This window comes from Lolium perenne, chromosome 2 (genome assembly GCF_019359855.2).
Source record: "Lolium perenne isolate Kyuss_39 chromosome 2, Kyuss_2.0, whole genome shotgun sequence".
NCBI classification, from domain to species: Eukaryota; Viridiplantae; Streptophyta; class Magnoliopsida; order Poales; family Poaceae; genus Lolium; species Lolium perenne.
Genome location: NC_067245.2, coordinates 63,905,120 through 63,977,208, shown reverse-complemented (window position 1 = coordinate 63,977,208; position 72,089 = coordinate 63,905,120). Strand labels below are relative to the sequence as shown.

The window sequence follows — 72,089 nt, the reverse complement described above, 5'->3', positions numbered from 1 at the left end:
AGATGAAGCAAAAGGCCTCGCAGCCGATCTGAAGACCGATCTGGCTGAAATTGCACTCGAGCAGCCACCGGTGACGGGTAAAGACGAGGACGATGAGGCTGAGATCGCTGAGGTAGATCGCATCCGTGTTGATGCCCTTCACGCCCTCGACGCGTTTCTTCAGTAGGGCCTCCAGAGACAAATGTTTCGTTGAACTTGAGAAGTACCAATATTTCTGCTTCGGCTGTACTTGCTACATTTTTTTTTACTGGCCGATTTTCCATCGGCTCCTAATATTTCATTGCCTATGCGTCTGTCTGATCATGTGCCCCCCCCCCGAGCCGAATCTGTCAGGTCACTGCAGATATCGGCTCCGCGGTTATCGGTAGGATTATTCCTGAACATCGGCTCTGCAGTCAGGACCAATGCTGATTTCCCTGAACTCGCCAGCTGATGTAAACCCATACTCCAGTCTTCCGTCACCCGCTAGATCGACGCTGAAAGCAGGCGAAGCGTATGGCAAAGATAATACGGGGCGGCTGCTGAATTAGCCCCTATTTTGATTGTATGGCTCAAAAGAGGCTTACATCTCATTGTGTCAGCCGATGTCTCATCACCGGCTTTCCTTCGTTTGGGGCGCCATACTCCCCTTTTGTGGTCGACCCTCGTACGTGACTGGAGTGCCGTCCGCCATCTCAGATGTAGATGGCGACGTGGTTGATGACGAAGCTTGTCCCACCGGGCGTGCCAGAATGTGTTGCGGTCAAAACCCACCGGCGAGCAGCGACGGGCAACACAGTAGAGCCGGGAACAACTTAGGGCTGCGGCTGGCCCTGGTCCCTCCGAGCGACGGCCCGCAAAGCCTCTGGTACACACGTCTGATGCTGATGCAAGGGCGTGCCACCTGACCTATACCTGGTCAGGAAGGTGATGGAGATGCCTCGCTTAGTTTCCTGCATGGCATACACGTAAACATTAAATACGAGCCTCGATCGGCTCTCAGGTTATCCTGTGAATCGGCTCAAGGAGCCGATCCACCCATGATTCGTACGAGGTGCACGAATATATGGTGGTCCTGCTTGATCAAGATAAAGCTAATGCGATCTACGACGATTTAGGGTTTTCACCGCATAATCGGATCATCCTACTCACGATTGGGCCTCGCGGCCACGCACGGTGATCGTAAGCCGATCCTAGACAAGGCCTAAAAACCAACACGAGGTTGATCCCCGGAACATCCTGTCTAGGACTAGCAAACGACACCCTACGTGCCGCTGGATCCTCCAACCCTTTGTAAGGCCTAACTATTGCAGATATTAAACTAATCCTTGAAGAACAAGGAGCAACCGTAACGGATCGGATCTACTAAATAATGATCAAGCGGGGTGCCGCCCCCACACCTAAGATAGGTGTGAGGGCGGCTAGATATGCAAGGGTTGCACTACGATAGCATATGATACGAAGAACGATGCTAACCCTAACATATCTAAGATAACTACGTTACTCGCCATCAAAAAGGCTTCAGTACGAGCAACGCGTGAACAACATAAAGCTTGTGCTGCCTAGATCGCAAGATGCAATCTAGGCAGCATGATGCTTACCGGTAGAAACCCTCGAGACGAAGGAGTTGGCGATGCGCCGAGATTGATTTGTGGTTGAACGTTGGTTGTTGTTTATTCCATAAACCCTAGATACATATTTATAGTCCAGGGGACTTTCTAACGTGGGAATAATCCCCACCGTGCACGAGACAAACTCTACCTAAACGATACGTATCCTACTATATTACAGATACACGGGCCAACTAGCCCAAACTTTGCATAACAGGCCGATTCACGTATTTCTTCCATATACACATTCTTCAAATCCATCTTGATCGCGGCCCACCTCTGACTCGGTCAAATTCTGGTGATAACAAGAGGGTAGAAGGAGCTGGTGCAGGCGTGATACTTATATCACCTGAAGGCGACAAACTGAAGTATGTCCTACGGATGACGTTCCCAAACGCATCTAACAATGAAGCAGAATACGAAGCTCTCATACACGGGATGAAGATGGCGAAAGCTTGTGGTGCAACCCGATTAAAAATCTTTGGCGACTCGCAGTTGGTGGCATAGCAAGTCATGAACCAATGTGATGCAGTCAATGACAGTATGGTGGCATACAAGGAAGTGTACAATGAGCTCGAAAAGTTATTTGATGGATGCGAAGTAAATCACATCAGTAGGCTGAGCAACGATGAAGCCGATGTTCTCGCAAACATCGGGTCGCAGTGCCTCACGATTCCGCCAGGTGTGTTTTGGGAAGAGATAGCCGAGAGATCCACAAAACCAAAGAAGGCGCAGAAGAAGGAGAAGGAGGAGAAAACTTCGGCGCCTCCCAAAGAAGCACCAGAAGAAGAAGAAGACCAGGAGCTGGTGATGATGGTGGAAGTCCCATGGATGCAAGCGTACATATCGTATATCTTAAGGAAAGAAATACCCGATGATCCAGTTGAAGCAAGGCGAGTTATTCGACGATCCAAAGCCTTCACAGTGGTCAAAGGGGAGTTATACAAGCGCAGTATTTCGGGCGTGCTACAAAGGTGCGTTACACCCGAAGAAGGAAGGATAATATTAAAGGATGTACACGAGGGAATATGTGGTCACCATGCGAGCAGTCGAGCTATTGCGGCCAAGGTTTTTCGAGCCGGATTTTATTGGTTGATAGCAATCAAGGACGCAAAAGAGATAGTAAGAACTTGCGACGCGTGCCAGAGATTCGCAGCAAAACCACATTCTCCGGCAGCTGAACTGATGCCAATACCATTGTCATGGCCCTTTGCTCAATGGGGTCTTGATATGGTGGGAAAATTGCACAAGGCTTCGCCAGGAGGATACGAGTATATGCTTGTCGCTGTCGGCAAGTTCACCAAGTGGATAGAAGCAAAACCGATAAATTCACCAGATGCAGCGTCAGCAATAAAATTCGTGAAGAGCATTGTTTTTCGATTTGGGGTACCTCATAGCATCGTCACAGACAACGGCAGTAACTTTACGTCCAAAGAATTCAAGGCATACTGCGCAGAGGTAGGCATCAAACTACACTTCGCGTCAGTTGGGCACCCAACCAATGGCCAAGTCGAGAAAGCCAACGGTATCATCTGCAACGGCATCAAGAAGCGCTTACTTGGACCGCTGGAAAAAGCTCGACATACTTGGCCAGAAGAGCTGCCAAGTGTTTTGTGGAGTATTCGAACAACACCAAATACCGCGACACAGGAAACTCCGTTCTTCCTAGTCCATGGAGCTGAGGCAGTATTGCCAATCGAAATAGAGCATGATTCCCCAAGAGTCACAGAGTATGACGAGGAAACTTCAAGAAGAGCATTGGAGGACGATGTCGATGCACTCGATGAAGCTCGAGATGAAGTACTATCACGGGTCACCAAGTACCAGCAAGAATTGAAAAACTACCACAGTCGACGGCTGCGGCCAAGATCTTTTCAGGTCGGAGATTTAGTCCTACGACTCAATCAACAGAGTACTGAAAAACTCGAGTCACCATGGCTTGGCCCTTACATCGTCACAGAAGTAATCGAAGGAGGAGCATACATGATCAAGGACAAGAAGACAGGGGTTCCCGAGAAAAACCCCTGGAACGTGGCGCAGCTCAGGCGGTTTTACGCTTAGAGTCGAAATATAGTCCTCCTTTGTAAAAATACAATGTACTGAAACGCCCGCGAGTTTTCAGACGCACTCTTTTCCTTTTCAGGGCACCGAGTGGGGCTGGAAAGGTTTTTAATGAGGCGGGCTCGCGGTGCTACAATATAGTAAAAGATATTGGTGACATACATCTTTTTCTTTGACAGGCTCGGGGGATCATAACCCACGACAGCAAAATATATATACTCCCGCAAAACAGTAAAATCTTCGAGACGACAAAATAGTATAAGTTCCGGCCAAAGGCTCGGGGGCTTCGCAATAAAGATTACACTTCACAATATAGACAACTTCATCAATACAAAGAATTTGATGAAAAATATAGACATAATTTGTCGCAATATAGCACAATTTAGTCAAATGCCTAATATACTATCTATGGATAGACCTTTGTTATTTGCAGCAGTCGTCTTATGATCAGCATAGCTCCACTTGACAAAGAATTCAGAATCCATCCGAAAAAGTTCATCCATCATCTCTTCGGCTACAGGGGTTACAACATCATTGATTTCGTCGACGTTACTTTTTCGTTTCGATTTCTTGGCCAAGCACTTGGAGACAATCTTCGTCAGATCTAATTTCGGATAGCAGATTTGTATCATGATCATGGCGAATCTTGCTCCAGCAGTCAACTGAGTTCGTACAAAGTTATGAATACGAGGGGCATCTCGAAACTTTTCCATCAAGCCAAGAAGAGTATCGGGAGCTTCATCTCGAGGGAACATAGTTTTGTAAACAAGGGACAAGGTTCTAGTGCAGAATCAAGGAAATTGCGAACCTGATAGGCGCGGTCTTGAAACCTGACAATCTGTCGAGTCCGCTCTGGAGTGGCCCAGAACAGACAGCCGTGGTTAAGAGAAAGGTTAACGAGGAGATTCGTCCTTACATTCACCCTTTCATCTTCAGCAGCAGCGTCGAGAAAAGAACCTATTGAGCGACAGAACGAGAAATTCAAAAAAAGAGGGGATACAGCAAAAAGATAGAAGAAGTTCTGGTTTGAAAAAGCATACCGGACATATCAGCGCTGGCTTCATTCATCAATTCAAGCATGGAATTTTCTCGAGTAGTCGCCTTTTCAGCTTCAGAAACGGCGGCTTCCTTGGCAGCTACGGCTTCTAGAGCTTGTTGAAGAGCAAGTTCCTCTCTTTCGGATGCTTTGCGGGATTGCTCCATCATCGCAAGAATTTGCTTTTTCATGGATTGAAGTTGTTGGCGAAGTTCTTGCAAATCTTGCGAGGAGTGTTTACTTGAAGAACCTTCGATAAGGTCATCATCAACAAGTGTTTTCTTCGAGAAGGATGAAGCAGGAAAAGCATCGGTAGGATGAGGATTTGCGGAGTAGTTATCAAATATCAACTGGAAAAGAAAATTTCAGTATCAATGATCACGCAAAACAGAATTCCATTGATCTTCGGAAAATTTACACAACTATTACAGAAGGAGTCTTTAAAAGAACTACTACGACAGTTGTCGCCAAAGCTATTGTGACAACAACATCAAAAGAAACAGTAAAAAAAAGAAGATAGGGCATTCTACTAGACCTCCGGCTTCGTCGAGCTAGGAGCAGGAGTCGGCTTGCATCCAAGATAGGCGAGGATCTTCTATGAGTTAGGCTTTGCAGCCCTGATCAGCGATTGCCACTTCGTGGTCTCCATCTCCTGTGTGTCGCCAACTTTGGTCCAGTCGACGCTTTGCTGGCTGTCAGCAACCAGGGCAATAGTGCTTTCAACGGCAACCTTCATATTTTCTTGGCGAAGCTTAAGGCCAAGATCTTCTGGGGGATTGAAGCATTTGGCAAGAGCAAGAAAAGTCGCGGGTTCCTTTTTCTTCGGGAAGAAGTAAGGGTAGAGCCGCGACAATCCTTCCTTAGCCTCAGTAAGGCCTTCGCGTGCTTCATCTCCATGAAACTCAAGGAAAGAAAGTGCATCAAGAAGGGGATCATTGTCGGGATCTTCAAGTTCATATTCTTGAGACGTTTTCCCTGTCGAGGCAAAAATTAATTGATCAACAAATGAGTAAAGAGAAGCAAGGAATGCAAAATAGCTCGGGCACTTACTGACAAAGCAGCGTTTTTGTGACTCCAAGCGCTTGATAATTGCTGCTTCGCGAAAAGATTGTTCGGTTATGTGCTCGCTCAAAGAAGATTCCGCGTCATGAAGCCTTTTTCGGAGGTCTTCAACTGAGGCAGCATCTGCTTCAGCCTTCTTACGAGCTGATTCGCTTTGCTCTAATTTAATTGCAAGCTCGTCAGCACGTTTGTTGGTTCTGGCAAGATTTTCTGGAGAAAACAAACAACGGTACAACGTCACGACAAACATACTAAAGGAGTATGCAGCAAAGAGGGCAAGGGAAAAACAGTACCTTCCAGTTTATTCGCATGATCACGGTACCCGATGAATTGGGTACCGAGGCGAATAAATGACTGCATCACGGGCTGGAGAGCAAACCAAAGGAAAAGAGAAATCAATATAGAAGATGAAAATTCGACAGCAATTAAAATAAAACGGAGGGAAGAGGCAAACATTGACAAACGTCGAGACGAAAAGGAAGAAGAGAAATACTTACGTCATCCAGTGAAGGAGTCGCGGACGTATTGGCCACCAGGACAGGGTCCGTGGATAGTTCTGTCCTAGCCCTCTTCGGTAAAGAGGCTCGGGGGCTTGCAACTGGTGTTGGATGCTTTGCATCTTGAGGAGGAGGCGAAGATTCTTCTCCTTCAACGTGCGCTTCAGAAACAACTAAAGTATGTGGCGTACTCGTTCGAGCAGTCGCATCAATAGCTTGCGCCTCTTCTTCGTCACCACTACAATAAAATAGCGACAGTATAAGAAGCAAGATAGACACAAAACGTTAAAGAGCAAAAACAGTGAGAAGCAAGGGTTAACTTACGAGCTGACGAGGGCATCGAGGTATGGGTCGAAAGCTGCCTTCAAATTTGAAGGAGCAGCTTCTTCGGCTTTGGAGGTGTCGGAGTCTTCGACGTCGTCCCTTTTCCTTTTGTTCCTTGGAGAAACAGCAGGAGGAAGGGAGTGTGCTGAGGCAGTGGCCTCAGAATCAGCATCTTTTTCAGAGGATACCGCAGATTTTCGAGAAATCGCGACTTCACTCTCAGGGCGAGAAGCACCCTGGTTGTCGTCGGTGACAACGGCCCATTCTTCGACTTCTCCACCTTCAGGAAGGGGAGGAAGAGAAACACGATCTGGATGGTTCTATAAAAACAAGGAGGGATGTCAACAAAAGAGTTATGCAAAGGATGGCAAACAAAAATGAGCAAGTCGAAAAATAGTCTACACAAAGGTTACCTCGGGGAGCGCATTGGTGGCGCTATATGGCTTTACGCGACAAGAAGAGGGGACAGCATCTTTCTTGTTGAGGGAGGAGATTTTTCGGACAAGTTTTTCTAAGTCCTTGACCGGCAAATCCACCGACAGGCGATCCACATCCTCGTCGCCAGCATACTTCCAGAGGGGATTTTTGCGAGCTTGCAGAGGCTGCACTCTGATCCTAAGGAAATATGCCGTGATTTGGATACCCGACAGTTCTTGACCGCGGGTACTTTGAAGCTCGTGGATGCGAGTCATCAGCGCCTCCGTCGCCATTTTTTCTTCGTCGGTAGCCTCTGCATCCTAGGACCGACGGCGATAGATTTTCTCGGCACCATCAAAGGGGGGAATGTTGTCTTCAATAGACCCATGATTCTCCTCATGGATATACAGCCACTTTTTGCGCCACCCTTGAACTGAGTCAGGGAATTTGACATCGAAGTACTCGACATCAGGGCGAACGCAGATAACAACGCCGCCTATGTTATAGGCGACATTGGCAGAGCCATTACGGCGACACAAAAAGATGCGTTTCCATAACGCCCAGTTCAGCTGGACGCCGAGGAAGGATTCGCAAAGAGTGATGAAGATGGAAATATGGAGGATAGAGTTGGGAGTGAGATGATGAAGTTGCAATCCGTAAACGAAAAGCAACCCCCGAAGAAAATTGTGAATGGGGGCAGAGAGGCCACGGATGAGATGATCAACAAAACTAACCCGATACTCCATTGGAGGGGTTGGGTAGCACTCTTCGCTGGGGAAGAGTAGCGCCTTTGGCTTCTTGCTGATCCCTAGTTTTTTCAAGAGGTTAATGTTTTGGGCAGAGATTTTGGATCTCTCCCACTCAGTGCTCCCCAGATCTGCGGAAGCCATCTTCGATTCAGGAGTGTTGTGCCTGGTCAATCTGCGCGGTGGCATCAACAATGGCGCAGGAGTACAGCGTGAGAGCGGTTGAGCTCAAGGAGCTATGGGGCGCAAGAGGAGATTTTCGCAGAGGAGAGCAGAGGAGCGGCGCGAGCGAAAGGGCGGAAGGAAGAAGATGAATACCTTAAATAGAGGTGCGGCGAATCGGCGCACCGTTGGATGGAAAAAGTGTGCGACAGATGGTGCACACGTGGAGCAAGGGTAAAAAATTAATTTCGCCATGCAAGCGTTACAGCGCGTGCGCGAGGAAAAGCAGAGAACGTGTGTCCTCCACTTGCACGAAGTGTCAAACTAATGAAGTTTCTGGGCCCGCAAGATAGAGAGAGAGAAAATTGGTCGTGGCTATCGTCAGCAATGATGTCATCTGGATAAAAGAAAAATTCGGCTATGCAACTTCGTGAAGAGGAAGACAGTAGAAGAATATTGATTATTTCGAGAGCCTTTGATCAAATACAAGTTTTTGATCAAATGCTCGGGGGCTACTTTGGAAAAATGAAAAAATTCGAGAAAAGACAAAATAGAAACGGCATGAGCCTATGATCAAATACAAATATTTGCTCATAGCCTCGGGGGCTACTCCCATCGGGAGCGCTGTTCGCGCACCCAAAAGATTTAAAAAATTATGCGACAGGTGAAAAATATAGCGACATAAGGCGTGGAGCCTACACCCAAGCACAAGTCCTTGGTTGTAGCCTCGGGGCTACTCCCATCGGGAACGCTGTTCGCGTGCCCGATGAAATTATAAAAAAGAGAGAGAAAAAGAAGAAGAAAAAGTGAGCATATTTCGAGTTATATACATAACTCTACATATACTCCCATCGGGAGAGAAATATAAGTCATCCGTTGACTCAATAAAATGTGCTATTCCAACAGCCGAAAAAGCACTCGACAATATATTCTCAGAACGCCAAAGTTGCGAACAATTTCTGAATGCCGCAAAACTTTGCGAAGGTAAGACCCCGGATCCGTTCTGTGTGGCGTGGCGCCGTCTCTGACGTCGGTTTGCTACTTTTATCCGTATCAACAGATACGAAGAAAAATCCTAACGGACGCGTTAGGTACCCGATAAATATGACTGGGACTTGACAGAATGGTAAGACCTTAAGCGGCACCTGTCGAAGTTTACACCAGTATCCCGAGATCATGTCCAGGGACGTGATCTTGAAGTAGGTTTTTGCGGATTGCCACTAGAGCAGTTAACTAGTACCTGATCCGTCAGATGAACTAGCCCCAACTACCATTATCCCTGTACAATATAGAATTTTGTATGCAAAAATATATGATAAAGTTTAAGTTATTGAATAAAAATAAAGGTGGAGATTTTCCCTGACTCTACGATTCAAGCAAAATCTCGGGGGCTACTGACATAGGCATCCCCAATGGGCCTGCCGAAGATGATACCCGGGGTTTATTGAAGGTCCACGACCCGAAGGATAAGAAGAATTCGGAAGCCCAACTTGTTAGTTAAGGAAAGCTAGAGTTGTATTAGGGAAGAACACTTTGTAATATTACGGGAGGAGTTGGAAACCTTCCCGAACTCTGTAACTTGTACATCAAGAATCCCTCGGCTCCGCCTCCTATATAAGGGGGAGTCGAGGGACAAAGAAAGCATCGATTCATTATCTCACAATCTTAGTTTTCATATTGTCGAGTACTTTTCGGCTGAAACCTTCGAGATCTACTTGCCCTCTACTTCTAACTAAACCCTAGTCTACAACCCGTAGGCATTGACAAGTTGATACCTTGTCACTTCCAAACCAAGGCATCAAGTGGAGTGGCGGCGACGGCGCGCCATCAGCTCGTCCTTCTCGTCAGTGTTGTCGAGTTGCAGGAGGACATGGGTGTAATTAGTATTTTCTGTTGGATCTAAATTGTGCCGTTCTAATATCATCTCCTTTTACCCGCAAAAAAGTATATTTTGATAACGTGTGTGTTTTATTATTTAAAATATTTATGCATTAATCCGGTCTCTTCATATCTAGGATGCACACAGTCGAATCAAGTTAAAATTACAAACTCAAAGGGAGGAATACATATCAAATCTGAGAAATTATAAATGCGTAAGGTGATGGAGGGTCTATCCAGAGATTATGTTGCCCATATATGTTGGAAAAAAGTATCCATCTATATGTCCCACAACCATGTAGTCATCTCTGTAAACAGATCGCGATGCTCCACACGTTGTAGAGACGATCATGGACAGAGCAGAGATGTGCACGGCAGATAACTTGCATGGGAGAAGATTTTTTGTCATTGAAAATCTTTTCATTTCTACATAGATAAAGCGACCAAATAATGACAAGCACTCACCCACATAAGTAATTTAAAACCTATGATGCACCATATTTATCCTATTGCTAAATATATTTGCAACGTTGCATGCTAGGTATAAGGTAGAACCTATTTGAATGAATAACCATACAAATCAATAGGTGTTTTGATAGTTTCGTCATGATGACAGAAGATATGTTTTTTTACTTCCCTACTCATTACGACTTGCAAGGTTGTCTTTAGTGAGGATTACACCTCGATGAAGATAGCACGTGAAAACCTGAGATTTTAGTGAAATCTCCATCTTCCATATGTTTTTATTATTATCAACCTGCACATATGGCTGGATTAATGCTTTCTACATAGAATCCATAGAGAATTTCCCATTCTCATGAAAGGTTCTAGGGAAACTCATTGCCCCCCTAGGCCAATTGGACCAAAGTGAGACATTATAGCAATGCATTCCATGATGCTAGCAAAGGACCCACGAGATATTTTGTGAACGTCATATTTGGTGGAAAAGTTTTCAACACCTTAGCGATTGTACCACTTTTGTGAGAGCTAGGTATTGTTCTAGACTGTGGTATTGGCTAGCCATTTATCCTCCAAAAACTTTAATATAGAAAGAGTCATATTGAAAAAATAATTTCTTCGTCGCCATTAAGGCAGCCCAAAACTGTGAGTCACCCGATTTTCAATAAACCCGGGACAATGCCACTTATAGGTTGTTTGGTATCCATCATTTGAGCCTAGAATCCTGGAATTCATTTTAAAATTCCATAGGTGGGCTGTTTGGTTGCCACAGAATTGGGCCATCATTTCATTTGGGAAATCCAGCAAAATGATGCCATGTGTAATCACAATTCCGAGCTGAAACCTGTCATTCACAATTCCTGTGGCAATCAAACAAATTCAATATTGAATTATACTGTCATTTACAATTCCTGTGGCAACCAAACAAGTGTCCATTTCTGGAATTACAATGTAAATGAAATGAATGCATGTATTCATTTCAAAATGCTACAAATGAAATGAAAATCTGGCTTCCAAACGACTTCTTATGTGTTTGGAGCCACCAGCCCTTCATTTTCCGTATAGGGTCCATGAACTTTTTAATTTAGGAGATATGGCCAATTGATCGTTAGAAAAGCCTGACGCCAATCTCCATGGAACATCTATATTTAGTTGATCACGAGTTAACGCCTCTAATTCGACTCAAATACATGGACAGATTTTGATCCTTATAATTTTTATGAAGCGTTTGCATGGTGCTGCCACTGCTGCAAGGAAATGCAAGACTGGTGCACAAGCGAATTCCTCTAACTATTTTTTTTCTCCGGATCTCAAAGCAACCTGGTGCTCTGAACGGTAACGATTGCTTCCTCACCCATACTTGTGTGTACAAAGTTATTTCCGAGTATTTTTCCCAAATTTTTAAACTTTCAAATGCCACTTTCGATCTTTTCAGAAAATGATCTCCCTAGTTTGCTTCCTATTTCATATAGGAGTACAAATATAGCAGCAGAACCTCAACATGTTTATATTTCTGCTGCCATTTCAGAACAATTTGCAAGAGACAGAATCCAAAGAAACAGTAAACGGGCGTGGCAGGAAGCTTCACTGGAGCTCGGGCCTCGCCGGCCCCACGTGACATACTGCCAGATGGAAACTCCCCTGGTTGGGCCCCGCGTGTCATAGCCACCAGTGAAGTGTCGGTAGTCTCACCTTCACCTTGCTCGCGTCATCTCCTCCTTCTTCAACAACCTCGATCTCCTACTCCAAACAAGAAGCTTCTCCCTCCACCTCCCAGGGACGCCATTCCCGTCCCCCGAGATCCCGCCCCGTGCCGCCACTTCAGACCCATTCCGCGCCGGCGTCGTCTCCAGCAGCGGAGCCGCGCATTGCGGGACTGGTGCTGTTCCAAGAATCTGATCTTGCCTCGGATCTGACCCGGCGGCGGCGTCGTTCGAACCCAGACAAGGAGCGGCGCCGGGGATGGCGCAGCCGCGGAACGGGGCGGTGCGGCTGCCGCAGATGAACGCGCTGGAGGTGCTGCGGGAGACGGTGCGCGTGCTGCGCGCGGACCCGCACGCCTTCACCTCCGTGCTCTTCCTCCTGCTCTGCCCGGCCTCGGGCGTCCTCCTCCTCTCCGCCGCCGCGCTGGAGGGCACGCTCGTCCTCCCCCTCGCGCGCCGCCTCCTCGCCGCCGCCGCGGAGTCGGGCCTGCCCGCCACGCACTTCCTCCGGCAGCTCGCGCACCACCTCGCCGCCACGCTCGTCGCCGCCGTCGTCTCCTTCCCGGCGCTCCTCACGCTGCTCCTCGCCGCGCGCGCCGCCGTCGCCTACGCCGTCGCCGCCGTCTACGCGGGGAAGCCCCTCCCCGCCGCCGACCTCTCGCTCCTCGCGCGCCGCGCCTGGCCGCGCCTCGCCGCCACCTACGGCCTGTCCTGCGCGGCCGTCGTCGCCTGCCTCGCCGCCTCCCTCGCGCTCCTCGTCACCGTCTGCTCCACGCTCAAGTCCCTGCTCTACCCGCCGGACGTCGTCGTCAGCGCCGGCCTCCTCACGGTCCTGGCTTTCTCCGTCGTGTACGCGCACGCCATCATAATCTCCAACCTCGCCGGAGTCATCGCCGTTCTCGAGGACGTGGCTGGGGCCAATGCGCTGCGCCGGTCCGTGCAGCTGATGCGCGGGCAAACCCATGTCGGGCTGCTCATCTTTCTTCTGTCCACCATTGGCCTGGCCTTCGTCGAGGGGCTGTTTGAGCACAGGGTCAAGACGCTCAGCTACGGAGATGGCACGTCTCGGCTCTGGGAGGGGCCATTGCTTATTCTCATGTACTCCTTTGTGATGCTCATCGATTCGATGATGAGCGCCGTGTTCTACTTCACTTGCCGATCATCAAGCTTGGGAATTCTGGATGAGGAATCCGTTGCGGAGCTTGAGATGATGGTCGATGGCAAGTCAGATGAAGTCAGGTGATCAAGGTAGGACTATTCGTCGAAGGTGTATTTGTTCATATTCTCAGGGGAAATAATTGAGGCTGCTGGGCATTGTCCTGTTTTCTCAAGATTCAATGGTGGCGCCATGACTATATGGTTCATTGGTTGATGGTCATGGCGAATGAATTCTTTTGCAGTCATTTGGGGTCTTCTAAGCTCATGTAATGGCGCAGATGCAAAAGAGAAGACAGGAGAAATCTTAGGTTTGGTTTTTCTTGGTCAGTATCGACAGCGATCTGAGATCTGGCAATGTGTGTAGCATTCTTTTGAAATCAATCATGTAACTAGTATATCGATTCAATCGCGATAGAGTTTTTTTTTCCGTCTTAACACCTTTTTGGTTATACAGAATGAAACATATTGTACTACTGAGATACTGATTACTCTGAAACTTGATTCTTCAAGTGTCACTTAGTGCAAATTTACTTTTCAGTGACTTCCAAGCTTGTATTCTGAATAGCGCTTTTTTAACAACTACTGGTAAGCAGATTCATGTTTGTTTTCTCTTAATTCTTTTAGTTCACAAGTCTGATATGTCTACATTTCAGTTATTCCTGTTCTAACAAGAATGTAACTGAAGATAATTTACAGGATGTGTAGATGATTCCTTTCTTTTCAGCAGACAAAATTTTCGTATATGGAGCAAAGGAACCTTCATTGTTTCATGAGTTTTCTTTTAATTGCTGGATCTTCTGGTGAGTATTTTCTCAACTCTGAAGCTTAGGATCTGGCATATGAAGCATCTTCTGTCTTCCATCTTCTTAACTAATGGGGGTGGGACTTCAACTCTTTTTCTACAACAGATGTATATTTCTTCCTACGTCAGATCATAAACACAGCACGTTGACTTACATTTAGTACTGGTCATGTATTTTCCCCGCCAAGTGGTTTTATCTGAACCGGGGTTCATTTAGTACTGGTCATGTATTGTCCCCAAGATGGAACTTGCAGTATTCGCTGAACCATACGAGTATACAATTTGTCAAGCGTTTACTGGAGACGCGAATGAAGCAAGACTGCAAGATTCAGCTTGTGTGTGTAAGCTATCAGTTGATAATTGACACTGACAGTTACACTGCATCTTTTTTTTTTTTCCTTTTTTCCTTTTTGTGGGTAACCACATTACCCAGTTTGCTACAAAATTACTATAATATATGTGAACTATACCTTGCATTTGTACTTATTTTTATGTGCCAAGAACAAAAAATATGGAATAATTAATGCGCTATTTAACTAAACTGAATAAATATCTCTTACCCTGTAACATAGATACTTAAGTTTTGATAATGAATGACTCAAACCTTTCTTGGTAGCACAGTTTTCACTGGCCGAAGCAAAAACTGGTTCAGTTGACTGGCCATCACATCATCATGTGCCGTCTTATATAATAGTATGTGTTATATAGTCTCAGATCTAGTAATTGGGACGTGTTTGACTTGGCTATGTACTTGGAGGCTTAATCAAACTATTTAGGACTTCATCAGATGCTTAATAATGGGTTTGCCAAATGTGATCTAGATGGATGGATTTAGACAAGCTATTCATTTCTTAATAGTTAGACAGCTAGTTCATCTTTCTTCTATCCACCATTGGTCTGGCCTTCGTCGAGGGGCTGTTTGAGCACGGGGTTAAGATGCTGAGCTACGTAAATGGCACGTCACGGCTCTGGAAAGGGCCATTGCTTATCCCAAGGTACTCTTTTGTGATGCTGGTCGAATCAATGGTGAGCGTGGTGTTCTACTTCATTTACTGGCCATCGAGCTTGGAAATTCTGGATGAGGAAGGCGGATCGGTTGCGGAGCTTGAGATGATGGTGGATGGAAAGTCAGATGAAGTCAGGTGATGAAGATAGGATTATTTTTCCAAGGTGTATTTGTTCATAATCTCATGGGAAATAATTGAGGTTGGGCACTGTCCTGTTTTATGAAGATTGGGTAGTGGGAGTTGTGGTGCCATCACTATATGGTTGATTGGTTGATGGTTATGGCAAATGAAGTCTTTTGCAGTCATTTGGGGTCTTCTAAGCTTATGCAATGGCACGGATGTAAAAGAGAAGACAGGGGAAATCTTAAATTTGGTATTTCTTGGTCAGTATCGACAGAGATCTGAGATCTGGCAATGTGTGTAGCATTCTTTTGGAATGATGTAACTAGATATCAGCTAAATTGCGATAGATTTTTTAATCTTAACACCTTTTTGGTTATACAGAATGAAACATATGCAATCATGCTAACACCTTTTTTTCTATCTGAACACCTTTAAAATTTTACTACTGAGATACCGATTACTCTGGACCTTGTATTCTGAATGATTCCTTTTTGGCAATGACATAATTAAGTACTGCTAACCATGCTAAATATTGTGCTCAGTTGAGTTCCATGGTTGTCTCTCTTGTGTTTTTAGTGTACAAGTCTGATATTGGGGATCAGAGGCTGCTCTCCACCGATGTTGGGGATGACGGGTGGTCGCCTCATTGAGGCTTGACCCCCTCGGGTGTTCCACGGGTGCCTCCAATCGTTCCAATGTTGTACGAACCTAGGGTGATGGTGGCCAATGTGCGAGGCCTCAATGATCGCGCAAGGCGTTCCGCTGTTAGGAGTGTAGTGTGTACTACGGGTGCGTCTATCGTGTGTCTCCAGGAGACGAAACTATCTGTTGTAACCCATGCTATCGTTATGGAAGCGCTTGGCGCGGAGTTTGATGACTATTTCTGCTTGCCGGCGTCTGATACTCGGGGTGGGATTATTGTGGCATGGATTAGCCGGGTGGTGCAGCTTGACAGCGCCCACTATGGCAATAACAGTGTCACAGCCAGGGTCTCCCCGGTGGGTGGTGGCACTGGGTGGTGGCTTACTTGTGTATACGGTCCACAGGCTGAGGCTGACAAGGTCGCCTTTCTGGCTGAGTTGCGTGATGTCCGCGGAGGCCACCCTGGACCTTGGGCCCTCTGCGGGGACTTCAACTTGATTTACCGGGATGAGGACAAAAATAATGGGAACCTCAACCGCAGGATGATGGGCAGATTCCGGCGCTTTCTGAATGATTGCGAGCTCAAAGAGATCTACCTGCACGGGCGACGCTACACTTGGTCCAACGAGAGGGAGACGCCCACCCTCGTCCGGCTTGATCGGGTGTTCGTCACGGTTGACTGGGAGGAGCTCCACTCCAGCTGCATGTTGCGCTGTCTGGCAACGGTGGTGGCTGACCACTGCCCACTCCTTCTTGACTGCACCACCAAGTGCACGGGGCGTAGGCGCTTCCAGTTTGAGCGCTTTTGGTTGAAGCTCGATGGGTTCGACGAGGCTGTGTGGAACGCCTGGGAGGTTATCGAAGGGGACCCCGATCCCTTTCGGCGGCTTACCGCCAAGCTTAAACGCACAGCACGCTGCCTGCAGAGCTGGAGCGACAAGAAGGTAGGGTGTGTCAAACTGCAGCTGATGATAGCGCGGGAGGTGGTGTTGAGGCTGGATGTTGCCATGGAATCACGACGCATGTCTCCGGATGAACGTCGACTCAGGGCCCACCTCAAACATGCTTACCTGGGTCTGGCCTCCCTCGAGCGCACTATGGCTCGGCAACGGGCCAAGATTGCCTGGCTCAAGGAGGGGGATGCCAACACGGCCTTCTTCCACCAGCATGCGGCGTACAGGCGCCAGAAAAATGTGATCCATAGCCTGCAGGTTGAAGGCGCGGTCATCTCTGACCATGCGGCCATGGCTGAAGCGGCTTTCTCGCACTTTGAGGGCCTGCTGGGCACCTCGGTCGACAGGCTGCACTCGCTGGACCTGGATTTCCTGGGCACCCACTCGGAGGATCTATCCGAGCTCGAGGTAGCATTCACCGAGGACGAGGTTTGGGAGGTGGTTCGGCGACTGCCGACAGGCAAGGCGCCAGGACCGGACGGCTTCACGGCTGAGTTCCTGCAGAAATGCTGGAGCGTGGTCAAGGGTGATTTCATGGCTGCCTTTGACAAGATGTACACGATGTGTGGGCGCAGGTTCCAGGGTCTTAACCAGGCCCTTCTAACCCTGCTGCCTAAGCGCCCTGATGCGGCTGCTTTGGGTGACTACCGGCCGATCAGTCTTATCCACATCTTCGCCAAGCTGGTGGCGAAGACGTTGGCTACCCGCCTGGCCCCCCGGATGGATTCTTTGGTGGATCGCAACCAGTGCGCGTTCATTCGCAGACGGTGCATCCATGACAACTTTATGTTGGTCCAGCAGACTGCTAGATTCCTACATAGGGAAAAGCAGCCGAGAGTGATGCTCAAGTTGGATATCGCTCGCGCCTTCGACTCTGTTTCGTGGGGCTTCCTTCTGGAGATCCTGCGCAAACTAGGGTTCGGCCCTAGGTTTTGCGAGTTGGTGTCCATCCTGCTATCCACGGCGAGTACTAGGGTGTTGCTCAATGGCGAGCCAGGCCCCCCCATCTGGCATCGGAGGGGTCTGAGACAGGGAGACCCCCTGTCGCCATCTCTGTTTGTTCTGGTGATGAACTCGCTCAACAAGCTCTTGGCGAAGGCCATCGAGCTGGGTGTCCTAAAGCGTCTTGCAAGACGAGACTTGATGACTTCGGTCTCCTTCTATGCGGACGACGTGGTGATCTTCTGCCACCCAGATGAGACGGAGCTGCGAGCTGTCCGTGGTATCCTGGAGCTCTTTGGGATGGCCTCAGGGCTGCATACCAACTTCGCCAAATGTTCGGTATCCCCGATCGGGTGCTCGGATGAGGAGGCTGCTGGCGCTGCTGAGCGCATGGGTTGTCAACTAGCACCTTTCCCGGTGAAGTACCTTGGCATACCACTGTCTATCAGGAGGTTGACGGCTGCCTCTTTCCAGCCTCTGGCAGACCGGATTGCCGACAGACTTCCCACTTGGAAGGCGGCTATGATGCCAAGGGCGGGGCGTCTGACGCTTATCCGCTCGGTGCTCGCCGCGATCCCGCTACACCAACTGTTGGTGTTGGGGGTCAACAAAACCACTCTGAAGCAGGTCAACAAAATCCTACGGGGCTTCCTCTGGGCCGGCAGAGCTGATGCCAATGGCGGGCACTGCCACGTCAATTGGGCACGTGTCTGCCGACCCCTAAGGCTTGGGGGCCTCGGGATTCCGGACCTAGCTCGCACTGCTACCAGCCTAAGGGTGAGGTGGATATGGAGGATGCATACCGACCCCCTGCGACCTTGGCGCGGGCTGGACATGAACTTCTCGAAGACGGAATTGGATGCCTTCGCGGTCTCCACCACCATGGTGATCGGGAACGGGGAATCCGCCCTCTTCTGGGAAGACAGATGGCTGGACGGCAAAGCCATGAAGGAGGTGGCGCCTGAGGTATATGCGCTGGTACCAAAGCGCCGGAGAAAGGCGCGTACGGTCCGCCAAGCCCTGATGGACCGCACTTGGATCGCTGACATAGTAGGGGCACCGAGCGCTCTGGCTCTATGGCAGTACGTGCAGCTGTGGATCCGGCTCAGGGACACCCAACTCTCGGTGGACCCGGACAGGATGGTTTGGCGTTGGACGACGGATGGCCAGTACTCATCCAGTTCTTGCTATGATGCCCTCTTCCAAGGGGCGATAGTTGCAGGCTTCTGGAAGTTGAACTGGAAATCCTGGGCGCCGCCAAGGGTGAAATTCTTCTTGTGGCTGGCCTGTCTTGACAGGTGCTGGACGGGGGAGCGATCGCCGACGGGGTTACCGCATACCCCCAACTGCCCGCTCTGCGACCAGTCCATGGAGACCATGCGCCATCTTCTCACAGGCTGCTCGTTCTCCAGGATGGTTTGGTTTGAGGTGCTGTCCTGGATCCGATCCACTTCAAGCCCTCCCATGGCTGAGGGCGACTTCGCGGAGTGGTGGTCCCTGGCGGTGCGGACCGCCCCTCGCCAGCTACGCAAAGGCACGTCGTCGGTTATCATGCTTACGGCATGGTGGATATGGAAGCATCGAAACGCGGTGGTCTTCGACAACGTGCGGCCTTCGGTGACGACCCTATTCAACGACATCGTGACGGAAGCGCGGCTTTGGGCGGACGCGGGAGCCCGGGGTGTGCGCCTTCTACTCCCCTAGACTAGGTTTCCTTTTCTTGGGTCGAGTTGTACGGCGTGGTGTTCGTCCGTTTTTCGGGCTTGTACATATAACCTTCTTTTCTATCAATGCATCGAAACGCAAGGCTTTTGCGTTTTCGCGAAAAAAAGTGTACAAGTCTGATATGTCTACATTTTGGTTATTCCAACTCTCCGGGAAAATAAGTGGAGATTATTTACAGGGCCTGTAGATGATTCATTTCTTTTCAGCAGAGACTGTAGTTCTGAATTTATTGATATATGGATCAAAGAAGAAGCCTTCATGGATTCCTGGGTTTTCTTTTCATTTCTGGATCTGCTGGTACAATACTTTCTCAACTCTGAAGCTTAGAATCTTGCATATGAAGCATCTTCTGTCTTTTATCTTCTTTACTCAATGATACCTTCCTTGGGGAAGGGCTTGGAAATCTTTTTTATATGACAGGTGTACATTTTTTTTCCTACTTTAGATCATGAGCACAGCACATTGACTTCCATTTAGTATTGCTGTGCATTGTCCCCAAGTTGGAACTTGTAGTATTCATTGAACCAAGTGTTTACTGGAGAAGCGAGTAAAGCAAAACTAAGATATGAAATAATTGGCACCGACAACTACACCACAGCTTTTTTTAGGGGAAACGTCAGCTTTATTGATTATAAAATAAAGGGTTTACAATCATTTGTGATCAGCGCCGACACACAGTCCGGTGCTGACTCTTAACACTCCACTCGACTCACGTTTCCCTAGCTGCGATAAGCCATGCGCTACCTTGTTGCTACTCTTGTTGATCTTCCAAACTTCTAGCAGAGGGTGGGGTACGAAGTAGGTCTTTGATATCGGTACATATCGGCCCAACACACCAGATGTTGCTGCATGTATAACACGCGGGCAGTCAGTCTCCACAATGCCAGGCAGCTGTTGAATGTCGATGACCTGCCGTACATGCTCTAGCTTCTGCTTCCTCTGCACTAGTACTGTAAGGTAAGAAGTCCTAAACCCTGCGTATCACTGCACCTTTTTCATCACGCACCACAACACCAATCCCTGGCTCCCTGCTCGCTTACTCAAGGCGTCCCAGCCTGCATCGACGCTGGGCATGAGGTAGCCTGCCGGCGGTGGCTGCCATTTGGACACCTCATCCGGCAGGCCCCCATATCTCTGGCTTGGAAACATCAGAGCCTTGCCTTTTGTATCATGTGACTTTGCATTTGCTTCAGAAAAGGAAGTAAGATAGTTCTGTAGGAATGACACTGAAGCAGCGATAGGATGCCTTACCGTCCCCATTGACTATGTTATTGCGGTGTGCCACACTCGCCAGAACAGGTAAAAGAGTTTCACTGTAGTTTCTTTAGAAGCATTGTGATCATTGTTCAACCATTCCCCACGGAGCAGAGCTTGACTGTCCAGAAGCTAGACGCTGACCTCACGGTAAAGATCCCATTGTACGTCTTAAATCATCAGAAGGCCTTTGCGTGAGCTTGATTGCTAATATGTCATCGGCATCATGTGGGTAAATATATTTTCATACTGTAGCTTCATCCCATGAACGAGTATCAGGCTTAATTAATTCAGAAACCCAATGCAAACGTGTCTCCTTCATTTTACCTGAAACTTCACTTCTCTGCAGTCAGTTGTCTCGCCAAATGCGAACCTGAGAACCCGTGCCGATCCTCCAGGTGGCACCCCGTTTAAGAAGATCAGGCCATGCATAAACTCCCTGCCAGGAAGCCGACGGGTTGCGAATAAATGATGTGTCCAGCTAGTTACCATTTGGATAATATCTGGCCTCTAGTAGCCGGGTACATAAGCTGTCCGGGTTTTCTATTAGTCTCCAGGCTTGACGAGCTGATTGAACACGCGAAAATCCCCGAAACCCATCACTCCATGTGACTTTGGTCTTGGACATCCGGTGCATACATCTTCTGTTTATGTTCATGTCCCCACAAAAATTTCAGAACAATTTGAAATATTGTGCATTTATACTTATTTTTAAGTGCCAAAATTTATTTTCGGAAAGTGCTAATGCACTAAACTAAAGAAATATCTCTTACCCTGTAACATAGATACTTACGTTTTTATAATGGATGACTGAAACCTTTCTAGGTAGCAAAATTTTCACTAGCTAAAGGTAGTTGACTGGCCATCACATCATCGTGTGCCATTATTTAGTCTCAGATCTAGTATTTGGGACATGTTTGACTTGGCTGTGTACTTCAAGGTTTAAACAAAATAGTCTCAGATCTAGTATTTGGGACATGTTTGACTTGGCTGTAGACTTTAAGGCTTAAACAAAGTAGTTAGTAAGGATGGCAATGGGCAGGGTAGACCAATACCATACCCATACTCGTATAGTCAATGGTTATAAACTTCTACCCATACTCGTACCCATGGGTATAAAACATAACCCATACCCGTACCCGGCGGGTACCCGTACCCATTGGGTACTCGGTGGGTAGGTTAAATTGTACACAAGTCAATCACAATTTTACATTTGTCGATAACAATTTCGATTGAAAAAATTAATTATCTCAACTAAATAATAAGTAGTTGAGTATATAACAATTAACATAATTTAAAAATCACATTCTCATATTCTAACTCATAAGTCCATAGAAGTAGACGTGTCACGTAAGAATTTAACAATAAACGGGCAGGGTATGGGTATACCCGCGGGTACGAGGCTATACCCGTACCCTACCCATGACTTAACGGGCAGGGTATGGGTACTACCCATGGGCATAAAAGTGTACCCATACCTTGCCCATGCGGGCACGGTACCCGTGGGTAAAATTGCCATCCTTAGTAGTTAGGACTTTGTCAGATACTTATCAATGGGTTGCCAAACGTGATTCAGATGAATGGATTTGCACATGCCATAACATTTCTTTAGACAACTAGTTGCATATCATGACTTTGTTCGTCACACGGTATGACGCTAACAAGTCCACCTCATGAATAGTTAACCTTATAAAACCTCGGGCACAGTTGGCAACCAAGGAAATGAGGCACTAATCAAGTGTACATTTGTCATCTAACAGCAAAACTACAAGCACTTAAGCCTTTGCGGATGAAACAACTCGCCTTCCCTACCTACCAACTCTGAAAATAACAGCTGACACATCGGTGAGAAAAGATTTTAACTATGGAACAGAAGGTGATGACAAACGAGGTAGGACACTGGAATCTCTCATAAGTCATAAGGGTCATTTACATTCTCAATTTCTGTGCTGCGCATGGACTTGATCTGAAGTCAAGGATCTGTTCTTCGGCACAAGGATGCCAGATGAGGACGTATTCTGATCAGTGCTGAGTATGATGCTTGCCCAGTTTGAGGAGCGATGCACTATCCTCGACGGAATACGGTCACTGTCTTCACCACCTGATGCTTCGTAGCCATCGCTGGTTGATCTAGACAGCAGGATCCCTTGATATGGAGTGCTCCCTGGGGCAGTGGGAGCTGCCAACTGCAAGTCTTCAGTTGCAGATGAGGAGACAGCTGAGAATCGGTACAGGTGCAGATCAGGCGAGTCCAAACTGCTATCTGGAGATGACCCATCAATGTTAGCAGAAGAAGCAGCTCTACTTGGATGAAAGGCACTCCGCGCCTCAAGTTGCAGTGGTGCTAAACTGGACAATGCTTCAGGGCCCATGTCACTGCCATTACTATCAATAACATCTGTTGATATTTTTGCAACAGGTTTAAGAGAGAGATCACCATGGGGCCTTCCTCTCCTGTTTGTTCTCCTCGTGTCATCAGGCCCTAGATCAATCCTACTGCCCATGCCTCCATAGCTACTATCTGTTTCATGCCCGAGCGAATAATCATCTTTTCTGATAGGCACTAAAACTTTGGACTTCTTCCGAGCCTCAGCAGCAACTCGAGAAACTTCTTCTGCATTAAGACGAGCCAATGCCCATGGACTAATTTTCACAGCCCCTGAGGTTTTCTTCCTCCTTACTTCATCTTCTTTTCTCTTGGTAGCAGAATTATGAGAAGAGCCAGCCTCCGATGGAATAACATCAAACTGTGAAGAAGTTTGAGTAACTTTAAATTATTTGTGAACTGACGGGAAAACACTGAATGCAAAAAAGGTGACACGCCTATCTTGTGCAGCCATGTGAGCAAAACTCATGTTGGCACACAAGTGCATAGGAGTAAGTTCTTAGTTACAAATGCAATATTATAATGATCCAGGAAAGTTCAAGAGGTCCAAGGCATATCGAGAACCGCATTGACTATTTAAATAAGAATCAAACAGCTTAATTTGATAACTTCAGTTCACATGAGTATGAGTAGAAGCAAACCACCTTCACTTTGCCAGCAACAACGCCAGTTCTAACGCTAATTTATCTGTCTCATTGTTGTTCATTAAGTTTGACGATATAAATTTCTCACCTGATCCTCAAGAAACAGTCTTGGAGGAGTGCACCATGAACCACGACGCAGTGCACCAAAGGAACTAGTACTGCTGAGCCCGCCAGTATAGGAGCTTACATGAGACATCTGCGGACTCTGCTGCCCACTGATCTCTTCTTGTTCTTGCTCTCTAAGGGCAATGATGTAGTCATATGTACTGATGCCCTGCATGAAGTTCACAAAATTGTGCTTAGGTTCTTCAATTTGAGACCACCTTGAAAGGTAACAACGGAAATCATCCATGATATCTCTATATTTTCCAATTCAGATTGAAAACAAGTAGTGCATTTTGTTCTTTAGTTTTTCACTGTGCCCTTTGCAGTTTATCAGGGATATTATAAGGGAAAAAATGGACACCTTGAAAGGCAACAATGGAAATCATCATTGATGTATCTATACATTTTCTAATTCAGAATAACAACTAGTGCATTTCGTTTTTTAGTGTTTCACTGCACCCTTTGCAGTTTATCAGGGAAATTATGAGGGAAAAAATGTACCAGTGATATAACAGTTGTTTGCTCAGTGTGTAAATGTATGCTATCAATTTTAACACTGCATGCCAGGTAAAGTGTCACAAGCTACATTTTCCACTAAATATATCAATGCGGTACTCTGAGAATTTCAGATAAGCTAAGTCGCCAATAGCACAGGGATAATACGGAATTGCTTGTATAACAACGGTTACTTAAAATCGAATGGTGCCAGGACTTGCCTTCTGGATGAGAATGATGTGGAAAAAGAGAAGTTGAGCAATTGGCAGTAAAGCAACCATAGCTAGGATGGTACAGGATGCCTGCATGTACGAAGATCAACAATTTTAGTAATATTTCAAGAAATATTGAATAAAATACTTGAAGTAGCCACTACTAGAAGGATCTAGGACGACTGAACATACCACCACAATGATGAAAGGCACTATAGAGAAGCTGCTTCCTAGCTTTGACACAATTTGCGTAGAAAATTCCTTTCGCTCTACAAAGCAGAGAACTAGCACCAATACTCCAGTTGCCGATTGTAAGATAAGCTGGCCCAAAGTGCACAAATCATGAAGACCTGTCAATGGTCAACTAGGATGAAAAGGACCAAGAATAAAATGCTCTCTGCATAATGATGACCAAATTCAAATGCATAAGACTGTTTCTAGAATGCAGTTGATGTTGGCTACATGCTAACACAACTACACTAATATCAGAACTTGAGAACATGAGTTTACCAAGAAAAGGGCGGTTGTCATTAGAAGAAAAAACCTCCTATAGTTTCTTTTTCCAATACAATTGTTGAGCCACTGTTGAGATTGAGGAAATCAAGTGAGTCACTGTGTATAGGCTAATAGAGATTAGAAGAGAATTATTCATACTCATATAAAGAAGACAGAAATTTATTAAGGAGTATGTTACTCTGCAGTGATGATCAAACCCATCAACACATTTGTCACAAACTCGACAATGCTTACTGTACTTCAACACCTAACAAAAAATAGCAGCTCGTTAAATACTTACTTGCATAAGAAATCACACATCAAACCAACATATGGAAAAAAAAAACATACCTCAACTTCACAGAGGCTGCAGAAAAACATCCCTTCCTCACTGTCTTGCTGCTCAGAGGACCACTCACGCGATTGGCAGCAGGAGAAAACAAAAGAGAGAGGGTAGAATATAAGGAGAAGCGCAGAGAAAGTTGCACCCCAGCAAGATGAGCTCTTCTGTTGAGTCATTAATTTTTCACTAGCCTCAGCAACCTCACGTTCTTTCTTTTCTCCAGTTTCATCTAGTTGTAACACAACATCTGAAACACCTTGCCTGGACTCCTTCAGATGCCTATGCTTGCAGCTTGCATACAATCTTAGGTACTTCTTTGATTTGAAGACCCCTGGGTCTGCTGGGTCTGCCGCAGCACACCAGATGTACAGAAAGAATACACACAAAACCTAAAAAAACAGATTACAGACTTTTATCATAAATGTATAAAGTTAAACAGCAACTTTCAACCATAGCAGCTGTAAGTAAAATCATAATGGGGTTTTACAAAATATAGTCTTTTCCTACTAAAGGCCACAGCTTGATAAAATAGAATGGTCACCATATATTCAGAGTAAATTACTTTATTTTAGATATGTATTTACCTGTGGTAAAAAAAAGTGCTGTTGGGAAAATAATAAGGCAAGTTGCAGTCAGGCAAAAAAGGGAGAAAGGTGCAGTTAGGATTAAGTTTTTTTTAAGGGGCAGTTAGGATTAAGTGTGCCAAAGAAACTTATATCTACAATGAAATCATGCTCTGGTGCCTTCCAGCATCACGACAAATTCCAGTTTTGTGAACTCAAGCATGAGATTTTTTGAAGAAAAAATCTGACTCCATCCAAAAATGTAAGCAAGCCATGACTGCCTGATCACTAGCAAAACATGTTTACTGTTCGTTCAGAAGAAAAAACTAAACAAGGGTTAATCATGAAGAGACAAAAGGTGTGCTTCCATGTGGTGCATGCCACTTTGTAGTACATTTCACAAGACCAAATGGGCACCCTTATCAAGAATATTGCTGCTCATTACAGCATAAATACAACAGTTTTCTTACAAGTAAAGAAAGTTTCCAGAGATGTTAGGTAGGACTATCATGTCGCTATCAGTCTATGAACTACAAAGAAGTCAAGACTAACGCAGGGATAATCTATTTGCAAGAAATAACATTTGCCCGATTCAAAGGAAACTCCTTTCTCAAGTTGGCATGATTATAACCAGAAAGCACCAAAAACGATACCATGGTATCAGAAGGATAGGACCGTAAGAAACAATTAATGTTAGTGAAGTACATACAACTTATGTCACATCACTCTCCATCTAACAGAGTTACAAGATCTCACGAACCAAACACTGCAAGATCTCCATATTACCCAAAGGCACTGTTATTCCCCACAAAAAAAGACGCTACTTTTGAAATGGATTGTCTGAAGAAGCCCTAAGTATTTTTTAATACAGAAGGAGAACTGCTATATTCATTGATTAAAAGCAGTAAACTGAATTACAAAGGTTTTTAGGACCTTAAACACATTTGTAAAATAAAAGAAGCACTAAGAGTTTGCACTGTATAGTCCATGCTTGCCCTTAATCATATGAATTATCCACATTGCCATCACATACAGAAAATAGCCTGCATATACTGTTCTTAACCTTGAGAACAAAGCATAGGTCACCAACTATGAATGTGGGAGCAAAGCTGCTGAACAAACTACACAATGACTTGCAGAGTTAGGCATGTGTGAGGGTCACATGACATTGCCAGAATTGGCCAGAGGACTACCCCCAAAGTTTAAGCACTAGTTTCTATCACTATCACACTCCAACAGACAACAAACAAAAAAATCATAGAAACCCAACCGCATACGCAGAGTGCTAAGTAGATCATTTCAATCTGAGACCTACTTAATTTGGCACTTCCCCAAGTTCCAGCAACCACCACTTAATGGGGGCCCATCATGCAGCCCCAAGATTGGGATCCAAAACGTGCCAAACCACAGGGCAGTCACTCACTCACTCTGTCAGAATGTCACTGATTCACCATGACAGCGAGGAGAGGGGGGCAGCCAATTCAGAAGCTAATTACCAGGGGTGTGTAGAGCCCCACGGCGGCATCCTGGAACACCTTCCTCCCGACGAAGGGCGCGAAGAAGACGTAGAACGCGAACGCCAGCGCCAAGAACACGGACACGGCGACCACCTGCAGCAAGCAAGCGTCCATCAGCCCTTCACCGCGGGACAGACGAAGCAAAGGCACGAAATTTCACCGCGAGGAAGAGGCGAGAAGAGACCTGGAGAGGGTGGTACGGGAGCTGCCACCCATGGCGCCTCATCGCCGTTCAGAACCGCGGGGAAAGAAGACGGAAGAAACGCAGACGGAAACCCTCCTTGTTGCGTCAAAGGGCGCCGCCGATGAGCGCGAGAGGGGAAAAGGACCGGCCTCTCCAGGAATCAAGAACTGGCGCGGCCGGCCGGCTCATGGATTTGATCTGTGGGAGAAGGGGACGGGGGCAGGAGGGGTTTGGGAATTGGGAGGGAGACCAGAGGAGAGGAGGGGCAATAAATGCGGCGCTGCTCAGATTTACCGCGGGGGCGGAGAGGGAGAGCGAAGCAAATCAAGCAGCGAGCGAGGGAAGAGAAGGGTGGCTGGTCTGGTTTTCTTTGGTCGCTCACGTGAAGCTAGCAGCTAGGTAGCTCGTCGCTCCATGGCGAGGACTGTGGCAGTGGCAGGGCCAGGGAGAGTGTGTATGCTTGGACCAGACTGACTGCCTGTCTGTCACTGTGGGGCTCAATGGCACGGCCGTTCTCAGTGGTGGCGTTTGGTCCATAGCTGTTTGTTTCACTCGCACGTTTGCAGCCATAACAAATTTCCAGCGGTTTACTTTTTTTTCTACGAAAAATACACCCATCTATTGATAATTTATTTTCAAAACCAATTAAAATTATAAATAGGTCTGCACCACCTAGCAACCACTAATACTGCAACACTAGCACGTTCCGAAGGCACGCTGATGTCCTCATTCCTCCATGAACAAATCTTGTCGCATTAAAGTTTTTTTTTTAGTAGCGAAATGGAGCGGCAACCATCGCGACCGACCTGAAATCACACCAACGAACGCATTTCATGTGATTTGAGATCGTCCAAACACGGAGATTCGCCGAACACTACTATGTTGTCATGCTTTTTTTTGTCAAAGTCATGGTGATCGATCTTTTCATCGAAATGACATGTGATTTGAGATCGTTCAAACGGAAGTACTCCCTCATGTCCAAAATATGTTGCATATAAATTTGGTCGAAGTCAAATTTGATAACGTTTTACCATGTATATTAACAAAAATATAAACACATACAATGAAAACGTTATATTTTTAGAATTATCATGAAATATTTTTCATATTATATGCATTTGGTATATAGTCGATCTTTATATTATTATCTATGCTCTTTTTAAAAGTTTGCTAAGTTTGACTTGCAAAAAAAATTATGTGTAACATATTATGGACAGAAGGGAGTAATTGCATCATCTGTACAAAAAGTTGCCCATTAGGTGCATTTTCATGCAACAAGTTGCAACTTGTATTCCCGCGGTACAAAAAGTTAAAATGCGGCTACAAACGGTAAAGGACCGTCCCAAACAACAAGCTAGCTGCCACAATCGACCAGTGAATTTGCAAAGAAGCCCCTGGGAAACTAGAAGTATTAGAAAGTTGGTCCTTCAAACGGATAGCCACCAAACATTAACTAAAAGTGCCATATTCTATTTTGTATTTCTTATTTACATCGCAACTTATCAACCCTTGTATCTCGATTCCATGCATCTTTGGTTTGGCAGTTGCCTTGTTCACCTCGAGGACGTAGGCGAGGACAACAGAGTTGGACCTCGATCTAGGCGATGATGGTCGATGATCCGCACCACCGCGGATGGGACGACGAACCTCTACACTACGGCGAGTGTCTTCTCTCTGCGTGCAGGTGTTTCCTCCACTGCCATGTCGATGCAGTGATAGGGTTTTAGGTAGGGTTCATGTGACAATGATATTGGTAGGGGTAGTGTGCAGGAATCCTTTCCCCATGTATCGTGTGGATATTATATTATTAGAGTGTGTCATATTACGGTGTGGTTTCCATGTCTGCAAAGCCATCATTTTTTCGTTTGATTGAGTTGTGATAGGGTTTGTGTACGATGTTGTTACCTTGCAGTCAATTACTAAGCAATAATTGAGGTGTATGATCATAGATATAGGGATTAAGAAGATGACATGTTTCTGCAGTTGGTAACAAAAAAAAAATTGGAAGTTTGACAATATGTTTCATTGTTCTGAATTTTGGTATTGGAAGTGCTAGGAATGCTGCTCAGGTTCCACTTTCCGACTCTATCAGTCGTCCTTGTGTGAACTATTGCACTACAGCCGAACGTGGTCTCGATGTGGAACCTATGCTTAATTGGTTTGTAGAATATTTGTACATAGTTTTTTGAGGTTGTGTTGGACACGCACTACTGAGACTAATGTGTGAATCGGTGAGACGACTAGGTTCCACCTATCGTAGAGCGTCGAGACGTTGAACCGACATACATTGGCTATGTCAAAGAGTTAAGCAAGTTGGGCCGACCTAAAAAATCTAGTCGGCACGTGAAAGTCGCCATGTGCTCTGACTAGAGCAATGGAATCCTTAGACCTGAGGTGGTTGCACGATCCGGGTTGGGGGTTCTCTTTTTAAACCTCTCTAACAATCTTATTACTCTTGCCCTAATTGTTTTCAACACAAACAAAGCTCAAATGCATCGCATCATTCTCCAAATCATCACTTGAATGCTTCATCTACATAAAAATCATAAAAATGTACTATTATTCAATTGTGCATCATTAGTGCATCTAATTCAGCAAAAAAAATCTAAGAAATTCAAAGATTTCACTTCTAATTCAGGAGACTAACTAGCCTTCCCTCCCAGTTGAGGATCCTGGCAAGCCATATTGGTCATGTTTGCGTTGAGTTATACTTAAAGGGTTTGTTCATAAACAATGAAGATGACGAAGGTGACATTGAATGTGTGACCCAAAGAATTGGCATATGAGATTTGAGCATTTGAAAACATGTATTGAATAATATGATTAAGTATCTCTACATGGGCTTGCACTGAAAAGAATATCTCATACAACCCATGAGAAGACATCATTAATTTGTGGTTGTCATCAAGGTTGAGAAGCCAAGATCAAGATGATCTATCTAGAAGAGATCATACATGCTTGAAGTTTGTCGTCCATTTGGAGATCATAGCTAGACATTTGAAGATGTGCCTAAGAAGAATCTCTCAATGGGGAAGTATGAGGGAGCAATTCACATGACTTCATCAATAAGGAAGATCCAACTTGAGAATGTCAAGATCGTCATTGTGTAGCTCAAGTGGATTGTTGTTTCACCGGTATGTTTTATAGGTTTCCTATTCCACCGGTCTCATAGTGTTTTTTAGGAGACCGGCGGGTTACAGAGGATCGATAGATGCACTATCACGGGAGGCACTCAAGTAAGTAACTTGATCGTATCATTCCTAGTGAGATCAAACTTTTGCATCCTTGGCATCATATTTCTTGTTCACATTTGCATTTTATCATTTTGAGGATTTAGAGCTTGTGTCTATGTTCATGAAAAGCTCAAGTTCATAAAAAACAAATTCCTAAAGAAAACCTGGTGCGTCTTTCATAGACAGGTTTTGTCGATTCAACTTTTATGGAGAGGTCAAACCTTTGATCGCGTGGATTGTGCTCCTTGGTTGGACTATTATATTTCTCTCCATGATATTCCAAAGCTTGCTTTATCTTAAAAGCGAACCCAGGTTCAAAGAAATCAAAGTCTAGATGCTCAAAATATGATCATTTTTGTTTTGGTGTTACTCTTCAGCTGGGATTTCGTGGCTATTGTCGCCTCTTGCTCCAGGATGGGCTTGGGTAGGCCTACGGAGTAGTGGTGAAGTGGCTGGCGGCGGGTGGTGGTGGTTGCCTACTGCGTGCTTGCATGGTGGTGGTAGTAGCCGATAGGAGACGACAGTGGATCTGACCCCAAATTTGTCCGGTGGCAAGTTTGGGGCGGCACGACTACTAGTGAAAACTAAGCATCTACTTCGGTCATGGCAGGCTGGTGGCGTCTCTTCGGCGTCGTTATCTTGTCAAAGGCACCGCTGGAGAAGATCACATTGCTCAACTTAGGCTACTCCATGGGAAACCCTAGATATGTGTCTCCCAGATCGGATGATGGCGGTATCGTGCGCCGTTCTCCTTGTTGGAGGCATCTTTTATGGAGCAGGTGCCAAATCGAATAGTCCGAAGGTGGATCGGCTTGATTTCTATCGTGTCATTGTCGTCGTGTCTTGGCGGCATGGCGCGGGGGGTCTCGGCGGGGGCACACGATGATGCATAGGGTGGTGACCCTGTCTAGTGATGGCTGTAAAATACGCCATTTTTTCTCGCGTTTAAATCTTTAGCTATGTCAAGAAATTAACTAAGTTTCCCTCTCATTGTGCTACTAATGACTAATTATTGCAAAGATGTGCAGTCTCTTCTATCTTTGAATGGTGTGCAGGAAATCACGTCATAATGGCAAATGAACCCGCAATAACTGAAGAAAAATCACGTAACAAGTGCAGCAAAGTTGACCAGACGTCGAAATGCGGTTCGAGAAGCTTTAGCAGACATCAGTACGGGAAAGGCCCGCCCGTACCGGGTGCCGCAGCCTTCCCGAAGTTTTAACCCTATAAGTTCTGTGAAGGAACCGACGCCGACAAGAGAGTCATTCATCGCCAAACAGAGCCGACATCCATCAGATCCATCTACACCACACCGAAGGAGATCACCACCATAGTTCACCCATTTCATCTCCCATCTTCTCCCTAGCCATAGCCATCACCATTGTAATAGAGATCTCCTTGAGAATTGGCGACAATTGTAAGAGTATTGTGATTTCAATTCAAGTATTTGCAACAATGATTTCTATCTTTAATCTTGATATTATGTGCGAGTAGTCCTCACGGATTGTGGGGTGGGGTGAATTCTCCCAGCATTTATATGCATCTAATCTCATAAATATGTGTAATAATTGAATAGGAGCTTTGCAATCTTGTATCCCTGTCTCTTTTCCTCGGTTCGATGATCTGCAGGTACCCATGTCTATCGGATCGATCAAGGAAAGAGGTGGGATGAGGGAAGAAAGGCGTGCTACCGCGAAACCTCAGTAACAGAAAGGGGAAAGTAACAATACATGTTTAGTAATTCACTCGGGATCAACGGCACAATCATCTTTTTTAATGCTTTGGTATGTATTCATTTACTTAATAATTGTTGTTACTCGCGGCTGTGGAAACAATGGTTGTACCAAAAGGATCTTGTCACCTCTGGCTTTAGGGGCAAGAGTATTTACGGATGTGCTACTCATAAATCTCTTATCACTATTTTATTTACTACAAATTTGCACTTCATTTCTATATGTATGCATAGCTGCAGGTGAATCCTTAACCCTGGCCTATTTCCATCCATTGAACACAACCCAATTAAAATAAACTAGATCGGTCTGGTAAACATAAAATCAAATCAACTAGCAAAGTCTTTTAGACGTTTCCTTTACACCATTTTAGCAGTGATTTCCAAGGTTCGATTAAACCTAGGTCTTCTAGGGAAAAAGCTTATCATACTACAATCCATAATCCGGATCGAAGGTATCATCTGGCATCGTGGCAGCGTCGACGGCAGGCCTGAGAAGGTCAATGTCTTGATTCTTGTCCTGAAGATGAGTCGGCTGAAGATGGCGGCAACCATTCCTCGAGTGTGTGCAACGGTGTACGCCGAGGATCTGCTGGACCGGTTTATGCTTCCGACTCGCCATTGAGTGGTTTGGTGAGGCATGCGGTTTTAATATGATGTGTGTAGGTGTGAGGTTAGAGGCGCGGCCCCTACATGACCACCTTTTTCATCAAGTTTGTAGGTTTTGCAACAGTTGTCGCTAGTGAAGTGGCTTCGGATTGATAATAATATTTTCTTCTGTAAGACTCTGCTGAATAATATAAATAAACAATGTTGTGTGCATCATTTTGATGCAGATGCCACGAGTTCACCCAGGTAAAGGTACCGTATGTTAGAGGAGCTAGTCGAGCAGGACGTGTCTTCACTACCGAAGGAGACCATTGGAATATCTATTGTTCATTTGTTTGCCTTGAGTATCTCATGTTTACTTTGAATTATAATCCTAATAATGTGTGCCAATTCCATGAGTACAAACTTCTTCATCCGAATTTGGATGGAAACCCCTCATACACGTGTTAATTTTATCTTTGTTTTTCTTGAAGAACATTTTGAGTGCGCTGGGATAAGCCAATATTCCGTTTTTTCACAATTGAACTATCCATTTGAGCCTTGTGATAGTTCTTCCTAACGGTGTTAAAAAGTAGTAGTTCCTCGAACAAGTAAGAATCGGCAACGAGCGAGCTAGTTCAACTCGGCTTTGGCAAAGTTCGAATTGACGCTAGTAAAAAAGGGCCCAAATTCCAGTTGATAGGCCCTTTAGTCCCGGTTTTGCAACCGGGACTAGTCATTCGAAACTAAAGGCTCTCCATTTAGTCACGGTTATAAAACAAACCGGGATTAAAGGTCCCGCCACGTGGGCTGCTGGCGTGCGTCGAGGCAATGACCTTTAATCTCGGTTTGTAACACCAACCGGGACTAAAAGCTATTTCGTTAAAATAAATTATCCATTTTTGTTTTTCTAATTATTTTCTTTCAGAATTTCTAGTATTTCAATTGTTTGACAAGTTTAGTCTCTAACTATACACTTAATCTCTAGTTAAATTACTTACCCGTGGTTAAACTTTCCGCTCAGTCACACATCCTCCCACTACTTCAGCACTAGCACGTTTAACTTCCAAGATTCTTCCTGTCCCGCTTCCAAGTTGTAACATCAACCGGGACTAAAGGCTATTTCGTTAAAAAAATAGCCACTTTTGTTTTTTTAATTATTTTTTGCTCACTCTTTTTTTCTATTTTTTCCAGAATTTCTAGTATTTCAGTTGTTTGACAAGTTTAGTCTCTAACTATACACTAAATCTCTAGTCAAATTACTTACCCGTGGTTAAACTTCCCGCTCGGTCACCCATCCTCCCACTACTCCAGCACTAGCACGCTTAACTTACAAGTTCCTTCCCGTCCCGCTTCCAAATGCTTCGCGTGCATGTTGTTGATAGTAATATCATATCAATCCTATTAACATGTTGGTCGATGTCACACTTCTTTATTGTTTGTATTTCAAATAATTCTTTTAATAAACAAAACTAATCTTGTATTATAATTCTATTATAATTGTATTATAAATTTAAATTCTTTTAAATATTAACTTTTTAATTTGTATTATAATTGTTTCATTAATTTTAATTTTTTAATAATTGTTTTGCCAAACCTGAAAATTTGAAAATCTAAAAATTGGCTAACTTTATGGTTAAGTAATCGTAATCTTTATGCAGGATGCAATTATTAATTTTAAAAAATAAAAATATAAAATCCTAAATTTCTGGCAAAAACTAAAATCTTCCTCCTTTCATATTTTCATTTGGAATTTTGAGAATCTAAAATTGGATAACTAGGTAAACCCAGGTGAATTCTGATGTAACTTTTTTCCACGATCATTTTGATATATTATACGCTTTTTTCCGACGTCATATGCAAAAGTTAATGCCATTTTACCCTTTTCTAAAAAAAATTATGCAAAAAAAGTCAAAATTCAAATTTATTAATTTTCCTTAACATTAGGATGCATAACATACTGGAATCTTAAAAGATTTTTTTTTTGAATTTTCTATCATTTTCTTTTCTATTATATAGAGCTAAAAAAGGCGATCCACGGGGGAGGGGGTGGAGGTGCGTAGAGAGCCAAAAAAAAACCTAAAAATCATGTAGTCCCGGTTGGTAAAGCAACCGGGACTAAAGTCTTTTGACCCCTTTAGTCCCGGTTCGTAATACTAAGCGGGACTAAAGGCTTTCTAGGATGAACCGGGACCAATGCCCCTCATTAGTTCCAGTTCGTTTTTAAACCGGGACTAAAACTTTCAGGGGTGCTGGACGAAAGCCCTGTTTTCTACTAGTGTGCGGCCGCTTTCTTAACAACTAAGATATGCAAAAAGAAGACATGGGATGTAATGTAAATATACAATACAACCATTAACAAACATCACCAAAGAACCATTCCATGAAGGTCAGCAAATGCACTCCTAATAGAGTGGGATGATGAACTCCAGGTCAAAAAATACGAAAATCCAACATCAGTGGCATCATACACTCATACAACTCTCACAAGCAGTTAGCCACATCGATTAAAGAACTAATTGCGCCGATATGATTATATTGTTGACGAATTCCATGATTGCACCAGCTTAGTTTAATACGACCCATATACAGATCGATCGGCACATGCCATGAGTCTTGACCCCAGAGATCTCTGACTCCTCTACTACTAAACTACCTTGAGCTAATGCGTTTATTGGTTTGCATGCGCGTGCCCTTTGCTGCTTGTTCTCCTTGCAACCACTCTCTCCATGGGCTTTATAAAAGATCTAAAATATAAGCAAATAGAAGACGAGTGAAGCATATAATACACTACACTTGCTGTTTGTCCGTCCCTACTCTGAAAGGCCTCAAGCAGTGGTGAAACCTAAACGGAAAACGAAGAGTGGACAAAAACAATGAAACTTAGTATAAAAATAAAGAGTAAATTCCACTTTTTACCCTGTAGTTGTGCATTTGTGACACATATTACCTCATTTAGTGGAACTTTTACCAAAATATCACATTTAGGAGACTTTAAACACGACTTAGACCCAATTTATCATTTTACTTGTTATTGTTAGATAGAATAGGTATGATATGTCGATGTGGAGCGATAAAATATGTAAATATAGAAGGGCCTCATGGACGATTTATGGCCAAACTTGTTTAATCTATATGTTTCCTTCATCACTAATGTTTTGATAATTTTGGACCCCAATCGTCACCTAACACCTTGCTCAATGGACACAAACCGAAAGAATGAATGTAGAAAGCTTTTAAAATGGGTAATCTACACAAATTTTCACTCCGCGGGGTAATTAGTGTCACAAATGCAAAACTACAGGGTAAAAAGTGGAATTCACTCAAAAACAAAATTGCCAAAAACTAGTAAGTGATTACTACCTTTGTTTTTAAGGAAAGAGCATATGCTCGAGCCACCGGAAAAAAACATTTTGAAATGTAAAAAAAAAAAATCGAACAAAAAATTTCGCGGTTACGTATCGACATTTTATGTGCGCACATCAAGTTTTACGAAAAACCAACATTTTTTTGTGACTTGTGTAAAAAAACCAAAAAAGCGTCATCTAGACAACCTTTTTTTTACATCAAAATTCGTATTTTTTACACATGATACTAAAAATGTCGGTTTTCCGTGGAACGATTGTGAGCGTGTAGAACTTCGAGATGTACCCATCAATTTTTGTGACCAAATTTTTCAATATTTTAAAAGTGTATTTAAAACAAGATTTAAAAATCGGGAGCGGTGCCAAAACACCACTCCGAAGAAAGAGTCAATTAAAAACCTATAGAGAATGTCAAAAGTTTTGTAATCATAATCATCATAAGGGAAGATGCAAAAACAATAACCAACTTTGGTAAAGCTATGGTGACTTTTGGATCGCCAGTTGAATCCCATGCTTAAGCAAGGTGCTAGGATGAAGGAAATCACCCTTGCTATGCATGGGATGAGCCGATGAGGTATTGCAAGAGCAGGAAAGTATACACCGGTTCATTATATGAACATAATGTCATTAGATCCATCTTGTAATGTTCTTTTTTTCCGGGTAATCTTGTAAAGTTCTTTCATGCTGATGCTGTGCACTTTTTTAAAATATTTTCTGACATAAAAATGGTTATGGTAAAAAGCAAGGGAGTATGTAGCTTTGGTTAGCTTTGGTTGTGAGAAGAGTACTGTCCAACCGTCCAAAGATATTCATTTAGCAACCGAGTATCTAGTGCCATGTGGCATCTGTTAATAATATCAACCTACTCATTTCAAACATTTATTTCAAAAACGGAATGCTTTGGATTCCACCGAGGGATACAGAAAAATCGTTGTTTCAGCCATTACAATTCTGTCATCCGATTGTGCCACACCATTGCAGGCATCACACTCTATCCCAAGGGCCCCAAGTACACTCAGCCGAAACAAAACACCACACTTCTCACTCATTGTGCCGCTCAAGTGAACAACCCTTAACCGGATTGAGATGGGTAGATGACACCATGCGCACATGTACTTAACTTCTTACATGTGTCCCTTACTAGCCCCTGGTATCTCTGCATGTCGGGGTTGGCATTTGGCAATTGGCAAGACGGGAAGATGCCTGATACCTCTTGTGAGTCGTGAGCGCTAGGGTCAGTGTGACAAATTAGTGAGTCAGTGAGTGTGCTGTGACCAAAGGCATAAAAAAAGCTGGCCTGTGACTTCTTGCGGTGAGCAAGTTTCTTGGTCTGCTTTGGGATGACGAGGGTGCCACTTTTGAATATTTCGATGGAGCTGAGCACGTGAATTGGATCTTGGCTTAGCATGATAATGCACGGGGCTGGGATGGCCATGGCCTTGGCGCTGATAAGACTCACGGTCGCCTGCTTGTTTTACCTAAACAATTGTCCTCTTGTGAGTGGAGGATACGAGCATCGGGCCATGGACCCGCGTCCTGACACTGCCCTTTTGCCCTGAGTACAGGCAAGCAACCGTTCTTTTTTTGATGGGGAAATGGAATTTCCATTAAACTTGCACAGCAGAATCGCTGGCCAACAGGTTTACAATACACTCTGGGGCAGTGGCCTCCCAGAAAGAGTCCTCAGACTCGGAAATAACACCCAGCTTTGCAAGCTCATGGACTACAGAGTTACAGGAACGCCGACTAAAAGAAAAGAGAGAAGAACTAAAGTTTAGAGCACAAAAACTTCTCGCTTCTTTCACCAGCACACCAATTTCTGATCTGTCGAAGGCATTGGACTTGAGGGCATTCACTAGGTTTGAAGCATCAGATTCAAATATAATTCTGTTCGCCCCCACTCTATTTGCCCCAGCAATGGCAGCAAGGCAAGCAACAGCTTCAGAATGCAAGGCATCACGAAGATGGACAGATTTCCCCGCACCAGCAGCAATGAAATCACCAGCCTGGTCACGGATGACATAGCCCCAACCGCCAGAACCCGAGTCAGAATCGAAAGCGCCATCAAAGTTGAATTTCACATGATCATCTGGCGGTTTACTCCATTTGTGAATATCTGGAGGTTTCGGTGGTTTGTTTGGCTTCTTCAGACTTAGTTGCTGCACCAAGAGCTTCTCAACTCGATGGCACACAGCCTCGAGGCTAGGAGTCACCTCACCTGCATTTGCCTCGTTGCGAACGCTCCACCATTCCCACATCAGAGTCACAGCCTTAGGTTGTGTTTCATCGTTGCACTTTCAGAGATCTTCCAGCATGCTATGGGCTGAGGTGCAAGACATGAGCTTCTCACGGGTCTCACCTAGAGCCAAAATATTCCAACACTCTTTAACTTTTTTGCACTTCAAAAAAACATGTCCCCCATCCTCATTCAAGCGATGGCACACAGGACATGTCGTATCGAGGTCTACCCCAAGCCTTTGGATTTTCATTCTGTTTGCTAGGCTATTGTGAGCAAGCCTCCAAACAAGCAACCGTTCTTACCAACGCATGATGATCAGTTTCACATGATCAGCCCTAGAAAGGACCTGAAATGTTCCCGTCATTTTCGACTACAGAACTTAATGGGAAGTAAATAACTACCCAGGCCAATTGTGCTTAGATCAGAGGACAAGTCAGATCACGTTATCATTGACACACAGCGACCATCTCCGTACGGTTGTACGGAAAAGCTTATGTGGCAGAAGGGTTTTCCATCTGTTAGTGCTCATGTAAAACCTTAGAAAAATGTTTCGTAACTATCTTCCCCACATATACAGAGCAATTACTCCATCAAATGTGTTAGCACCTCGAGAGCAGAGCAGCTGATAAGAATACAGATAATGAAAAGTTATGGTACGCTATTCTACAAAAAAATATGATTGGCCATGCTACAGATGTATTTACATCTCATATTTACTCCACCAAGCACATATCTTTGCTCCCATTGTTTCTCTACCCTTTCCCTACTCCTATTTGTACAATTCGCACCTTTGTGCCCTGTACTTTCTGCCTGGTTGTACCTTCCTAAGGCTACGCCTGTACTTGGCCACCGGTGTTAGAAAGAACAAGTAACGTAGCACAGGTAAGAAAAAAAGAATGAAGTTAGCTTCACAGTTAGTTCTTTACAGCAGTCAGATGTTGGTACTGAACCCCTGCTGGCCGTAGGGAAAAAATAGTCGACCATTGCCAGTGAGACCTGCTAACAAGAAATTAGTTAGACTAGCGCAGTTCAGTACATTGTGAGGCAAAGTTCTGTGTACACTACCGTAGAGGGAGTATTGTGCAGTTGCTTCGACGCGTGCTACTTCCGCTGATGACTGCATCCTTTCCCACAACTTCTCTTGCCCCTCAAAGACGCAGTGTGAATCCTCGGTCCTTCCCCATCCATCGAGCAGGCATGCATTTGCCCCATGGGCAGATCAACACAACAACTGGAGTTGGTCATCTCAGATCACCCAGTATCTTTTCCTCGTCTACTTATAGATCTTGTTTTCTCTAACGTTTGTTTTGCTTGCCGGCTTGGATTTGAAGCTTTTGAGTCCTACGAGCAGATTAAAACACATACATAAAGAAACTCTTGTGGTTGAGTAACACTAAAACATGTATAATCAAGGATCAATACATTTTTACTGGCCAACTGTGCACTTTTAGACTTTTCTGCTTCTGCTGCCTCTTTTTGAGCTTTTTTCTTCTCAAGATCAGCTTGCTTGACATTCTCCTCGTGTGCTTTTCGAAACATTGTTACAAATGTCAACAGGGTAGACATAACTGCAAGATGATGATGACCATAGAGTAAAGGTGAGTTAGGGAAGCAATCAAACAAACAGAACATGTGTGCTTGGTGCTTAAAAGATCACAGATCAGAAATGCTTTAACCAGTCGTGTCCGCACAAAATAAATCATATCATGATAAGTGTGTTTGAGAATGCCCGGGCAGAAAAAATTCCATAAGAGATCTATCTTGAAAGGTATTCCAAGAATGTATAACGAGCACACAACCTCATTAATAAGTCACCTTGATCATTAAAAGTAACCAATAAAACTGATCCTACCTTGTTCAAATGGGCAACGCACAGGGTCCTCGCCGAAATATTTGATCAGCTGATCAGCCTTTTTTCCCTGTAAAAAGAATGAAGCAAGAAAATCAAATACGAGAAGAATGTATGTCAACTAATCTTCCTAGAACCAAACAACAGAAACATACCACTTCAGAGAACAATGAAGACAATGACTGCACATCTGCTCCAGCATTGTCAGTGAACTCTTTCAGTTTCTACACAATCCAGTAAGACCAGTTTAGAACAAATGACATTCATATGAACACAAATTCACATGATCAAAAGCAACCTGCTAGTATTTAAATAAGGTGCTAATTCAGCATCTAAGATGGATTTAGTGAACAGAACATCAGCAACTGAACTGCATGCGCACACAGAGTTGCCAATTAATATTTACAGAACCTTCAGGATAACTGGATCTGAGCACCACCCACCAACAGAGGAACCTGATGTATTGTATATCATATTTTAGATTTTGTTTGCCCTCTGCCTTTTTTTTGTTTTGTTCTTTGGACTTGTCCTGTCAAAATTAATGCCAGCCGTCTGACTGTCTGAGCCCTCGAGCTAGAGGGCCGGCATTAAACAAGCATATGAAAAGAAGACAGAGGTTCTGGCTTTTACCCAGACAGCTACGGACAGGCGTTGCATAATCATGTTATTTTGTCCAAAAGAGGGTTGCTCCAAATGATAGGTTGTATTCGCTAGTAAGGCACTGTCCATATTATATGCACACTACTATAAAACCTGAAATTCAAATGAGGCAGTGAGTTACCTCATGGAAAATTTCTGACACTGGACCATCACTTTCTGAAGCTTTAAATTCGTGCTCAACTTTTTCCAGCCCTTTACTGACTGCTTGCATTTCTTCTGCTAACATTTTCAGTTGTATCTGTTCAAAAGCATCAATTAGAAAGAAGCATGTACATCTTAACCGTACTCTGTTCAAGAGCATCAGTTACAAGAAAGCATACATCTTAAACGAACACCATACTACATATGCTAAATAACTGATAGAATGTTAAAAGAAAACCCAAACCTTTGATGTAGCTTCTAAACTAACAAGATCCACATAGAAGTTCAAAAGATGTGGTGATTTTGCAGCAAGCACCTGATATTAAGATATTTTTCTGTTAGCGCGAATATGGAAGATAGATACGAATGTGGCAATGTGCAAATTCTGTAAGTTAATTAGACCCAGGATTATAAGCCACCAACTTCAGACACTCAAATTGTAGATTGCTTTAGGATAAAGAACTAAAATATTGTGCAAAGTAAATGGAGTTTGTATTTACTGTCATGTACAGTCAATTAAAATCAGCAACACATACATTCAGAAACGTGAAGGTCACGATGGGATTTGGTTAACCATTTATCTTTCAGATTCGAAACTATTGAACCATTTTCTGTGAAGGGATAATATAGGTTAACCATTAGGTTATTACGGTTTAAATGGTTAACCGCTGGTTATTAAGGGTCGAACCACTTTTAACATTATGTAACGATGTCAAATATCCACAAAGCTCGGCTTGCCAACTCGAACGCTAGGTGCAAGCACAACAGTAAGTAAATGTCAGTACTAAGAACAAAATGTACCGACGTTAATTTGCAAAATATACACTTGAAAAAATAATTGGTAAATGGTAAATCCTTGCTCATATAACTGCAAAATCTACTAGCACTCATTGTCAACTAAAACACGCTTCTTAAATGTTACATCTGTTCTTTACTGTAAAACGTTTTGGCAAACTTATGGAACGAAGGCACGTAGTACAAGAATTTACACACTCAGAACTTGATCTAAAAAAAAATCAGAAATCGGAGGACTAGTTATGTTGCAATGCAGGGACAATTGTAATGTTGTAATATTCCCAACAAAGAGAATGCTAACTTCAGACTTCAGAGAATGCTCAATTGCAAGGTACAGGTTTGGAAGCAAGAATTTTAAAGTCGATCATGAATTATAATCAAACAAAAGGCCTGTGATTCTCTCATGCTGACGCAAAATTAAACAGCAGTTCCCATATGAAAATTCCATGACCTTCTAACCAAATATCAAGAGCGAGAAGGCCGCAGCCACCGGTGCCATCCAGGGTCCGGTAGGAGGACTTCAAGGTCGGAGAGGAGATGCGGGAGCACCAGGGCGCCGGGATGAGGGACGCCGGCACCAGGGCCTGCCAGCAAAGTTGCAGTTGGGGAGGCCGCTGGCGAGTCATCCAAGAGACAGGAGATGTGGGGTCAGTACATCAGTGAAAGGATGGAAGGGATGGTGGGCAAGCCGGCGGACAGAGATGGAACGGATGGAGAGCGGTCGACTCATCGGCAGTGAAGGCAGCGCTCGGGAGGCAGGAGGGTGCTCGTCGCTAGGTAGGGAGGCATAAGGCTCGCGTGCAGGGTAACCCTGATCGAACCTAAAGGACCATATGCAGTTTAGGGCTGAACCATTTGATGGCCTATTGGTTTTTTTTTTAGGTACGGTTAACCTAACCATTGGATAAATGGAACACAAATCGCAACGCTACTTGAAGGTGTCTTGAGGCTATTGTAATCTGCTACTGGTTTATTATTTCAAGGTAGCCTGAAGTTGTCAAAGTTGCTCGATTTCTGCAACTGGTCTAACTTAGATAAACCTAAACTGATTACTGACAATCTTACATAGAAATTGTTAATTACAATCTTGATAGAAGATCACAGCTTATTACCAAGTTTGCTGTATTTATCTTTGCTTACATCTAGGATTCTGATGAACCCAAAACCATAGTTTATCTAATCTCTACATCCACTTTGCAGCAAAGAAGCCACATAGCTACTCAGAACATATGCTGGTTGCCAGCCCAGGCAATTGCCATCTGACAATCCGTTGATTGAATACATCATGTGAACAGTAAGTTCCACCACGAAATCAAATTTGACACTTCATGAACGATGCAGACCATGGACTATAATTTCCAATTACAAGTTACCTATTGGTAAGGGTACTAACACACATATGAGAACTCAACAGTAGAGGACAGATAAATGCATACCTTGCAGAGGTAGTGCATTAATGTCATCTTATTATTTGTTGCCCGGGTATCTGTAAGTTTTAGCAGACTATCCAACCGGAAGCCAACTGCAGCACCTGTAAACATTTATACAGATGTGAACCTGCCAAAGAATGGTATTTTTTTTCTCCACATGTATTTCTATCCCCGATTAATGACTTCACTAGTCAGCAACAATGACTTAATATTAATGATCTCTGATTCAAACTACCCAGGAGGAATGCATCGAGTTACCAAAAAGTTAACATAAGGATACTTGATTAAGACATGAAATGAACTTTCTGATTCACCGTTGTTGCACTTAGAAGCTCAAGACAACATGCACGCATATTATTAGTGGTGTAATTTTCTTTGCATCATCATGCATTGTATTGTGCTAATTTCTACTCTTAAGGGAGTTAAATAAGGAACAGAACCTTAGAAGGATAGAATACTACCAAACAAGCTAAAATAAACAGGCTTACAAGTTACAACAACTCTACCGCTCATTCATACATAGGAAGAACAGTTCTTATTACCTCTAGCAGTTCCCATGTTCAATGTATTTCCAAGGAGGAGTATTCTCTTCATTATTTCCTTCAACTTGAGAGAACTTCGGATCTGATACGGAAGAATTTCACTTAGCACACAACAAGCGAAGATCAAATCATATCACTATGCCGAACTCGCAACATACCTCATTACATGAAGAATCTATTGTTTTCAAACTTTTCCCAAGATCTGCAACTTGTGAACCAAACTGGATCTTGAAGGAAAACACTCGCAGTTTTGACTCCATTCGTGGGACTTTCATCAATTCGAGGAAGAACTGCAAGAAGAATGCAATTGTTTAAACACTGATCTACTCAAACAGGTAAGCATGAACTGTTGAGTATTAACTCCTAATGCCATTTTATGTAAAATTGGGCCCAACAGGCTCACATACATATCCAACCTGGCTATTTTAATTTCCTAGGGTAACAATGATCAATCTAAGGAATAGATATAACGGTCTGAGTCTTTCGATTTAAGAGTCAAACAAAGGCTCACATACACGTGGGTTCAACTCTGAGTCCTTGACTATTATTGCCGTGCTTTGATGTTAGATTATCGCAATTATCAATTATGTTAATTATTGCGATTATCAATTGTGTTAAATTGTCACAACTATCAATTACGACAAACTAATAGTATGAGGTTGATGTGCTTTTAATTTTTCAAGAAGTTTAGAGCATACAAATTCAGCAAACGCAAAGCATTAGTAATTTTTTGATGGTAGTATTAAGTAGCACACAAAATAAAAACATCATAGATCGTAGATAGCCATTACCAGTTCACATTTTCCCAGAAGCTCCTTGTCTCCAGTATAGTTCTGACAAGAAAAACGAAGGTGATGCTGTGTTAATATGACATCACAAAGGATGCAAAGCAACATTTCACTAATATGCACCTTAAGAAGTTCCATTTCCTCTTTTGTTGGACAGAACTTTATGAGATTCTCCACTTGATCAACATCCAAGGTAGATTGATCCAGTGCCAGGGCCGCATTCTGTTGAACATTTAGTGATCACAATAATCTTACCATGTCATAATTAACATTATTTTTGTTTTTATTGCTCAAATTCTTACCACCAAATCTGGCAGCGGCATTTTCACTTTGGTCAGCATGATCTCTGTGTTGTTTGCCCTCCTCAGCTCAATCTATTCATATGAGCTACCAGGTTAGATGAATGCTTACAAAGAGATGTCACATAGGGAAACTAGTTCTTTCTCAAAACTGTACTGTGAATGTGATATACGGCTAGGAGATGGAGATATATGGGTAGATTATATTGAGAATAAAAAGTAAATAATTTTTAACAGATTCTATAATAGAAAATTTAATAAATATGAAATTGAAATTATGCATAGAAAATTATATAACAAGATAATACAAACTAGAGATTGTGACAAATAGTAGACCAAATTTAATTATTTTATTCTTGGCAGTACAGTTGTGAGTATGTGGGCTCACGAAGCGCGCTGTTAGAGTATGATGACCAAGCTCTTCGCCTTGGGATTGATCATCTTCATGGTGAATATGTGAACAATTAACCATCATCGATGGTGTTGGCAAAGAAGTGAAGTGGCAACACAGATCTATTTTAGGTAAATAATTGCCCAAAAATAGTGTATCTACACACGAAAATATATCTAGATATATTTGTTTTAGGCAATTATTTTAAACTAGAGGGAGTAGTATTTTTTAAAGGCAATTCCAAAGGTTGGCTTGCATTGCTTATTTTAACCATCTTTTTAATACTTATGAAACGGGTAGATTGATAGCGGGGAGGAAATTTGGACTGTGCCGACTACATCAGAAGTTTATCCTAACCCCGTCGACTTACTCGAATTTGAAGGGACGACGACGATGTAGGAGTGGACGAATGTGTATGTCTGTCAAACATTTTTCTTTCTCCGGTGCAACGCACGGGCATTTTTCCTAGTTATGCTAAAGGTTTAAGTAACAATGTAGCAATCATACGAGATTTAAAAACCAAGCAAAAAAAAAGACTTCGCACTAGAATATCTATTAATTGTAAACAAGTAAAATTACAAGGCATCTAATTCAGTGGCAGCAATTGCATCATAATGCATCTTCACTTTGCCTGCTAATATTAACAGGCCACAAATGCTAAAATGAGTAAAATTTAATACTGCAAACTTCATTCCAAAATCTTAGCATTTTACTTACCAGGTGAACTTTCTCTGGCTTTGATCCAAGAGATTTTCTCCGGTCATTTTTGGAGGTGTTATCGGACTTTGGTACGACTGCTGGAAAAAGGCTCTCCAGTTCTGATAAATCGAAATCCGATACACTGCAGAAAACAGCTCCCCAATATTAAGGTAAAAAATATCAAATGGTGTCAATCATATGAATGTGATGTGATCATGGCGTATAGCTGTAAAAGTTATCGAACAATTGCTTTTAATGTGATGTGATCATGTGATGTGTACCATCGTGATCTGTATAAAAGTCTGAATCAACCTCATAACGATTACATCATTGAAATGGCAAAGTGGATAGCATTAAAACTAAGAAGTCTGGATCGACGTCAGAAAGATTACATCATTGAAATGGCAAACAATGTAGTTAGCATACTCGAGATGAAATAATACTATGTGAAATCAAGAGGACAGAAATTTTTACCTCTGTGGGTCATCATATCTCTGCAATTCCTCCCAGAGACTACCTTGCACAGCCCTTGTCACTTTCACCCAATGCAGTGGCTTTAATGTTGATTTGCGTGCAGCTGCAGCCCCAAAACCTGATGCTGGAGTGCGTACAGCCCCGCCGCGCCCTCTACCCAAGGAGTTCGATAATAAACTACTAGGATTGCCTCCTGGTGGTGGTGGCGCACCTGGTGCTCTAGGAGGAGGTGGTGCACGGCCACCTGGAGGAGGAGGTGGAGGAGGGCCACCAAGCCTTCCCCCAGGTGCAGGTGGTGGCGGAGGTGCTCTCCCGCCACCTCCAGGTGGAGGCGGGGGAGGTGGAGCTCCTGGTCGGCCTGGCGGAGGCGGGGGAGGTGGGGCTCCTGGTCGTCCTGGAGGAGGCGGGGGAGGTGGGGCTCCTGGTCGGCCCGGAGGAGGTGGGGGAGGTGGAGCTCCTGGTCGGCCTGGAGGAGGTGGGGGAGGTGGAGCACTTGGACGGCCACCTGGAGGGGGTGGGGGAGGTGGAGGGCCAGGACGTGCACCTGGAGGGGGTGGTGGAGGTGGAGGTCCAGGACGTGCACCAGGAGGAGGGGGCGGGGGAGGTGGTGCTCCTGAACGGGTCATTGGTGGTGGTGGCGGAGGTGGAGGTCCAGGACGTGCACCAGGAGGAGGGGGCGGGGGAGGTGGTGCTCCTGAACGAGTCATTGGTGGTGGTGGCGGAGGTGGAGGTGGAGGTGGAGGTCCAGGACGTGCACCAGGAGGAGGGGGCGGTGGAGGTGGTGCTCCTGAACGGGTCATTGGTGGTGGTGGAGGAGGAGGTGGAGGAGCAGTAGAAAGTGCCCTAGGAGGAGGCGGTGGTGGTGGAGGTGGAGCACCAGAACGTGTCACTGGAAGTGGGGGAGGTGGCGGTGGAGGAGGAGCAGTAGAGCGTGCCATTGGTGGTGGAGGTGGAGGAGGAGGAGGAGGAGCACCTGAACGTGTTATGAATGATTGAACTGGAGGAGGTGGAGGTGGTGGTGGAATGTTTCCACGGGCGGGCGGAGTAGGAGGGGAAGGGGCAGGTGCAAAGTTCTGTGATTGTGCTCCAAAAGACATAGGTGGAGGTGGAGGGGGAGGGGGAGGTATGTTTGACAAGCCTACTGAAGCCAGAGGAGGAGGTGGTGGAGGTGGAGGTGGAGGTGGTGATAGGTGCTTCGTAGCTGAACTTGAAGATGCATAGAATGGAGGGGGCGGTGGTGGAGGTGGAGGTGATAGTTGCTTCGTAGATGAACTTGAAGAAGCATAGAATGGAGGTGGCGGTGGCGGTGGTGGAGGTGGAGTAGGAGCTGTAGCTTCAATTCTTGGTGCAGCTTGTGCACCTGACAACAACGGTCGTCGTGAAGGAAATCGAGGAGACAGTGTTGCATCTTGTGTTAAGTGATTGCCATACAGCGTTCCAGGTCGTACTAGAGGTGCACCTTTCACATTATTGACTTTGAAATCTGTAGACATGGAACGGATAGCTAGTGCAGCTGGAGAACTGTCATATCTGGATGGAGGGTGAGATGGCCTATGCACAGAGGCAGTTTCAGATTCCTTCTTGGGTGAGACCCATCTACGTATTGTTTTTGGTTTGGATGGCTTTGATTGCTCTTCCAGTTGACCATTATTCCCAACCATTGCTTCCAATAACACTGGCTCAGGTGCATTACCTACTGGTACCTTCTTTGATACCGAGGAAAATGATTTATCTGGTGCTTGCCTTTGGACATCACTTATCTTTGGGCTATTATTATTATCTCTAGCTTCTATTTTACTTTGAGGAAGAGCTATGCCCAAATCCCATCTGCCACCACCCTCTTCTCGCTTGGCTTTCATTTGCGTTGCTATTTCATTAGCTGGTAACACAACAATACTATCCTGCAGACTGATCTTTGCAGGTATGGTATCTCCAAGATCAGATTTCAATTTACTTTGATCCAATCTTCTATCAGCTGTATCAGCAACCTTAACCTTTTCTACCTTGTAATTGTTGTTATCTCGTGAGTCCATATTCTCAATAGCAGTTCTTTCTATCTTTGAAACAATAGCACTCTCTTCCTTGACAACATTCTTTACCTCCTGCGTTACATTTCCATTATCAACTACTGTTTTCTCTTCATAGATCAGTAGCTCACTGTCCACAGTTACTGTGTTTTCAGTAATAATCTTGATGTCACCATTCTGGTGCCTTTCATTTGGCAATGTCCTCAAGTGGGTATCCTCATCCATGCTAGATAATGTTCTAGGAGGACTGAAAGCATTATAGTCCAAATCACTGTATCTTGATAGTTTTGTGGATTCACCTGGGTGACACTGAACTTCATCACTGCAACTTGGATCAGTTGCAGTAACTAAGGTTTGTGCAATTACACCTTTTGTATCCTCCTGACAGTTAGATCCAAACTTGCGCCCTTCTGAACCTATAGAAGCAGCAACAACCTGTATGTCCTGCACAGCATGGTCTTCTTGGTCACTTTCGTTGCTTAACTTAGACTTCTCAAGAACCTTGCATGCCTTCTGTAAACCTCCATGATTTTCCAAACTTGGAACAGGTGCAGTTGGCCCTTTGTTGTTCATGCCACCTGAATGCTCAGAGATAATAATCTTCACATCCTCATCAGTCAGATGATTCTCTACGGTGCTGTTTCTCTCACTTGCGTCACCATCCAATTCTGTGTTGCCAACTTCTAATGAAATTCTTCCTTCAGTTGATTGAGTATCTGGATCCTTTCTAGCATCATGCCAATCCTCCTCTGCTTCATAAAACTCATCTCCTGTATCTACTGATGCAACATCAGTCTCATCTCCATCATCACCTGCCTCTTCTACTGCAGCAGAAGGCTTGAAGGAATCCGGGTCCGAAAAGAGTACCTGGATCAGAATTGCAGCTCTATTCTTAGATTTCACAACGCAAGAGAAAGATACAAAAGAGAGTAGAAGAAGGGCAGGCAGGTGAATTTAGTACCTCTGCTCGGAAGTCCCTCGGGAACTGATTATTCACATTCCAAGCAGCATCGATATCATCACGATTCAGCCCAAGGACATTTGATTGAACGAATGCAGTATTGAACATGACACGGAACATTGTTTCCTCACGATCAAAGTTACTGCTAATGTGGATGCATTCAAGAACCACATCTCCCTGAACACGGCAAAAAGCACTAAGCTTCACCGGAACTTCGGCCTGCATTGCAACCATCGGTCAGGGTAGAGTTTGGATGGCGATAAACATTTTAACAGCTTAGAAGTAATCACTACCTGCCCATAACGCCGGAGATGTTTCTTGGTCTTTGGCACCTCAAAAAGAACCTTTGCACTCTTGTTACCAGGACTTGAGTCTTGCCCATGTATACGCAAATACGGCCTACAGCCCCCATCAGAATCGAATCTAGGCGTGGTGTGGAGAACTAGTGAATCCAAGACGAGAGTCCGGCTAACCGGAGGCCATTCCGAACCACTTCCGTGTCTTGTTACATAGTGCAAATATCTAAGATGCGAAGGCTGAGGATTCAACTTAAGGAACTGCTGGATAAAGTCCCTGCGCGCCTGCTTGTAGACCATCTCTAGAGTCTTCTGCTCGCCAGCGTATGTTTTCCGGTACAGAAGCAGTCCGGCCAACATGAAGGCAAGCACTGGCCACCCCCCTCTTTCGCAGTGCATTAGAAGCATGTTCTGCTGCCCTTCCACTGACAGCCAGTTCTCGCACGACTTCAAGAAATGGTGGATCATCTCGAGCTGAAGGAGCGGGCACCCTTCGTACTGCTGCGGGTAGTCCATGACCGTCATGTCATACTCGGACAGTATATCTGAAATCCGGCTCCTCTTGTCCCCAGACCAGAAATTGGAGACCATGAACGACGCATCGGGGAAGTAGTCCTGCAACTGCGCCACAACGCCGCTCAAGTAGTCCCTGTACTCGTCCTCGCCCAAGGCTTCCGCTGAGAAGCAACAGTCGAACACTGGAAACACATACGCATCGAGATTAGCTAGCAAGATGGCATGCTCAGGTTTGCAGCATTCAACTAATATCAGAAAAATGGAGAACACATATCAAGTGCTGGCAAGCTAGCAGGATCCTAGTTTCCACACTGCGTATGCACTTAAATCCGCCGCATTTCCAGATGCAACCAAGTATCGCAATGACATGGTTCCAACAGATAAGTAAGAACTCCATCATAATTTATAACTAGCTAGGTTTGAAGTAAGCAACAATTGAAATGTGGGTATGATACAGGCACTAGACGATTATTTCATGTTTGAGCCAAATGCAAGTAAATCCAAGAGCTTCCCCCAGTGCAAATATCCAACTAAAGCAGCGCAGAAATCGAGCGTGAACAAACACAGCCGATTTACTGTAAGTCAAATGCAGGTAAATCGAAGTCTCCTGCGTGCGCACACTGGGAACCCAGAACTAGGCTAAACTCAAGGGCCAGCAGCATCTAACTTCAAGTTTTACCAAATCTAGCCCAGTACGCCCCCGAACGCACTGGATTCCAGCCAGCTAGCTCGAAGTAAACCTCCTCGAAAACGGGAAAACAGCAGTCGCCGCAAAATCCGAAACCCCCGAAACCAAACCAGCACGAAACCCGGAAATCCTCGCCGGAGAAGGCGGCTCCCCGGCGAACCCCGCACCAACTCGACCCAGGGACGCGGGCATTATACCGTAGACCCGCTCGGAGATCTCGAGCAGCCGATCCGGCGTCTTCTTGAGGAAGAACTTGCGGAACAGCGCCATCCTCTTCCTCCTCCTCTTCCTCCGCTCCCTTGGGCGCCGCCTCCGCTTCTCCGGCGCCCGCCGCCGCGGACGGTGAGGTGCTGCGACGGCTGACGCGGCCACCGATCGGCTCCGATCGGGGCGCCAAAGGCATGGGGGCCGCCCTCCCCCGCCGCCGCCGGCGAGTGGGCGTCGCCGCCGCGCCGCGCCGCGCCCCGCGCGAGAGATCTCCTCCCGCGCCTAGGGTTCCGCGCCGTCAGCGAGCTCGCGCGCGCGCGGTGGTGGTGGTGGGAGGCGGCGTGGGATTGGGACTCCTCTCCCTCTGCTGCGGGCTGCTGCTGCTTCTCCTCTCGCTGTTTAAACTCTACTTTAATTTTTTTTTCCTTCACCGCTGCTAAGCTTTCCTCTCTCTCTCGCCGCAGCAGCAGCTAGGAGTTACCGCTGCTAATTGCTTCCCGAGTTTTTACTGCACGACTTGGGCGTCTTTTCTTTTTCCGTTTTACTATTTTTTTGACTGACCGGATGTTGCCAGCGGTGAAGGCTGCGTGCTCGGCTTCGCGACGCTGGCCCGTTGGAGCCTCTCTGACTGGTCCGTGGGGCCAGATCAGGTGGGGCCGAGGTGTCAGCGGGTGGAGCAGGATATGTTAGGATTGGACTGGCGTGCGGATGCGGAGAGGATTGGGCCTCGGTGGCAGTGCCAGTACGGACGTCTCCGGATTTTCCTTCCGTTGCAGGCGAGGCGACGGGACGGATCTCGCCGATTTTTTTACTGCGACTCTCCCCTGAGTTTCCGGGGAAGGTTTGGTGTGGTGTGTGAGGAGGAGATCATTGCCATGAACGTGGTTGCTATTTTTGGAGGAAAATTGATCATGTGATGTTTGGTCAAATTGTGTTGCTACCACATTTGGGAGCAAACTATTTTACTGCCATTTGAACTCAAAGCTAGTCAGGTTTTTTGAGTCAATTTTGGACTAGCCAGGTTAGGTGATTGACATGGGTTTTTTTGGGGGGGGCTAACGGTTATATTTGCCGGGAGTAACGTAGTATGTGTTACCAGCATATCGAGACACCATAGACAACATTTGAACGAAAAAAAAAAGGGGTTCCACTTACCTCTAACGTCGACAATCGAGGTGTGAGCTCTGCCAACTCGAGCTCGCCGGCCACGAATCTGCCACTTCAGAGGCGCATCAGAGCCCGGTCGGTTGACTACCGGACCAATCCACACAATAGCGTAGTCTTCTCCGGCATGGTGGTGTGTGGGGAGCTCGTCGTCCTTCACCTGTGGCACCACGGAAGAAGCACCGAACATGGATGGATGGAACAGGCCAATTCGGTGCAGAACGGTGGCCGCAAAAATTAGAGGAGCGGCGGAGGAGCGGCAATGTGAAGTAGGAGATAAGGGCAGCAGCCGGCTCGCCCAGAAAAGCGCGACGGTCAAAATTTGTCCGGCGGCAATCAACATAGCTCGGAGAGGAGGAGAACCGATGGGCGGTAGATCCGCAGTCGCGCGTTTTAAATTGCTTTTTTCAAACTAATGCCTTCCAAAATCGTCTATCCAAATTATTATTGGCTAAAGTTTCTAATGATTAGTAGCGAAGACGCGGTAATAATCCACAATTAAATGTTTACCATTTAATCTTCACCAACCAAAAATACGTGATACGTCTCAAACGTATCTATAATTTCTTATGTTCCATGCTAGTTTTATGACAATACTCACATGTTTTATACACACTTTATGTCATTATTATGCATTTTCCGGCACTAACCTATTAACGAGATGTCGAAGCGTCAGTCCTGTTTTCTGCTGTTTTTGGTTTCAGAAATCCTACATAGGAAATATTCTCGGAATTGGACGAAACGAAAGCTTCCAGAAGACCGAAGGGGATACGAAGTGGGGCCACGAGGCGCCGACACCACAAGGCGGCGCGGCCAAGGAGGGGCCCGTGCCGCCCTATGGTGTGGGGCCCCCGTGCCTCTCCCGACTCTGCCCTTCCGCCTACATATACTCTCCGTCGCGAAAACCCTATTACCGAGAGCAACGATACGAGAAAAGTTTCAGAGACGCCGCCGCCGCCAATCTCATCTCGGGGGATTCAGGAGATCGCCTCCGGCACCCTGCCGGAGAGGGGAATCCCTCATCACCCGGAGGACTCTACATCACCATGATCGCCTCCGGACTGATGTGTGAGTAGTTCATCCTTGGACTATGGGTCCATAGCAGTAGTTAGATGGTTATCTTCTCCTCATGTGCTATCATGTTTAGATCTTGTGAGCTGCCTATCATGATCAAGATCGTCTATTTGTAATGCTACATGTTGTGTTTGTTGGGATCCTATGAATATGGAATACTATGTCAAGTTGATTATCAATCTATCATATATGTGTTGTTTATGATCTTGCATGCTCTCCGTTGCTAGTAGAGGCTCTGGCCAAGTTGATACTTGTGACTCCAAGAGGGAGTATTTATGCTCGATAGTGGGATCATGCCTCCATTGAATCTGTGTGGTGACCCGGCATACCACTGCATGGTGTAGTATGCAAGTCTGATATAACACCAATGAAACACCGTTCCACTAGTATTATATCGCTCGGAGTGGTATAACAGAAACATATGCGGGTCCAAGACATGTCTATAGAATTACAACATTGACTATGTTACATAAGATCATCACAGCCTCCTACTTTACAATGAGGTAAAACTGCAAATAAACTCCAGAAGAACGACTCGTAGTCTAGACTTATCACGAACTCTATTTGTAGAGTATTTAACTAGCTATAGAGGCTAAGAATAGATTCTAGCTAAGTAGGAGCTAGGTTTAGGAAGCTAGTTCCCTTCTATGGCTAATCTAGGTTTTCTCCTTGTTGGATGTGGTATTTGACTCTTCTGACAGGGTCCTGTCCCTTGAAGTAGTTGTTGACTCCTCGGCCTTCGAGTTGTATCGTAGATCCTCCTTCGATGCCTCCGTATCTAAGCAGGGGATTTAAGAGTGGGATGAGTACGAGCGTACTCAACAAGTTCATTATAGGAAAGAGGTGTTTAATGCACTAGCTACAGCATTAGACCAGAAAGTCTAATACCAATGCAGGTTTTCATAACCATTTCTTCAAAAGGTTGCTTTTATTCAGAAGAACTATGTCCGTCAGCCTTCACCGGTTTACTAGAACTTCATGGAGCTCCTTTCCGGCAGCGTTCGCAGTTCCATATCTCGGAACAGGGAGTGACAGGTCACGATTCATTACACTCTGCAGAGGTGTGTTGCTTTACCCATAAGAGATCTTAACCTTGGTGCCAACCGGGCAATTTTCCCGTCCACACTTCCTTTGGTGTGAGGCCCGGTATAAGGTCATAGCCAATCATATTCCTCCTCTACCTCGCACACCCACCCTTTGTTGCAAACCCCGACCCTGGGTCCTCGTCGGTCCTCTTACACCACTTAAGGATGGACCCCGACCACGACGACAGTCTGGGATCGAACCAAACTCCTTCGCCGGTAGCTGCAACCCATCATAGACCACATTACCGTGGGGAATTAGAAGGGGATCCCCACCCTCCAGTTGTTCCGCAAGCAGCAACCGCTACGGTAAGCAATTTGCAATACCGTGGGGAATTAGAAGGGGCTCCCCACCCTCCAATTGCTCCGCAAGATACAACCGCTACGGTAAGCGCATCCGTTGATGTACAAGAGGTGGAAATACGATTGACTATTCCATCCCACTCCAGATCTTATGGTTAACACGGGTATTACGGCACAAGAATCACTGGACGACATTTGTTGTTTAATCCTAGATGGATATAAACCCTTGCAATGGAACCTCCACCATATCAACACAATCCATGGTTCCATTGCCCACCACATAGTCATATTCATAGTTATGAAAATAGTGGTTTTGCTTTTGATGCAATAGTGATAAACATAGTACTTTTCAAGTAATTTGGTAAAAATACTCAAATGACATGAGCAAGCGATGAACTTGCCTTTCTTGACTGCAAGATTATGCAGGCAAGGTCTTCGATACGCAATAACTCCAAATTCTGAAATAGCATCATCGTCCGGTAAGGACGATGTTTAAAAGATTGGCAAGGATGCAATAATGCATAAGTATGAGATGCAACCGCTCTAAGCATGACCTAACCCCGATGATTTAGGATTAGTGAGTGGTAATGATTAGTTCAGGGTGTGTTGCACTTTTAGAGTGATTCACAAACAAGGTTCTTATTCATGGTTGTGTGGTTTTAGAATCCTAAGCAGGTGGTAAAATGCATAGTACACACCCAGGAATAATAGTTGTATAATAAGTAAACAGCAGTTGTCAATTTTAAGTCCTATAGTGCATGGTTGATGATTACTTATTATATATTTCAAAAGAATAACTTTTGAAGAACATATTCTTTAATAAAGAACAAGTATGATAATTAGGTTGGGGTTCTATGGTTGACTATGGTTTCATGTAGTTGCTGGAGTAAGTATTAGATGGGTCTCAACACAGTTGGATTCATCAACAACTAGAGCTTGTAAAGTTTTAGTGAAGCATGAGTATCTTAAGCATTTAATTGCATATGGGTGCTATCAAGGTTGGTATACCTTGTTGTACTAGCTAGCTAGGGTTTATATGTCCTATAAGGCAGGGTTGATGGCTATTCTTTACTTTCTTCAAAAGAGTAACTTTTGAAGAACATGCTTCTTAAGTAAGAAGAAGTATTACAATTGAGGTTGAGGTTGTCTAGGTTTACTATTGAATCTACTAAGTAAGGAATGGTGGTTTCCTAAATAGGATGATTAATAATTATCTCACACTGATAGGTTTTAGTGGAGTATGGTTAGGTAATGCAAGATAATGGGCATGGTTGCTATTTAGAGTTCATCACACTGGTGTGATGCTAAATATGGATAAATAAGGATGATGGCTTTGGTAATTGGATCTAGGTTTACACTTGGTTAACCCTACTTGATTATCTAGGTCTGATGAAAATGAACACATGGGATACCCATCTATTAGTGATAGGTCTACTACATTTTATGTGGACATGACGAGTATTTAGTTGCTACTATGGTTCTATGACTACTAATTAAGTAACATGATCACATGTTAACTTGGGATGCAGGTTTGGAAACCATTTAGGTTTCATATGAAGTAATGGAGCTAGGGTTCCCAATTGAATTAGGGTTTTAGGTTTCACATGAAATGATAATGTTGTAATATCATTCAATAAGGAATTAGGGTTTGCTATTTACCATATAGTTCTATGCTTAATAACTTCATTTTTAAAGTTGAAGTTATTAATAACTTTGAAATAAAAATAATATTGAATTTGCCATTTTGTTATTTTTGAACAATTAATAATTTAGGGTAATTATTAATCATGGTGTAAATCTTTCTAATAATGATTTAACAAGATAACAAATAAAGAAAATTAGTTTTAATGTTTTCTTTATTTATTTACTGGTTTTTATTTACTTTTGGAAATTTTTACTAATAATTGAATTTTAATTGAATTTAGAATTAAAATTAAAGGCTTAAATAACAAGTATTAAATAATTAAATTTTTATTAAAAATAAAAATTTCATTTTATATTTTTATTGGATAGGGTTTATCTTTATAAGAATTTTGATATCTTATATTTATTTTCTGAGCTATATTGGATTTTCTACAATTTGTCAAAGTTGCAGCAATTTCCTGGAATTGAATTTAAACAGAAATGACTAAAGCTACCTGAGACAGGATACACACAGCCACTGGCCAGTGGGCCATTGCCACGGTGGCTGCCACACAGGCGTCGATGTGGCAACCTTGTGCCTCACCGGCGGCCAGTGGTGGTTGACGCCGGCGATAGGGTGCTTCCGAGGGACTGTGCGCGTGCTTAATCGAACGAGGGCGACGAGAGGAACCTACTGGTGGTGACGCCGCCACCAAATGGTCGCCGGAGCTTATCCAGCGGTGAGGCCGAGCGGCAGAGCTCACGGGCTAATGACGCGACGATGCTACGGCGCATGATTGAGCAGGGCAGGCACACCACGAGATCGAGGAGCTCACCAGGAGCGTGTAGGGCTTGATGGCGTGGCTTGCCGTGGTCAGGTTCACCGGATTTCATGGCGCCGGCCGTCGGAGAAGACGAGCTCGACGGCGAGGCTACAGCTTGCCCTGGTCTGATTCCTTTTGCACCGAGAGCATGTCGAGGACGGCGGAGACGATGGTGTGCTCAGCTTGGCTCGGGGGTGCTCCAATCGCCGGCGGTAATGGTGACCGGCGCAGCTAGGGTTTTGGGTGTGGGGAATTTTTAGGAGAGGAGGAAGAATTCGTCGCTCGTTTTCGTCCTGGAGCTTTTATACTGCGTTGGAGAGGGCCTCGTCACGTCGTCGTTCAAGGAGGGGTCGCCAGCGAGAGGAGAAGAGGAGCACGGCGTGCTGTTGGCGTCCATGCGCGCTGAGAGGATGAGGATGACTTCCTCTCGTTGATTTTCAACGAAGAGGTAAGTTGGGCTGGTCTGGGCCGTGGTGCTGGGTTGGTTTTTGGGCTCCGGCTTGGGCCAGGATGTAGGCTGCGTCTGGGCTGCCGTGGCCTGATAGGTAAGCCCCTTTTCTTTCTTATTTTCTTTTCTGTTTTCTTTTTCTCTTTTTGGTTTTGATTATTTTGAATTCAAATCTAACCTTTGTGTTTTTTTTAGACTCCTCAATTATGTTAATTTACTGAATATCTATTGTAATGACTATTACACCACTCTCCCAATTGAAGAAGGTATTTTATATATGTGGGCTTATCCAAGATAGCAATTAATTATGAGTTTATATCCTCATTTTATTTTTATGTTTTTCTTGTGGATCAATCTGTTTAAAGTATTAGAGTTGATAATTCCAGCTCAAGGTATTTCAGAGGTTATCATTAGGACTTGTTATCTTATTTGAAAAGTTGGGTGTTCACATATGATTTTATGTGAGCATCAATCTATTAGGGTTTTATGATTTCTATTACAACCCCCTTGTAAAGTTAACACTATTATTATCTTGAAAGTACCTAAGGTAGGTATTGTCTCCCTCAAGGTTGCTCTTGGTTACAAGAATAAGTGGTTGATAACCACACATGGGTTTAGTTATAGGACTTAGCATTAGGTGGCTCTTTGTTTTATAATTGAAACATAGGATTTGATTAATGAACCATTAGGGTTCAAATGCTAATTACCTAATGACACATGGATTGAATCTCAATTATGGCATGGGTTTATATTATGATTGCCATAATGGAGTATAAACTAGGGTTGAGATATAATTCTAGTTTATGGAATTGGGATGACATCATATTGCATTTGCTAGGGTTTAATCTCCCCTAACCAAGGTAATATGGTTACTTGCTTAATTATTTCAGTTCTCCTTTAATTACTAGGGACTTGAGAATTGGTTTTATCTTATACCAATAGATTTCTATTATGTCCTTAATCAATTGTTAAAGTAACTAAAGTTATTATAGTTCTTTTTTATAGTTAACTTTGGTCATATGGATTAATGGTTTCTCACCATATAAAGTATGGAGTTTCACTCTAAGGTTTTCTTAGGTCCTTTATTGGAGGAATAAATGGAATATGGATGTGATAGGGTTCTACTTATGATCACCAAGTGATTCACAAGTTGGAATTGAGATATAAGCCTAAGTTTTCTTACTAGTTACCTCCCTATGATTTCATGTGGTGAAGGATATCTACTTATCCTATTAGGATTTTATTTATCCTCACATACCTCGAGAGCATGATCATGGATTAGGCATGATCAACTTGTTCTTAAAATCTCTACCCCAAGTTCTTAGGGTTTATGATCATCACTCAATTTATAATGATCAAGGTTTGGCTTCCTAAGGTATCTCTCATTAAATGGGTTTCTTACTTCCATGATCAAGCGTTGTCTTGATGAACTAAGGTATAGCACTTCTATTTTACTTTCATGTATGGGACTACTATGGTTGCCTCAATAATTTTATATCCCAGGAGAATGCCTAAGATAATAACTTATAGTTCTACTTAAGGAATGATGATTTAATCATCAGGACATATGGATAGTTCTCTCCCTTAGATTTAAGTGTTGCCTCAACTATCTTGAGTATAACACCATAGCTTGAGCTCTCTTTCATAGGAATAGTTATTCTAGGGTTTATGGTGTATTCACAATATCTCAATAGGTATCTAGGCTAAGACTCCACTTGGCTATCTTGGTTGGATTAGTCTCCTCCTTTCTTTATCAATTCATGGATATAATATTATTTCACTTGATATTAGGTTATCCCACCACTCCAAGAGGAAATGGTTTACAACCTAATACTTTGGCTCAAGGTTATTCTTGATTGTTAAATATGTAAAGATAAAAATTGGTATCTATGGTTTCTCTCATTTGGAAGGACTTCAACACTAACCTAAGTTTAGGCTCCATAGAGAATGATGTGATCATCAATATCTATGTTTAACATAATTGGGTTCTCTCTCTAGGGATGGTCTGGAATAATATCCTAGGGTTTCTCTTAAAGGTGATGGTTTGAATCCATGGATGTATATCCAAGGTTCAGTTCAAGGTTTATCATTGATCCTCTAATAAGTAATATGGAACTCTCACTTCTCTAGGTTTGATGTGTAATAATTTGGAATGTAGAGGAATATATACTTCTTGAGTGGATCTCCTTGTTATAATTCCAATGTTGAAGTGGAATGAATACCATGAGGTTTCATGGTAGGATCATGGATTAGTTTTAAGACATGGAGAAGATAGTCAAGAATGGTTTCTCCATTTTATTGTTACTTGGTTTGTAATTGAACAGATGTTCTTATGTTATGGCAATGATTACCATATTATGATCTATTATAAGATCAAGCAATGGATCATTAATTGAAGTGTTGTTGTGTTAGATTTAATTCCATTTGATCTAACCCCTTAGATCAAATCATCTCTACCCAAAACAAGGTTTTAGTAAAGTCACATTGAGGTTTATAGCTCTTGACTTGATGAGCTACTTCAATTCCACCAATGTCAAGTGAAACTTCAGTTACTGTGACTGTTTTACTTTAAAGCGCGAAAATTCCTCAGATTTTCTATGCATGAATGCAATGCACACATCTGTTTCTTCTATTTTTGTAACCCCAATACCTGGGATATTACAATCTGGGACTGTGACAGAAAGTTCTAAGGTTGTGGATGTGCTGTTGCCACTAGGGATAAAACATCAATGCTTTGTCTAAGGATATTTGTGTTGATTACATTACGCACCATACTTAATGCAATTGTCCGTTGTTTGCAACTTAATACTGGAAGGGGTGCGGATGCTAACCCGAAGGTAGACTTTTTAGGCATAGATGCATGCTGGATAGCGGTCTATGTAATTTGTTGTAATGCCCTAAGTAAATCTCATATTAGTCATCATGATATGTATGTGCATTGTTATGCCCTCTCTATTTGTCAATTGCCCAACTGTAATTTGTTCACCCAACATGCTATTTATCTTATTGGAGAGACACCACTAGTGAACTGTGGACCCCGGTCCATTCTTTTACATCTGAATACAATCTACTGCTATCATTGTTCTCTGCTGCTCATTGCAAACAAACATCATTTTCCACACCATACATTTAATCCTTTGTTTACAGCAAGCCGGTGAGATTGACAACCTCACTGTTAAGTTGGGGCAAAGTATTTTGATTGTGTTGTGCAGGTTCCACGTTGGCGCCGGAATCCCTGGTGTTGCGCCGCACTACACTCCTCCACCAACAACCTTCACGTGGCCTTCATCTCCTACTGGTTCGATAACCTTGGTTTCTTACTGAGGGAAAACTTGCTCTGTACGCATCACACCTTCCTCTTGGGGTTCCCAACGGACGTGTGCTTCACGCGTTATCAAGCTCTTTTTCTGGCGCCGTTGCCGGGGAGATCAAGACATGCTGCAAGGGGAGTCTCTCACATCCAATCTCTTTACTTTGTTATTGTCTTGCTTTACTTTATTTTATTTACTGCTTTGTTTGCTTTCTCCATATCAAAAACATAAAAAAATAGTTACTTGCATTTACTTTGCTTAATTTAGTTTGCTTTATTTACTACTGCTAAAATGGGTACTCCTGAGAATACTAAGTTGTGTGACTTCACAAGCACAAATAATAATGATTTCCTATGCACACCTATTGCTCCACTCGCTGCCATGAGAATTTTATGAAATTAAACCTGCTTTACTAAATCTTGTTATGAGAGAGCAATTTTCTGGTGTTAGTTCTGATGATGCTGCTGCCCATCTTAATAATTTTGTTGAACTTTGTGAAATGCAAAAGTATAAGGATGTAGATGGTGACATTATAAAACTGAAATTGTTTCCTTTCTCCTTAAGAGGAAGAGCTAAAGATTGGTTGCTATCTTTGCCTAAGAATAGTATTGATTCATGGACTAAATGCAAGGATGCTTTCATTGGTAGATATTATCCTCCCGCTAAAATTATATCTTTGAGAAGTAGCATAATGAATTTTAAGCAATTGGATAGTGAGCATGTTGCCCAAGCATGGGAAAGAATGAAATCTTTGGTAAAGAATTGCCCTACCCATGGACTGACTACTTGGATGATCATCCAAACCTTTTATGCAGGATTGAATTTTTCTTCGCGGAACCTATTGGATTCAGCTGCTGGAGGTACTTTTATGTCCATCACCTTAGGCGCCGCAACAAAGCTTCTTGATAATATGATGATCAACTACTCTGAATGGCACACTGAAAGGACTCCACAAGGTAAGAAGGTAAATTCTGTTGAAGAAACCTCCTCCTTGAGTGATAAGATTGATGTTATTATGTCTATGCTTGTTAATGGTAGATATAATGTTGATCCTAATAATGTTCCTTTAGCTCCACTGGTTGCTCAAGAAGAGCATGTTGATGTGAACTTCATTAAAAATAATAATGAAGTTCACATCAACATGCCCTTCTTGAGCAACCAATGGAGCTTAATGGTTATGGTAATTCTTATGGTAATTCTTACAGCAATAATAGGAGTGTACCCCCTGGTCTTGAAGCCATGCTTAAAGAATTTATTAGTACAAAAACTGCTTTTAACAAATCTGTTGAAGAAAAGCTTGGCAAAATTGATGTTCTTGCTTCTAAGGTTGATAGTCTTGCTGCTGATGTTGCTCTTTTAAAATTGAAAGTTATGCCTAATGAAACTAAGGATATTAAGTCATTTGCTACAGCAAACGCTATCCAAGTTCGAATTAATGAAAATATTAGATTGATGGCTGAATTGCATGCTAGGTGGGAAAGAGAAGAAATATTTGCTAAAGAGAATAATGTAGCTAAAGTTTGGACTATTATCACCACTAGTAATGTTGATGCTTCACATGTTGCTAGACCTCCTACTATCAATGATAAAATAATTGGTGTTGGCAATGTTTCTACTCCTAATGCAAAGCGTGCAAAACTGCCTGAAACTGCTAAAACTGCTGAAACTGTTTGTGATAAAACTGCTGAAATTTTTCAAAATATTGGGGACAATGATCCCATTGCTGTAGATCATAATGGTTTAGATTTTGATGATTGTCATATCTCTTAAGTTATTAAGTTCTTACAAAAACTTGCTAGAAGTCCTAATGCTAGTGCTATAAATTTGGCCTTTACTAAACATATTACAAATGCTCTCATTAAAGCTAGAGAAGAGAAATTAAGACTTGAAACTTCTATTCCTAGGAAGTTAGAATATGGTTGGGAGCCTATCATTGAGATGAAGGTCAATGATTTTGATTGTAAAGCTTTATGTGATCTTGGTGCAAGTATTTCTGTTATGTCTAAGAAACTCTATAATATGCTTGACTTGCCACCATTGAAAATTTGTTATTTGGATGTTAATCTTGCTGATAATTCTATAAAAAAAACCTTTGGGGAGGATTGATAATGTTCGCATTACGGTAAACAATAACCTTGTCCCCGTTGATTTTGTTGTCTTGGATATTGAATGCAATGCATCTTGTCCCATTATTTTGGGAAGACCTTTTCTTCGAACTGTTGGTGCTATTATTGATATGAAGGAAGGGAATATTAAGTATCAATTTCCTCTTAAGAAAGGTATGGAACACTTCCCTAGAAAGAGAATGAAGTTACCCTTTGATTCTATTATTAGAACAAATTATGATGTTGATGCTTCATCTCTTGATAATACTTGATTCACACTTTCTGCGCCTAGCTGAAAGGCGTTAAAGAAAAGCACTTATGGGAGACAACCCATTATTTTACTTCTGCAATTTTGTTTTATATTTGAGTCTTGGAAGTTGTTACTACTGTAGCAACCTCTCCTTATATTTATTTTATTGCATTGTTGTGCCAAGTAAAGTCTTTGATAGTAAGGTTGATACTAGATTTGGATTACTGCGCAGAAACAGATTTCTTGCTGTCACGAATTTGAGTAGGTCTCTCTGTAGGTAACTCAGAAAAATCAGCGAAAATTCATGAGTGATCCTCAGATATGTACGCAACTTTCATTTAGTTTGAGATTTTTCATCTGAGCAAGTTAAGTGCCTCTAAAAAATTCGTCTTTACGGACTGTTCTGTTTTGACAGATTCTGCCTTTTATTTCACATTGCCTCTTTTGCTATGTTGAATGGATTTCTTTGTTCCATTAACTTTCAGTATCTTTGAACAATGTCCAAAAGTGTTAAGAATGATTGTGTCACCTCTGAATATGTGAATTTTTGATTATGCACTAACCCTCTAATGAGTTTGTTTTGAGTTTGGTGTGGAGGAAGTTTTCAAGGATCAAGAGAGGAGGATGATGCAATATGATCAAGAAGAGTGAAAAGTCTAAGCTTGGGGATGCCCCCATGGTTCATCTCTGCATATTTCAAGAAGACTCGAGCATCTAAGCTTGGGGATGCCCAAGGCATCCCCTTCTTCATCAACAACTTATCAGGTCACCTCTAGTGAAACTATATTTTTATTCCGTCACATCTTATGTGTTTTACTTGGATCCTATCATTCTTTGTGTGGGAGAAAGACATGCTCCGCTCGTTCATATGAACACTGGTGTTCTTAGCTTTACTTTTAATGTTCATGGAGAAGGTTGAAACTGCTTCGTTCATTGTTATTTGGTTGGAAACAGAAAATGCTTCATGTGGTAATTGGTATATTGTCTTGAATAATTTGATACTTGGCAATTGTTTTGCTCAATAGATCATGTTTAAGCTCTTGCATCATGTACTTTGCACCTATTAGTGGAGAATTACTGTAGAGCTTGTTGAAATTTGGTTTGCATGATTGGTCTCTCTAAAGTCTAGATATTTTCTGGTGAAGTGTTTGAACAACAAGGAAGACAGTGTAGAGTCTTATAATGCTTGCAATATGTTCTTATGTAAGTTTTGTTGTACCAGTTCATACTTGTGTTTGCTTCAAACAACCTTGCTAGCCAAAGCCTTGTACTGAGAGGGAATACTTCTCGTGCATCCAAATCCTTGAGCCAAAACCTATGCCATTTGTGTCCACCATACCTACCTACTATGTGGTATTTTTCTGCCATTCCAAAGTAAATTGCTCGAGTGCTACCTTTAAAATTTCATTCCTTGTCTTTGCAATATATAGCTCATGGGAAAATAGCCTTAAAAACTATTGTGGTAAATAATATGTAGCTTATGTATCTTATTTCTTATAAGTTGCTTGTTGAGCGGTAACCATGTTTCTGGGGACGCCATCAACTATTACACCTTTTTTGAATATCATGTGAGTTTCTATGCATGTTCGTCTTGTCTGGAGTAAGGGTGATTTATCATGATCAAATGGTTTGAGTATGCATATTGTTAGAGAAGAACATTGGGCCGTAACTAAAGCCATGAATCATGGTGGAAGTTTCAGTTTGGACATTAATCCTCAATCTCTTATGAGAATATTATCTGTTGTTGAATGCTTATGCATTAAAGAGGAGTCCATTATCTGTTTTCTATGTTGTCCCGGTATGGACGTCCTTAGTTGAGATCTATCAAAAAAGAGAAATCAAATGTGATTTATCTCCTTGGACCTTTGTACAGGCGGCATAGAGGTACCCCTTTGTGACACTTGGTTGAAACATATGTTATGCAATGATAATCCATGGAAATCCAAGCTAATTAGGACAAGGTGCGAGCACTATTTGTATTCTATGCATGAGGCTTGCAACTTATTGGATGTCTTATGCATAACACATATGAATTATTACTACCGTTGACAAAATTGTTTCTATGTTTTCAAAATAAAAGCTCTAGCACAAAAATAGTAATCCATGCTTCCCTCTGCGAAGGGCCTTTCTTTTACTTTATGTTGAGTCAGTTTACCTACTTCTTTCTATCTTAGAAGCAAACACTTGTGTCAACCGTGTGCATTGATTCCTACATACTTGCTTATTTGCACTCATCATATTACTTTGTGTTGACAATTATCCATGAGATATACATGTTGAAGTTGAAAGCAACTGCTGAAACTTATATCTTCCTTTGTGTTGCTTCAAAACTTTCTACTAAGAATCTATTGCTTTATGAGTTAACTCCTGTGCAAGTCTTATTGATGCTTGTTTTGAAAGTACTAGTCATGAAAAGTCTTTGCTATATGATTCAGTTGTTTAATCATTGTCTTTACCATTGCTTCGAACCACTTCATTCATCTCATATGCTTTACAATAGTATTGATCAAGATTATGATAGCATGTCACTTCAGAAATTATCCTTGTTATCGTTTACCTACTCGAGGGCGAGTAGGAACTAAGCTTGGGGATGCTTGATACGTCTCAAACGTATCTATAATTTCTTATGTTCCATGCTAGTTTTATGAAAATACTCACATGTTTTATACACACTTTATGTCATTATTATGCATTTTCCGGCACAAACCTATTAACGAGATGCCGAAGCGCCAGTTCCTGTTTTCTGCTATTTTTGGTTTCAGAAATCCTACACAGGAAATATTCTCGGAATTGGACGAAACGAAAGCCCAGGGTCTTATTTTTCCACGGAGCTTCCAGAAGACCGAAGGGGATACGAAGTGGGGCCACGAGGCGCCGACACCACAAGGCGGCGCGGCCAAGGAGGGGCCCGCGCCGCCCTATGGTGTGGGGCCCCGTGCCTCTCCCGACTCTGCCCTTCCGCCTACATATACTCTCCGTCGCGAAAACCCTATTACCGAGAGCCACGATACGAGAAAAGTTCCAGATACGCCGCCGCCGCCAATCCCATCTCGGGGGATTCAGGAGATCGCCTCCGGCACCCTGCCGGAGAGGGGAATCATCACCCGGAGGACTCTACATCACCATGATTGCCTCCAGACTGATGTGTGAGTAGTTCATCCTTGGACTATGGGTCCATAGCAGTAGCTAGATGGTTGTCTTCTCCTCATGTGCTATCATGTTTAGATCTTCTGAGCTACCTATCATGATCAAGATCGTCTATTTGTAATGCTACATGTTGTGTTTGTTGGGATCTGATGAATATGGAATACTATGTCAAGTTGATTATCAATCTATCATATATGTGTTGTTTATGATCTTGCATGCTCTCCGTTGCTAGTAGAGGCTATGGCCAAGTTGATACTTGTGACTCCAAGAGGGAGTATTTATGCTCGATAGTGGGTTCATGCCTCCATTGAATCTGGGGCAGTGACAGAAAGTTCTAAGGTTGTGGATGTGATGTTGCCACTAGGGATAAAACATCAATGCTTTGTCTAAGGATATTTGTGTTGATTACATTACGCACCATACTTAATGCAATTGTCTGTTGTTTGCAACTTAATACTGGAAGGGGTGCGGATGCTAACCCAAAGGTGGACTTTTTAGGCATAGATGCATTCTGGATAGCGGTCTATGTAATTTTTCGTAATGCCCTAAGTAAATCTCATATTAGTCATCATGATATGTATGTGCATTGTTATGCCCTCTCTATTTTTCAATTGCCCAACTGTAATTTGTTCACCCAACATGCTATTTATCTTATTGGAGAGACACCACTAGTGAACTGTGGACCCCGGTCCATTCTTTTACATCTGAATACAATCCCATCGCAATCATTGTTCTCTGCTGCTCATTGCAAACAAACATCATTTTCCACACCATACATTTAATCCTTTGTTTACAGCAAGCTGGTGAGATTGACAACCTCACTGTTAAGTTGGGGCAAAGTATTTTGATTGTGTTGTGCAGGTTCCACGTTGGCGCCGGAATCCCTGGTGTTGCGCCGCACTACACTCCTCCACCAACAACCTTCACGTGGCCTTCATCTCCTACTGGTTCGATAACCTTGGTTTTTTACCGAGGGAAAACTTGCTGCTGTACGCATCACACCTTCCTCTTGGGGTTCCCAACGGACGTGTGCTTCACGCGTTATCAATACACAGTAAATAAATCATCGACGTTTTTTTACAAGGGAAAGACTCCAAAGGATCTAGAAACTGCATCTAATTTTATTAGTGGGATTATAAATTACAGAGAGGATATCAAAGAATACTTAAACTATATCATACCCTTAGATTTTACACAATGACCGCAAAATGGAAATGAAGATCGCAATCAGGTCCTCCTCCACGGGAAAATGTTTGGAGCTCTAAAACACAACCACCCGCACCACCATCACAGACTAGGCCACTTGGGTGCAAAAGGCGGGCGTTGCCGCGTCGAAGCCGGTGACAGGCCTCCCTTTTGGATCGACGACGAAGGTTGCAAGGGAGATAGCGGCACGATGCAGCTAGTGCTAGAGATCGGAATATCTCCAGATTTTTGGTCTCCTTCCATTGTAGGCGATGGGATGGATCTTGCGAGTTTAGCTGATTATTTACTCCGTCTACCCGTAAGTTAGCCTGGAAGGTTCGTGTCACTAGTAGAAAATGGCTTATATTTTTAGCTCCAAAGAGCATTACCACCGGTTGTGCTACAAACCCAGACTAAAGGGTGTATTAGCACCGGTTCGTGCAGCCAGGATGTCGCAGGGGACCAGCAGAGATTTAGCACCGGTTCGTGCGGGACCTTATGAACCGGTGCAAAGGGTTGTCGCCAGGCACGTGGCAAGGGCGAAACCTTTAGCACCGGTGCGTGACACGAACTGGTGTTAAAGTTAAACATTGGCACCGTTTCGTGACACGAACCGGTGCTAAAGCTCCCCCGTTGCCTATAAATTCAGCTCACCCCAGCCAGCCCTCTCTATTATTTTTCTTGGTGGAAGGTGTGAGGGTTCTGTGCTTGTTTGTTTTCTTTCCTATGCACACGAGGTGCTCGATGAAATGCCTGAGAGAATGATGCCGCTTGATTTCACGCAAAATAAAAATGATATGAGGTGCCAGAGCGACACTTAAGCTTTCTCCTCTTTCTTTCCTCCTCAGTCAAGGTAAGCAACTTTACCCTTTCATTTGTACAGTGGTCATTTCACTATTTATGGTGTTTTGTAATGGTTTTTTTTATAAACTTAATTATATGATGTGGATGAATCGGCTACAATGGATGTACGTTGACCGACGCCTACTCGAGTTCATTGCGGGACTGAAAGATTTTCTCCGTGTGGCTGAGGAAAACCCGCAGGCGGGTGGTTTTATGTGTTATCCATGTGTTGACAATCCGAACATAAAGCAATGCTCTAGATGGTAAGTCCTTCACTCCCACCTGCTTTGGAAAGGTTTCCTGCCCAGCTATAAATTGTTGGACCAACCATAGAGAAAGAGGGGTTATGATGGAAGACAATGAAGAAGAACAAGAACAAGAACAAGAGGATGATAATATGTACCCTAAATACGGTGATACTGCAACGGGCCAGGCTAAAGATGAAGAGGCAGGGGAAGCTGAAGATGAAGAGACATCAGATGAGCTTGCTGATGATCTTCGTCGGGCCATCGCCGATGCACACAGAGAAGCGGAAAGTGTAAACGAGAAGCGGAAGTTAAAGATCATGTTAGAGGATCACAGAAAAAGTTGTGCCCAAATTGTGAAGATGGCAACACAAAGCTCGGTACCACATTGGAGTTGCTGCAATGGAAGGAAGAGGCTAGTATATGTGACAAGGCATTTGAGAAGTTACTGAAAATAATGAAGAAGAAGCTTCCAAAGGATAACGAATTGTCTGACAGTACGTACGAAGAAAAGAAGGTTCTCTGCCCTCTAGGATTAGAGGTGCAGAAGATACATGCATGCATTAATGACTGCATCCTCTACCACGGTGAGGAGTACGAAAATTTGGAAAATGTCCGGTATGCACTGCACTGCGGTATAAGATCAGACGAGATGACCCTGGTGATGTTGACGGCGAGCCCCCCAGGAAGAGAGTTCCTGCCAAGGTTATGTGGTATGCTCCTATAATACCATGGTTGAAACGTCTGTTCAGAAACAAAGAGCATGTTAGGTTATTGCGATGGCACAAAGAAGACCGTAAGAAAGACGAGATGTTGAGACACCCAGCTGATGGGTCGCAGTGGAGAAAAATCGATAGAGAGTTCCCGAAATTTGCAGGTGACGCGAGGAACTTAAAGTTTGGTCTAAGTACAGATGGCATGGATCCTTTTGGGGAGCAGAGCTGCAGTCATAACACCTGGCCTGTAACTCTATGTTTCTATAATCTTCCTCCTTGGTTGTTGATGAGCGCATATTACACATCGTTGGGGAACCCAAGAGGAAGGTATGATGAGCACAGTTGAAAGTTTTACCTCGGTAAGAAACCAAGGTTTAATCGACTAGTAGGAGAAATATGTGACTTCTGAAGGTGTTGCTAGCTGACTTGTGGCAGGGCGCACTACCGGCGTCAGCAACAACGTGGAACCTGCACACAACACAACCAAAATACTTTGTCCCAACTTATAGTGAGGTTGTCAATCTCACCGTTTTTGTTGAACACAAAGGATTAAGTGTATAGCGTGGAAAGAGATGTTTGTAGTGGAATTAAAGAGAACAGTAAAAGAGCTCTTGCCGTGGGAGTTGGCAATAACAAGAACAAGTATTTACAGTGTAAAAGAAGGGACCGGGGTCCACAGTTCACTAGAGGTGTCTCTCCATAAAGATAAATAACATGTTGGGTGAACAAATTACAGCTGGGCAATTGACAGAATAAAGACCATACATGACAAGATGATTACTATGAGATTCATTTGGGCATTACAATATAATACATAGACCGTAATCCAATTGCATCTATGACTAATAATCCACCTTCCGGTTATCGTCCGAACCCCTTCTAGTATTAAGTTGCAAGTAATAGATTATCACATTAAGCAGTGTGTGTAAAGTAAACAATAGAACTAACCTTGGATAAAACATTGCTGTTTTCTCCCTAGTAGCAATATCACATCTACAATCTTAGAAATTATTGTCACTCTTCCAGAAAACTAGAGGTATGAACCTACTATCGAGCATAAATACTTCCTCTTAGAGTCACAAGCATTTACTTGGCCAGAGCAACTACTAGCAATGGAGAGCATGCAAGATCACAAATAACATATGACTAGTATATAATCGATCTCAACATAGTATTCAATATTCATCAGATCCTAGCAAACACAACATGTAGTATTACATAAAGATGATCTTGATCATGATAGGAACCTCACAATATCTAAACACGAGGTACAAATTGGGAGAAGACAATCATCTAGCTACCGCTATGGACCCATAGTCCAGGGATGAACTACTCACGCATCACTTCGGAGTCGAGGCCTCCGGTGATGATCTCCCCCTCCGGCAGGGTGCCGGGTGATGACGCGTGAAGCACACGTCCGTTGGGAACCCCAAGAGGAAGGTGTGATGCGTACAGCAGCAAGTTTCCCTCGGTAAGAAACCAAGGTTTATCGAACCAGTAGGAGATGAAGGCCACGTGAAGGTTGTTGGTGAAGGAGTGTAGTGCGGCGCAACACCAGGGATTCCGGCGCCAACATGGAACCTGCACAACACAAATCAAAATACTTTGCCCCAACTTAACAGTGAGGTTGTCAATCTCACTGGCTTGCTGTAAACAAAGGATTAAACGTATGGTGTGGAGAATGATGTTTGTTTGCAAAGAACAGCAGAGAACAATGATTGCAGTAGATTGTATTTCAGATGTAAAAGAATGGACTGGGGTCCACAATTCACTAGTGGTGTCTCTCCAATAAGATAAATAGCATGTTGGGTGAACAAATTACAGTTGGGCAATTGACAAATAGAGAGGGCATAACAATGCACATACATATCATGATGACTACTATGAGATTTACTTAGGGCATTACGACAAAGAACATAGACCGCTATCCAGCATGCATCTATGCCTAAAAGTCCACCTTCGGGTTAGCATCCTCACCCCTTCCATTATTAAGTTGCAAACAACAGACAATTGCATTAAGTACTGTGCGTAATGTAAACAATACAAATATCCTTAGACAAAGCATTGATGTTTTATCCCTAGTGGCAACAGCACATCCATAACCTTAGAACTTTCTGTCACTGTCCAGATTCAATGGAGGCATGAACCCACTATCGAGCATAAATACCCCCTCTTGGAGTTACAAGTATCAACTTGGCCAGAGCCAGCTCTACTAGCAACGGAGAGCATGCAAGATCATAAACAACACATATATGATAGATCAATAATCAACTTGACATAGTATTCCATATTCATCGGATTCCAACAAACACAACATGTAGCATTACAAATAGATGATCTTAATCATGGTAGGCAGCTCACAAGATCT

At 43.7% G+C, this 72,089-nt stretch overlaps 3 protein-coding genes across 3 annotated transcripts; 1 reads left to right on the top strand and 2 right to left on the bottom strand.

The window, feature by feature from the left end:
- Positions 1-11,921: 11,921 nt before the first annotated feature.
- Positions 11,922-13,601, top strand: LOC127332798 (uncharacterized). Its single transcript, XM_051359139.2, has 2 exons — positions 11,922-13,182; positions 13,335-13,601. The coding sequence occupies exon 1, from the start codon at positions 12,194-12,196 to the stop codon at positions 13,175-13,177; it is 984 nt and encodes a 327-aa protein (XP_051215099.1). The 5' UTR covers positions 11,922-12,193; the 3' UTR covers positions 13,178-13,182; positions 13,335-13,601.
- An 8,610-nt stretch (positions 13,602-22,211) lies between these two features.
- On the bottom strand, positions 22,212-27,737 carry LOC127332796 (probable protein S-acyltransferase 22). Its single transcript, XM_051359138.2, has 9 exons — positions 27,485-27,737; positions 27,280-27,393; positions 25,229-25,609; positions 25,077-25,145; positions 24,893-24,964; positions 24,575-24,703; positions 24,392-24,472; positions 23,659-23,844; positions 22,212-23,287 (listed from the first exon to the last, which is right to left on the bottom strand). Exons 1-9 carry the CDS (start codon positions 27,524-27,526, stop codon positions 22,478-22,480), a joined length of 1,884 nt encoding a protein of 627 aa, XP_051215098.1. The 5' UTR covers positions 27,527-27,737; the 3' UTR covers positions 22,212-22,477.
- An 11,568-nt stretch (positions 27,738-39,305) lies between these two features.
- On the bottom strand, positions 39,306-51,809 carry LOC127332795 (formin-like protein 5). The gene is made up of 18 exons (XM_071826040.1): positions 51,392-51,809; positions 49,988-50,688; positions 49,695-49,913; positions 46,707-49,600; positions 46,251-46,374; positions 45,146-45,217; positions 44,967-45,065; positions 44,847-44,888; positions 44,214-44,345; positions 44,056-44,137; positions 43,520-43,614; positions 41,533-41,604; positions 41,269-41,385; positions 40,643-40,711; positions 40,491-40,557; positions 40,061-40,206; positions 39,704-39,979; positions 39,306-39,634 (listed from the first exon to the last, which is right to left on the bottom strand). The coding sequence occupies exons 1-17, from the start codon at positions 51,462-51,464 to the stop codon at positions 39,890-39,892; spliced, it is 5,094 nt and encodes a 1,697-aa protein (XP_071682141.1). The 5' UTR covers positions 51,465-51,809; the 3' UTR covers positions 39,306-39,634; positions 39,704-39,889.
- Positions 51,810-72,089: the final 20,280 nt, after the last annotated feature.

Excerpts from the sequence above, each read along its gene's own strand:
- LOC127332798 (XM_051359139.2), top strand. The coding sequence starts at position 12,194 with ATGGCGCAGCCGCGGAACGGGGCGGTGCGGCTGCCGCAGATGAACGCG.
- LOC127332796 (XM_051359138.2), bottom strand. The coding sequence starts at position 27,526 with ATGAGGCGCCATGGGTGGCAGCTCCCGTACCACCCTCTCCAG. Across the intron at positions 27,394-27,484 it reads TCCCGTACCACCCTCTCCAG|GTGGTCGCCGTGTCCGTGTT; the intron begins GTCTCTTCTCGC and ends TGCTTGCTGCAG. Across the intron at positions 24,704-24,892 it reads TGACAACCGCCCTTTTCTTG|CTTATCTTACAATCGGCAAC; the intron begins GTAAACTCATGT and ends ACTTTGGGCCAG.
- LOC127332795 (XM_071826040.1), bottom strand. The coding sequence starts at position 51,464 with ATGGCGCTGTTCCGCAAGTTCTTCCTCAAGAAGACGCCGGATCGGCTG. Across the intron at positions 45,218-46,250 it reads AGCCAGAGAAAGTTCACCTG|ATTGAGCTGAGGAGGGCAAA; the intron begins GTAAGTAAAATG and ends TCATATGAATAG. Across the intron at positions 44,138-44,213 it reads TAGATTCTTCATGTAATGAG|ATCCGAAGTTCTCTCAAGTT; the intron begins GTATGTTGCGAG and ends CTTCCGTATCAG.